Raw genomic sequence first — 71,304 nt, forward strand, 5'->3', positions numbered from 1 at the left:
TTCAGGGACAGATTTCCCTTTGCTGGATTAGAGCTCTGGCCACGTTAATAAACATGAACTTAAGTGATTCAGTATCTTATTATGAATTCTTTTCATTTTACAATTTAAACTGAAATTCAATTTACTCTTGTTTAACTTTCTTATATCTTTAGTATTCATGAAAACTGTGCAACACGTCCTCGGATGTACGAATGGTGAAGGTTGATGATGAGTGCAGTAGGTTTCATGTTATCTGTATGAATTTTCAGAAGGAAGTTGGTGGAGTGTCTTTGAATCAAAGTCTGTGCCGAATTGAAGCCGACAGAATGAAAAGCCATGTGACAGCGATAATGCAACATTGTCTGTAAACAGGACAGTGACCCACCAAAACGCAACTTTGAATCAAATCTAATTTGCGCAACATTTTTCTGTATGCCTTTCCTGAACGTGGTGCTCCAATAGTCACAGGTCAATGTCAATTCCTGCTCCACTGCCTTAACTTTAATTTCAGAATTATAACAAAAGTAGAACAGGTTGGTCGAAGGTCCCAGATGTACGAGTAGCGCACGTTACAGGTTGGCGCTCTGCTGCTCCCGTGGAGCAATCCATCATCACTGAACAGCCTGTAAAATGCTGCAGCTGGAATTACAATTATTATCTAAAGCTGTTTTTCCTGATGTTGATCACCGGCCTGAAGTTTATTTGAAAAATAACGTCGAATAAAACAGCATTTATAATAAAATTCCATCTTCTGATTTGTGAGATTATTCTGCATTTGGAAAATGAGGCAATTATCAGCCGGAAAGCTTTCCATATTCCCCAGGCGATTATCCATCTGTGGATCGAGAAACAGAGGTAAAGTTTTTGCATGATGAGATTTTTCAAATCTTTGACCCTCCACTGTATTCCATTCTTGGAAAGGCTGTTAAACACGTTTCATATTATCCCATTTGTTGCAAAGTCGCACAGTTCATGAAACTGTTCGAAAGATTTATCTCTTTGGGTAGATTGAATGTTGCCAGTGAATCTGGTAAAGTCATAACAAATAGTTTTGCTGTTGTGCAGAACAGAACGTTCAAACGGATTCCTGGAGAAGTCTTTTGGCTGGGATTTTCACGCGGAGGTTAGTGAGTATTAAATGGACTCAATTCCGTTCCTGGTCATTGTCACCAAAGGTTCAAGGCAACAGATAGCAATGATGGTGATGCTTGACATCTACAAGGCCATTTCTATTCATTAGAATCACAGATTGTCTTACAGATCAAGTGGGAAGGAGAGATGATGATGATCCTTATGGCAACCTGAGACAGTGCGACAATTAATCCCACGTTGTTAGTCTCACTCTATAACATAAGCCAGTTAGCCAGCAGAGTGAGCGAACTGGCTTCCGTGTACTGTAAAGCTACAACAAACAAATCAGCATATTAACAATTGGTAGTAGTTCATGTAGAACCAGCCGCGATACCTTTCAACCCCACCAGCTCTTCTTATACTAAACTTCTTCAGTTGCAGTTGTCATACAATTTCCTTCCAATGAAAGCAAAACAATTCATGAGTGTGTCACTTTTGCATCCTCATCCAGGCAGCCCAAAATCTCTGTCGCTGTTAAATTCGCTCCTTGTGTGTCAGCATGTGGCTTTTCAAATATTTTGGAATCAGCTTCTATTTTCTTTTTTCTTTCTGAAAAATCATCTCCGTTTTCAATAACTCTCAGAATAAAAAGTACCTGCTGTAAACTTCTTTGTCATTCCTCGCTGGTTTTGATGCTCTAACCTTTAGTTATACACTCACCTCAACGAGGGAATTTCCCTCCTATTTACCCTTACCAACCTCACATCAGCTGAAAACCCTCCATTTTGATACAACTCAGTCATTCCTGATTTGGTCCGCTTATTCTTCATCTCTCCCACCATCCCATTAAACCCCTTAATTTCTTATCTCTTGGCTTTATCTCCCAGTAAATCTCATTTCCGTCGTCTTGAACGATTTTGTATCAAGGGAACTCTCACCATATCCTTCCTGCCCATATTCCAACCCCCAACACCCATGTATCACATCATGTCTTTACATCCCAGTAAATTTCGTCCTCAGAAATGATGTTGGGCCTAATTTAACGCATGAAAACTTACCACTGTGCTATGTAATCTCATTGCCGGTACAGGAAAGATGTGGGCTATTTCACTTACAGCTGAATCAGTTGGCTGCAGCAACATTGCGTCAAATCGCAGTCACATAGGTGAAAGTTGTGTTCATTTTTAATTTCTTCTCAACGTATGCTGAAGTAACACACTGAGGAATCAATTAATATTGTATGATATACATAAGGGGGCGCGCTAATCTGAGGTTATGGGATCAGAGTCGTTTGAATAACTTAGACCAGAGATTATTCAAATCTCAGGCTCATGAGATTGACAGAGAGCGATGTTGAGCATAATAAACTGTCTTGGCAAAACCCAGTGCTGTGAGGTTGTGGGAATAATGTACTTTAAAGCGTGCTGAAATTTCTGGCTCGCACAAGGAGTCCAGAACAAGGTAACAACATAACATTTGGTCGAAACAACTAAAAGCTTTGTTACATGGCTAAAAAAAAATCAATTCGAATTCGCCTAATCAGTTTAAGTTATGCCCCAATCAAGTTTGATGATGGTATTTTAACAATGTGAAACGATCCGATGGTTTGTGGAACAAATATCAGATATGTTCAACAGGGCTTATGCCCGAAACGTCGATTCTCCTGTTCCCTGGATGCTGCCTGACCTGCTGCGCTTTTCCAGCGACACATTTTCACCTTTGTTCTCCAGCATCTGCAGACCTCACTTTCTCCTCAAAGATGTTCAAAGGTTACCCAGAGTGGCGAAAAGCAGCAAAGACAGCAGCTAAAAGTCCAACAGATGTCGGATGCGAGTAAGATCTCCGAGGAGTGATTATCTGGAGAAAGAGATTGCATAGAAAAATGCATCGACACCGACCTGTAGAGAAAATCTAAAGAGAAAGATACAACGAGAAGATTCGACAACTGGCTGGTTTTTAAATTTGAACATTTTTGTAAAATCAATGGGGTCGGGTTTGGGGAAAACTTTTCAGACCAGTATTGTAGAGCAGATGGTTAAAGACAGGTTTAGAGAAAGGAGTGTAAGTAGTTGTAAGTTAATTATTCTCTTTAAAATGTAAAAATGTAATAATGTTGTTATTTTTAACTTAATTTTTGCTATAGTTCTTTGCCTCTTCAATTTTAACAGAATACAGCACGGGGTGAATCCTTACTGTTTTGCTTGTTTACATTAGCAGAGGAGTTTACCCCGTTATGTAATGCCAGTTTCTGTGGTTGCTGTATTGTTTCGCTCATTTGTGCATTTTGTCTCATTAACGATTTTGAAGTTGTCCCCCGACGCAAAGGTTCCGTGCTTTTGCTCCATTGTACAAAAGGTGTAGTGTGTTTAAGCAACACGGCTCCCTACAATAACATCCGACGCTTATTCAATCTATCTATCCTGGTATTGATCCATGGAAACATCACTGCGCACTCTCCTCGAGTTTGGAAAACAATTCCCTCTAAGATAATGTAACATTCCCGCATTCAAGGGGATTTCACTCCATCGCCTTCAATTCCTCACAGAATCCGATTCAACAAGTTTTGTCACTGAGTCATTTATTTGTTTGTGTTCAAATCATGTGAGCAAAGGGTCACAGTTGGAGAGTGCTGGTCCCATAAAACAGAGGTCAGACCATACTCTGTGCACTGTACTCTGCTGTTCACCATTTCACTAACAGCAGGTAGATGCATCTATGCTCTGCAAAATGTTCACGCCTGTTTTAAGAAACAGTTCCTGGTTCCTACTTTTGTTGTCACACAGACCAAGATTGTAAATGATGGAAACATGCACTAGTAGAGACTGTCTAATCTCCCAAATCCCTTGTCTTCCCAGCAAGTGGTAAGATGCTGGACTGAATCGCTTTCTTCTGTTCCTTATCACTCGTGGATGATGTGAGCTGTGAAAACTTTTCTCTGAGCTGGGAGTAACATGGTAAAGTTTATACACATCATGTGCAGTGTTCCAGAGCGACAAGGCTCGCTGCAGTATCTTTCCGTGCTGATTCAGATTGCAGAGCCCTCGCTGTGAATTCGAGAATTACACAGACAGTGTTCCCGATTACTGGCAGAGATTTTCTCTTTCCCACCAGTTCTGCACTTTTCTATCTTTCTCAAGTGGAAATATTTGGACAAGGTTCCCAAAAGAATATGAGTTCCTGTGCATGCAAGGTCTCCATTTAGTACAGCTTTCCAGAATTTCCATAACACCCACTCCCACTAGCCCCCTCCCCCGCTGCAGAAGCTTGTGATTGATAGGGAGCTGAAGAGCGCATTCACATTGCTCTCCCACAACACTGATTGCCAATAGAAGATGAGTTTGCGCAGCTGCCAGCGGGGGAAGGGCTAGCGCAGCCTCCTGGGAAACGGGAGTCAGAATGGCAAGTAGCTATTATTAAAACTCAGTACTGCCTTCACTCCAAAACAAAAGAAAAAGTATTTTTTAAACAAAGAGACTCACCTGAATTATAGATCACGATTAAGGTGCGGTTCTGTCTCGTTGGTCTTGGGTGTGATATCCACTCGGGTGGGTGACGTACGCGCGAGAAGTTACACTTGAGCCCTGGAGTTTTGCATACGGTCCCATTTTTGACTCAGAAAGTATGATTTCGATGAGATCGACGTCAGATCAAGATACTGCATCTTCAAGACAGACACCAGCAGCTTCTTGTATGCCGTTACTAGACAGAGAAATGTATTCTCCAACTTAAATGATGCTGATCCTGTTAATGTGGATCTTGCCGAGTGCACGTCCTGTGCGGAGTAACCTGAATGCCTTGTTTTTCTCACGCTGTGTTCTGCATGTCATTGATTACTATGATCTGCCTTTACCAATTGCAAAGGTTTTCACTGCACTCAGGTAAATGTGACAATCAATCAATCAAATATAATCACCCAATCGAATGACACAGACGTTTCCTTATTGTTTGGATCCAGCACAGCGAAGGTGGGCTGTATGGCCTCAATTTGCACTATTTCGTGATTCTGAGTGAAATAATAGTTAAACTAACAGAATGTGGGAAGTTACTCACAGGTTATATTAACGCAGCCGGGACACATATGCGCCACAGTATATCACACTAAAATAGTGAAGATCTTCTTGAAGTCATCCTCTGAGGCACAGGCCACATGCCAGATTAAAAGCTGAAGACCACGGGAAACTGCTGTGGTCAGCGCTAACAGAGCGATCCAGCGGGAGCATACTGGACTCATAACCCAGAAATTAATGGATTGAAAATATCCTCTTCTCGTTGACAATTCCAGGTTTCAGTGTGTGTACTGCCGGCCAGTGTTCCTCTATAACATAGCTCCATTCAACGTGTTGCATGTTGTTTCAATTTCCACTTCCTTTCTCTCAATGTATCTGAAATGAATATCGTGTACTGATACACCCGCCAAATTTACACAGGTGAGGAAACATATTTGTAAATGTCTGGAAACTCTTTTCCTGTTCTCTATCTTTCTTCTATGATTGGATTCGCAAACCCACTTGCCAGAGCTGGGAATAAACTGGTGTAGGTAAGATATATCAGTTGCAGAGTGCTCTATGCGCATGACGCCCTGCATTTAGTCCCCACGCTATTTCACACAGCAGTGTCCTCCCTGTTAAATGAAAAACCATGAATGACAATTGGATCATCTTGTTGGAGACAACCTTACGACACAGACACAGTTCCGCATTATTAGGACATGCATCACCAATTATGAGATATGCAGGTGACACAGAGTTGCAGTCAACTCGATGGGCTGAACGGCTTCTGCCGGCGCGTGAATGATGCCACACATTGATGCTGTCCCTCCTCTTATCTCTGAGACAGAGCGGCTGAGGGTGAAACAATGTCTCATCTTTAACCCTCCTTCTGCGTTAGATTATCTGCAACCCCGCAGCTCAGGGCTGTGGGAATGGCGCTCAGTGAGTGAGGGTTTTACTCGGATTGTCTTCATCTCGGATAGTTAGGGCTCAGATGCTAACTGCTGCCCGATTGCAGCAAAGAAACAGATGCCCGTATTAGAAAAAACTTCTCTGTAAGGATTGCTGTGTGAAGATGGATTCTGAACACCTAACAGGCTGCACAGAAATGCCCTCACATGAATTTACCTGAGGGAAGAGTATCCGGAGTACATTTCTCTACTTCCCACTATCACAACATCTTTGTCGCTATCTCAGATAAATGATATTTGGAGGACGTTCCCAATCAAACTTGCTGATTTCCAGCACTTGAGGGACCTGGTTGTGCCGATGAGAGAGAGCTTTAGAGCGTGTTAGCGCTTGCCTCCCCTCACAGTGCCTGCTGGTGGATGGAAATAGATGAATAATCTGCCAATGGACACAGCTCAGTCCAAACGGAAGGGATAAACAGCACCATCCCGCGAACAAGGAGAGGGAATGAGTAGGTGATATTCTTGAAACTCTATGCTGTTTCAAAATCCGAGCGCAAAGTGGGATGTAGTTGGATCTGAGTGAATCTCAGCTGGTTTCGTGCTAGAAATGCAAGAATGTTTAGGGTTATTATCTTCGCTTCGTAGCTTGTGTTAATACTGGCATGTGAGAATTCTTACTTCAAGTCGCCTTCGAGCCTTGGCTGTTTGATTTCACTTTTGGCCGATCGCCCTATCAACTGTTAGATAAAAAAGGTGCACATTATGAAATTGCACCCCTTGAAATAACTTTGTCTTTTGTGGTCAGAAGTGTCATTGTAGTGGGCATCACACAATACCATACGTGGTGAAATTGAAACAAATGTTTCAGGATGTTAGCATACACAATCCCACTCTGAATAAATCCACCATCTGGATGTTCACACAGTTCTGAATGCTGACATTTAGGAAATGGGAACGTGAAATGATTGGAAGCAGCGCTGAACAGGTTGATGGGAATGGCGTGGTGTATGAGGAGTAGCAACAATAAAGGTCATTTGGAAAGTTGGGACAGTTCTCCATGGAGAACAGAAGGTCGAAAGCTGGCGTTATTGAACCTTTCCAAGTCATGAGTGGTTTAGACATAGGAGAAAATAAAGGGAGAATGCTCCCTACGCCTGAAAGTATCGAGAACGATTCGGTAGAGTTTTAAAGTCATTACTAAAAGAAGAAAAATGCACATGAGGAAGAACGTTTTCACATCGGGAGTGGTTCGGGTCTGCAAAGCACTGCCTGACTTGGCAAAGACACAGTTTCAATCAAGTTATTTAAAAACTAATTCGATGTTTATGTTGAAAGTAAACGTGTGCAGAGTTACAGGGAGAAGGCAAGAGAATGATACCAAAACAGAAGCACATTTATCTCTGTGGGGAGCCAGCACAGCTAAGGTGGTTTGTGACACATTTGTGATTCTGAGTGGAATCACAATTCGACCAACAGAATGCAGGGAGTTAGATAACGGTGATTTTGGCAAAGCCAGGACACATCTACACAACAGAATATTACCCAGCAGGTACATGTCACAGGGAGGATGGCGCTCTCTGAAAATCCTGCAGGGTGTCCTGCCATCAGACACAGCGCACTTCACTTTCAGATTATACCAGAGTGAGAGCCAAGGAAGACAACTTGGTTAATTGTACGTTTTGTCAGCACGGGAGTTACGAACAATGATTGGAAGTGGAAATAGTGGTGATTTGTACACATTTGAAGTGTTTACGGGAAACAGGGAGCTGAGGAAGACACAAGGTAAAGCCATTGAGATCTGACAACAGGAGCAGCAAATACGTTGGACAGCGCAGAGGAGATCTTTGAAGTCTTGAATTCTGGTAAATGGCCCGAGCGTGCTTTCACAAGGCCACACTTTTACAAAATGTAATGTGTGCTTGGCTCTTGGCCTTATGTTGTAGCAAGGAAAATATCACGGTTACACTGCAGGAAATTCCATTTTCCAAGGAGAGGGCAGTCAGCATTTCACAAAGGAGTATATTCTGAAAACTTTCACATAAATTGTTGCATTCCATCTTTGTGTCTTGCTTTGTTTCCTTCCCACTTGAACTGTCATTGTGCCCACACTGAAGGTGTGTTGCTTCTTCTGCGTGCCTTTTACAGTCTGAGTGACATGATGAGGCTGTACTGCTCCATCCTCTGATGCAATTTTCACTTCAATTCAGTTTACCTTAACTTCGTTATCTGATAGCTTTCCCATTGTTTCGGTTTTAAGCGCTCGTCTTAGAACCAACCTGTCCTCCTCCAAAATAAATTCGAATCTCAGCCACACTGTTATCATTGCAAACGAGCGACACCTTCATTCTGAGGTCAATATTTACTGCTGTCTCATTTCACATTATCAGCTACCGTGCTATCTGGTGGCTTCTAGAAATGACTATTAATATAAACTGCTGCAAAATCCGCCAATATGAAAGAAAAACATAAAGTTTCAAGAAACTTTTGTCATCCACAAACAAACGACAATAAGGAATATAACTGTTGGGACAAATGTTAATGCAAGAACATTGCCAAATCTGAGTCTGAAAATCTTGCTGCAATTGTTTTGCTTTTAATGAGCACACACATTGAGTTCAATGCACACCGATCCCCAACTCGGAGAAGGGAATCCTTGGCTTTGAAGATGCGTTGAGAATGTTCACTGGATTCATCACAGTCATGGGAGGACTGTCCTCTGGGAGCATATGAATAAAATCATTCAATGTCGAATGGCGTTTCCAAACATGAGTGGTGAAGGGAATGTCTCCATTCACAAATTAAACATTGGATACGATTTAATACAGGGACACACGAACAAACCAGACAATAACACAGAAAGATGATAAACAATAGATATGACAATTACTTTTTGGAAAGTTTTGATTTTAGATCCACGGTGGTCTTTGACGACGGGTATTTCATGCCCACACCGAGTCTGCACAGAACACGACTGCAGCTCCAATGTGATGTGAGTGAATCTCAGTTACCTTTAGAAAAAGTTGAGACTCACTCAGGTCAAGGAGATTTCGGGATGCTGGCCTTACAAACCTTTTCCCAAATTCCTTGGAAGTACAAAGGAGGTTTTTATGGCGAGGTTGTTCATGATCTGGCTAGACAATAACGAACGTTGTTTGAATTTATGAAAAGGGAAATTATATTACAAAGCAAAGAGTTCATAACGAAAGTGTAAAATCTAAAGGTCAAACTCAGCGCAAACATTGTTTGTAATCTTTGTCCTCACTCTCCAACAAAAACGTAAAGAAATTAGAAAGGGCACAACCACAATTTCCTGTATAGAAAGGCATGAGGAAACTCAGGGTTGAGGTTTACTGAGGCATAAAAACATTAGAAATGATACAAACAGATTTTATGAGGATGATAGACAGAATGAGGGATTTTAATCACATGATTTTGAAAAGGCTGTACCGGAAACATGCAAGTTTGGGAAGTAAACGAAAGACATCATTCACATAATACAAGGTTTGAAGTGACTAAATCAGCGGTATTCCTTCTTTCGAGTAAATCAATAAATAGAGTCTCAGATTCAAAACGATTGGTCAATGATCCAGAAAAACTTGCGTCAGAGTTTCTTCTTCTCAAGAGCTATTTCAATCCAGAACGAATTTCCAAAAAGAATGATAGAAGCTGAGTCCAGAGTGTTTCATAAGACACATGAACTCGAATTTACCATTGGGAGAAAGTCAAAGTTCATGTACAAATTTCGAATTTTGTTGAATAATCAAAAAGGATTTTTCATGAACACGTCCGGCTGGATAAGATGGAATATAAAATGTTCATGAATTTGAAAGGTATGGCATATTATTCAATGTGAAACATTGTAAATGGACTTGATCTTCTAGAAGATAGCAAACAAAAGTTACTTCCAAATGAGAAGGAACTGAACTGTCGCGAGGAAACATAATGCCTGCTAGGAGACTGTTACGTCATTGCTGTTGTGAAACAAAGTCTTGCGGTGTCTCGAGTCGTTGTTATTTGGTTTACTGGCGAATGGAAAAATCGTTCCAATGAATTTCGATGTCATATGTCATTGCATTTCCCCAATTTCCTTCATTTCCGCCCTGGAGACGTTGGAAGGGAAAGGTAATCCAATCGAAACTGTGATTGGTGAAATTCACTTTTTATGGCCCATTCTTATTCTGTCCTTTCTTTCTCTCTTTTCAGCATTGTCTTGGATGTGGTGGTGCACTAAGGCTGCAGCATGTATGAAAGAGTAGTTTGGAATTGCCCTGTGGTTAGTTGTGAGATTATTTTATGACTCATGCCCTCGGACTGTCTCACATTTAGCATTCATGCATCTCTGTGTCTGAAAATGCATTTGGTTTGCCAGTTTTGTTTGTGTTCCGTGTTAAATGTGTTGGGTTTTGCGATTCGCTCAATATATTACGAGTTAACAGGGTTTCTGAGCTGAGGCCTGCTCCGTTTTGTGCATTTTCCCTGTAGTCCGGTGTGTTTCATGTTCCCTATAAACGTGGAAGATGTCCTGTTTCGAGCAATGGGTGAAATCATTTAACATTCATGCATCTGTTATTTCATCGCTGTTGTGACTCTACTCGTTGTTATTTGGGTTTCTAGCTAATGGGAAAATCGTTCCAATGAATTTCGATGTCATACCTTATTGAATTTCTTCCATTTCCTTCATTTCGGTCCTGGAAACATCGGAAGGGAAAGGTCATCCAATCGAGACTGTGATTGGTAAAATTCACTTTTTACGGTCAATTCTTATTATGTTCTTTCTTTCTCTCTTTTCAACATTGTCTGGAAAGTGGTGGTGCACTAAGGCTGCAGTTTGTTTGGCTGCAATCGTCATCAATTTAACGTGTCATTTTTTTTCGTTTTCAAGATGTCGATTACGCTGGACAACAACGAGCGATTGGAAACAGAAAGGTGAAACGGAGAACGGATTCAACTTTCAGTGCTGGACGCCACAGAGCCGCAGCACGGGCGGCTGTGGCTCGTTTCTGTAGTGTAGTGGTCATCACGTTCGCCTAACACGCGAAAGGTCCCCAGTTCGAAACTGGTCAGAAACTGTTTTGTTCTTCAACTGCAGCCTTTTACATGGACAAGAACTGAGCTTTCTTGCATCTTTCCCATCTGCAAACCTGCCTTCGAATTTGCTTCAACAAATCTGTTCTCGTCGTGAAATGTAATGCCATTCCATTTAATTACAGTGCAAAGCGTTGTTAAGTTTTTCTCCAACCTGGTTCTGATCACATGCCATTCTGTTGGAGAGTGTAGTTACCGCCTTCTGATCCTTCCACGAAAAGCAGTACCGCATTTGCCTTCCTTGCGCAGGCGGCTCGCTTCAAAGACAGGAAAGAAGCAGATGCTCTGGTGTCACAGCGCACCACGAATTCCTGAACTTGTCTGTCTGTCAAATGAATCCCAAGGTCGTCTCAGAAAGACCTCATTTGGAAGCTATCAATCGTTATTCAACGTGCGAGAATTGGCACCAGATATCCTGAATCATGTTTTGGAGCAATTCGCACGTTAGTGGCTCATTCAATCAGCAACAGCAATGAAAGAAATTGCACTCTCAGAGGAACCTTTCTACTTGCGCATTCAGAGCGTCGCTATTATGAAGGTCCGCCCCGAGATCTAAGTCATGTTGGAACTGAAACGGAGAAATCAACAGAGAGGCTACAGAATGACATCGCATCCATTTGGTTTTCTTTGAATCACTGACGAGCAGGAAAATGTAAACGGGGAGTGCGAGTGGGGACGTGAGGCAGTTGCAGCTCTGGTGAAATTCTTTCTTTATGATTCACTCAGCAACCAGAGACGTGAAGGTGACTCAGGCGTGACATCGAGAACAAAAAGCACTCAAGGGCAGTTAGCACCTTCTTCTGGAGTGGGGGTGGGGTGAGGTAATTACCTTTTGACTTCTGTTACTATGTTCAGAAACTGGCTTTTAGATTGAGGTGAACAGAAACTGCATTTCTAAAAAGCACCACGGAATTTAGCAAAATTTATTGAGTCGCTTCTCCTCGATTCCCACACAGGTTTCCAATTCAGTTGGTATCCATGTGGCTCATGTCCAGGAGCGAACGTCTCAGTAGCAAATTGCACGGTTACGGTAAAAGACAAGGAAAGTGGCATCTCGAACTGGCTCCGAGGTCAGAGCATTCTCTCAATGTGATCTGTCGTTCTCGGATTGTAATGCTACCTCCGGTTTTAGGGTGGAGAACATTCTTTGGGACTCCTATTCGGAAAAAAAAACACAGACACATTGACTGAAACTATGCTGCACGGTATGATGCGGAACACGGCCTGCTCAGGTTTGTGCATTTTCCCTGTAGTCCGGTGTGTTTCGTGTTCCGTGTAAACGTGAAAGTCGTCCTGTTTCGAGCAATGGGTGAAATCATTTAGCAAAGCAAGAATGGAAATTCCAGTAATGTCAAGCAGCTCATGTTTATTTGACCAAATCATAAGCGAACCCATATTCTCACGCACTCACAGATACATTTGTAGCTGAAAAGAGTCTGAGAAGATAGACTGAGCTTACCATTGATTTTTGCCTGGATTGATGGGCTATCAATATCTGCTGCGAAAATGACATTGTTGCCGGGCACATCCCAGCAGCTGTGCGAGTCCGAGAGGAATCATGGAACCCTTTTCATGTGACTTTACATCTGTTGTTATGCAGGAGCACAATTGGAAATATAAGAAAATGAGGCGGCGCCGCCGGGTGGTAGTGTGGCCGAGCGGTCTAAGGCGCTGGATCCAGGTTCCAGTCTCGAAAGGGGCGCGGGTTCGAAACCCACCACTGCCATTTCTGCTGATCAACTCCAATGCTGCAGCTTGTTAAAATGCTGTTTTGGTGTCCACTGCATATTGATGTTGAAAACAAAAGTAAAATGGGTTTGCTTCGCAGGGAATTAACTGTGGTGTGGGATACTGCCAAATATTCCAAAATGTCTCTACTGTCATGATGGTGTTCGACTCCCGCGCGGAGAATCGCAAACAGTTGTGCCGTCCCAGGCAGGTTGAGCCTTTACTGGAACCGAATGGAGACTGTTATTTCATCGCTGTTGTGAAACGAAGTCCTACGGTGACTCTACTCGTTGTTATTTGAGTTTCTAGCTAATGGGAAAATCGTTCCAATGAATTTCGATGTCCTACCTTATTGAATTTCTCACATTTCCTTCATTTCCGTCCTGGAAACATCAGAAGGGAAAGGTAATCTAATCGAGACTGTGATTGGTGAAATTCACTTTTTACGGCCAATTCTTATTATGTTCTTTCTTTCTCTCTTTTCAGCATTGTCTGGAAAGTGGTGGTGCAGTAAGGCTGCAGCATGTTTGAAAGAGTCGTTTGGAAATGTCCCGTTGTTAGTTGTGAGATTACTTTATGACTCATTCCCTCGGACTGTATCACATTTAGCATTCATGCATCTCTGTGTCTGAAAATGCGTGAGGTATGCCAGTTTTGTTTGTGTTCCGTGTTAAATGCTTTCTGTTTTGCGATTCGCTCAATACATTTCGATTTAACAGTGTTTCTGAGGTAACTTCCAGCAGCCAAAATCCTCAGCTGAGGATCTGGGAAAATTTCACAGAGTATGGTCAGTCGGAGCTAAAGTAAGGAAGTCGGTCGTTTCTACAGTGTTTCACAATACTACCTTTCCCGTGAGCAGTCGAACAGACTAAATGATTGTGCCACAGACTGCGATGGCAAACTCCGCTGAAAATTAATCCTTTAAAGCCGGTGGAAGCAACATGACGTTATTGGGGTTCACCTGGAAAAAAATACTTCGGTAAAATACATGCTCACCACATAGCCAAAATTAAACAAGTCTCGTTCCCCAGCATTTGGCTCCAATCCCTCTAAACGCATCCTATCCAGAAACTCACCCGATTACCTTTGCAATTTTCTGAGTGTAATAGCCTCCTCCACATCCTCTGGTAGATCATTCCAAACACGCACAACCTTCTTTGTGGGAAATGTGCCTCAGGTCCTTTGTCACTTTCAACCCACTCACCTTAAAGCTATGCTGTCGAGTTTTCAACTCACACCAACTTGGGTAAAACACGTAAATACTCAGTTTACCACCCTTCCATAAGGTCATGTCGCAGCTGTTACGCTGCAGGGAAAGTTTATTCCACCAGCCTATTCCATCTCGCCCCACGGTACAAACATCGACGACATCTTTGTCTATATCTTGTCATCAATTTAAAGTGTCTTTTTTACGTTTTCAAGATGTCGATTACGCTGGACAATAACGAGCTATCGGAAACAGAAAGGTGAAACAGAGAACGGATTCAACTTTCAGTGCTGGACGCCACAGGGCCGCAGAACAGGCGGCTGTGGCTCGTTTCTGTAGTGTAGTGGTCATCACGTTCGCCTAACACGCGAAAGGTCCCCAGTTCGAAACTGGGCAGAAACTGTTTTGTTCTTCAACTGCAGCCTTTTACATGGACAAGAGCTGAGCTTTCTTGCATCTTTCCCATCTGCAAACCTGCCTTCGAATTTGCTTCAACAAATCTGTTCTCGTCGTGAAATGTAATGCCATTCCATTTAATTACAGTGCAAAGCGTTGTTAAGTTTTTCTCCAACCTGGTTCTGACCACATGCCATTCTGTTGGAGAGTGTAGTTACCGCCTTCTGATCCTTCCACGAAAAGCAGTACCGCATTTGCCTTCCTTGCGCAGGCGGCTCGCTTCAAAGACAGGAAAGAAGCAGATGCTCTGGTGTCACAGCGCACCACGAATTCCTGAACGTGTCTGTCTGTCAAATGTATCCCAAGGTCGTCTCAGAAAGACCTCATTTGGAAGCTATCAATCGTTATTCAACGTGCGAGAATTGGCACCAGATATCCTGAATCATGTTTTGGAGCAATTCGCACGTTAGTGGCTCATTCAATCAGCAACAGCAATGAAAGAAATTGCACTCTCAGAGGAACCTTTCTACTTGCGCATTCAGAGCGTCGCTATTATGAAGGTCCGCCCCGAGATCTAAGTCATGTTGGAACTGAAACGGAGAAATCAACAGAGAGGCTACAGAATGACATCGCATCCATTTGGTTTTCTTTAAATCACTGACGAGCAGGAAAATGTAAACGGGGAGTGCGAGTGGGGAAGTGAGGCAGTTGCAGCTCTGGTGAAATTCTTTCTTTGTGATTCACTCAGCAACCAGAGACGTGAAGGTGACTCAGGCGTGAAAGCTCTTCATATCGAGAACAAAAAGCACTCAAGGGCAGTTAGCACCTTCTTCTGGTGTGGGGGTGGGGTGAGGTAATTACCTTTTGACTTCTGTTACTATGTTCAGAAACTGGCTTTTAGATTGAGGTGAACAGAAACTGCATTTCTAAAAAGCACCACGGAATTTAGCAAAATTTATTGAGTCGCTTCTCCTCGATTCCCACACAGGTTTCCAATTCAGTTGGTATCCATGTGGCTCATGTCCAGGAGCGAACGTCTCAGTAGCAAATTGCACGGTTAAGGTAAAAGGCAAGGAAAGTGGCATCTCGAACTGGCTCCGAGGTCAGAGCATTCTCTCAATGTGATCTGTCGTTCTCGGATTGTAATGCTACCTCCGGTTTTAGGGTGGAGAACATTCTTTGGGACTCCTATTCTGAAAAAAAAACACAGACACATTGACTGAAACTATGCTGCACGGTATGATGTGGAACACGGCCTGCTCAGGTTTGTGCATTTTCCCTGTAGTCCGGTGTGTTTCGTGTTCCGTGTAAACGTGAAAGTCGTCCTGTTTCGAGCAATGGGTGAAATCATTTAGCAAAGCAAGAATGGAAATTCCAGTAATGTCAAGCAGCTCATGGTTATTTGACCAAATCATAAGCGAACCCATATTCTCACGCACTCACAGATACATTTGTAGCTGAAAAGAGTCTGAGAAGATAGACTGAGCTTACCATTGATTTTTGCCTGGATTGATGGGCTATCAATATCTGCTGCGAAAATGACATTGTTGCCGGGCACATCCCAGCAGCTGTGCGAGTCCGAGAGGAATCATGGAACCGTTTTCATGTGACTTTCCATCTGTTGTTATGCAGGAGCACAATTGGAAATATAAGAAAATGAGGCGGCGCCGCCGGCTGGTAGTGTGGCCGAGCGGTCTAAGGCGCTGGATCCAGGTTCCAGTCTCGAAAGGGGCGCGGGTTCGAAACCCACCACTGCCATTTCTGCTGATCAACTCCAATGCTGCAGCTTGTTAAAATGCTGTTTTGGTGTCCACTGTATAATGATGTTGAAAACAAAAGTAAAATGGGTTTGCTTCGCAGGGAATTAACTGTGGTGTGGGATACTGCCAAATATTCCAAAATGTCTCTACTGTCATGATGGTGTTCGACTCCCGCGCGGAGAATCGCAAACAGTTGTGCCGTCCCAGGCAGGTTGAGCCTTTACTGGAACCGAATGGAGACTGTTATTTCATCGCTGTTGTGAAACGAAGTCCGACGGAGACTCTACTCGTTGTTATTTGAGTTTCTAGCTAATGGGAAAATCGTTCCAATGAATTTCGATGTCCTACCTTATTGAATTTCTCACATTTCCTTCATTTCCGTCCTGGAAACATCAGAAGGGAAAGGTAATCTAATCGAGACTGTGATTGGTGAAATTCACTTTTTACGGCCAATTCTTATTATGTTCTTTCTTTCTCTCTTTTCAGCATTGTCTGGAAAGTGGTGGTGCAGTAAGGCTGCAGCATGTTTGAAAGAGTCGTTTGGAAATGTCCCGTTGTTAGTTGTGAGATTACTTTATGACTCATTCCCTCGGACTGTATCACATTTAGCATTCATGCATCTCTGTGTCTGAAAATGCGTGAGGTATGCCAGTTTTGTTTGTGTTCCGTGTTAAATGCTTTCTGTTTTGCGATTCGCTCAATACATTTCGATTTAACAGTGTTTCTGAGGTAACTTCCAGCAGCCAAAATCCTCAGCTGAGGATCTGGGAAAATTTCACAGAGTATGGTCAGTCGGAGCTAAAGTAAGGAAGTCGGTCGTTTCTACAGTGTTTCACAATACTACCTTTCCCGTGAGCAGTCGAACAGACTAAATGATTGTGCCACAGACTGCGATGGCAAACTCCGCTGAAAATTAATCCTTTAAAGCCGGTGGAAGCAACATGACGTTATTGGGGTTCACCTGGAAAAAAATACTTCGGTAAAATACATGCTCACCACATAGCCAAAATTAAACAAGTCTCGTTCCCCAGCATTTGGCTCCAATCCCTCTAAACGCATCCTATCCAGAAACTCACCCGATTACCTTTGCAATTTTCTGAGTGTAATAGCCTCCTCCACATCCTCTGGTAGATCATTCCAAACACGCACAACCTTCTTTGTGGGAAATGTGCCTCAGGTCCTTTGTCACTTTCAACCCACTCACCTTAAAGCTATGCTGTCGAGTTTTCAACTCACACCAACTTGGGTAAAACACGTAAATACTCAGTTTACCACCCTTCCATAAGGTCATGTCGCAGCTGTTACGCTGCAGGGAAAGTTTATTCCACCAGCCTATTCCATCTCGCCCCACGGTACAAACATCGACGACATCTTTGTCTATATCTTGTCATCAATTTAAAGTGTCTTTTTTACGTTTTCAAGATGTCGATTACGCTGGACAATAACGAGCTATCGGAAACAGAAAGGTGAAACAGAGAACGGATTCAACTTTCAGTGCTGGACGCCACAGGGCCGCAGAACAGGCGGCTGTGGCTCGTTTCTGTAGTGTAGTGGTCATCACGTTCGCCTAACACGCGAAAGGTCCCCAGTTCGAAACTGGGCAGAAACTGTTTTGTTCTTCAACTGCAGCCTTTTACATGGACAAGAGCTGAGCTTTCTTGCATCTTTCCCATCTGCAAACCTGCCTTCGAATTTGCTTCAACAAATCTGTTCTCGTCGTGAAATGTAATGCCATTCCATTTAATTACAGTGCAAAGCGTTGTTAAGTTTTTCTCCAACCTGGTTCTGACCACATGCCATTCTGTTGGAGAGTGTAGTTACCGCCTTCTGATCCTTCCACGAAAAGCAGTACCGCATTTGCCTTCCTTGCGCAGGCGGCTCGCTTCAAAGACAGGAAAGAAGCAGATGCTCTGGTGTCACAGCGCACCACGAATTCCTGAACGTGTCTGTCTGTCAAATGTATCCCAAGGTCGTCTCAGAAAGACCTCATTTGGAAGCTATCAATCGTTATTCAACGTGCGAGAATTGGCACCAGATATCCTGAATCATGTTTTGGAGCAATTCGCACGTTAGTGGCTCATTCAATCAGCAACAGCAATGAAAGAAATTGCACTCTCAGAGGAACCTTTCTACTTGCGCATTCAGAGCGTCGCTATTATGAAGGTCCGCCCCGAGATCTAAGTCATGTTGGAACTGAAACGGAGAAATCAACAGAGAGGCTACAGAATGACATCGCATCCATTTGGTTTTCTTTAAATCACTGACGAGCAGGAAAATGTAAACGGGGAGTGCGAGTGGGGAAGTGAGGCAGTTGCAGCTCTGGTGAAATTCTTTCTTTGTGATTCACTCAGCAACCAGAGACGTGAAGGTGACTCAGGCGTGAAAGCTCTTCATATCGAGAACAAAAAGCACTCAAGGGCAGTTAGCACCTTCTTCTGGTGTGGGGGTGGGGTGAGGTAATTACCTTTTGACTTCTGTTACTATGTTCAGAAACTGGCTTTTAGATTGAGGTGAACAGAAACTGCATTTCTAAAAAGCACCACGGAATTTAGCAAAATTTATTGAGTCGCTTCTCCTCGATTCCCACACAGGTTTCCAATTCAGTTGGTATCCATGTGGCTCATGTCCAGGAGCGAACGTCTCAGTAGCAAATTGCACGGTTAAGGTAAAAGGCAAGGAAAGTGGCATCTCGAACTGGCTCCGAGGTCAGAGCATTCTCTCAATGTGATCTGTCGTTCTCGGATTGTAATGCTACCTCCGGTTTTAGGGTGGAGAACATTCTTTGGGACTCCTATTCTGAAAAAAAAACACAGACACATTGACTGAAACTATGCTGCACGGTATGATGTGGAACACGGCCTGCTCAGGTTTGTGCATTTTCCCTGTAGTCCGGTGTGTTTCGTGTTCCGTGTAAACGTGAAAGTCGTCCTGTTTCGAGCAATGGGTGAAATCATTTAGCAAAGCAAGAATGGAAATTCCAGTAATGTCAAGCAGCTCATGGTTATTTGACCAAATCATAAGCGAACCCATATTCTCACGCACTCACAGATACATTTGTAGCTGAAAAGAGTCTGAGAAGATAGACTGAGCTTACCATTGATTTTTGCCTGGATTGATGGGCTATCAATATCTGCTGCGAAAATGACATTGTTGCCGGGCACATCCCAGCAGCTGTGCGAGTCCGAGAGGAATCATGGAACCGTTTTCATGTGACTTTCCATCTGTTGTTATGCAGGAGCACAATTGGAAATATAAGAAAATGAGGCGGCGCCGCCGGCTGGTAGTGTGGCCGAGCGGTCTAAGGCGCTGGATCCAGGTTCCAGTCTCGAAAGGGGCGCGGGTTCGAAACCCACCACTGCCATTTCTGCTGATCAACTCCAATGCTGCAGCTTGTTAAAATGCTGTTTTGGTGTCCACTGTATAATGATGTTGAAAACAAAAGTAAAATGGGTTTGCTTCGCAGGGAATTAACTGTGGTGTGGGATACTGCCAAATATTCCAAAATGTCTCTACTGTCATGATGGTGTTCGACTCCCGCGCGGAGAATCGCAAACAGTTGTGCCGTCCCAGGCAGGTTGAGCCTTTACTGGAACCGAATGGAGACTGTTATTTCATCGCTGTTGTGAAACGAAGTCCGACGGAGACTCTACTCGTTGTTATTTGAGTTTCTAGCTAATGGGAAAATCGTTCCAATGAATTTCGATGTCCTACCTTATTGAATTTCTCACATTTCCTTCATTTCCGTCCTGGAAACATCAGAAGGGAAAGGTAATCTAATCGAGACTGTGATTGGTGAAATTCACTTTTTACGGCCAATTCTTATTATGTTCTTTCTTTCTCTCTTTTCAGCATTGTCTGGAAAGTGGTGGTGCAGTAAGGCTGCAGCATGTTTGAAAGAGTCGTTTGGAAATGTCCCGTTGTTAGTTGTGAGATTACTTTATGACTCATTCCCTCGGACTGTATCACATTTAGCATTCATGCATCTCTGTGTCTGAAAATGCGTGAGGTATGCCAGTTTTGTTTGTGTTCCGTGTTAAATGCTTTCTGTTTTGCGATTCGCTCAATACATTTCGATTTAACAGTGTTTCTGAGGTAACTTCCAGCAGCCAAAATCCTCAGCTGAGGATCTGGGAAAATTTCACAGAGTATGGTCAGTCGGAGCTAAAGTAAGGAAGTCGGTCGTTTCTACAGTGTTTCACAATACTACCTTTCCCGTGAGCAGTCGAACAGACTAAATGATTGTGCCACAGACTGCGATGGCAAACTCCGCTGAAAATTAATCCTTTAAAGCCGGTGGAAGCAACATGACGTTATTGGGGTTCACCTGGAAAAAAATACTTCGGTAAAATACATGCTCACCACATAGCCAAAATTAAACAAGTCTCGTTCCCCAGCATTTGGCTCCAATCCCTCTAAACGCATCCTATCCAGAAACTCACCCGATTACCTTTGCAATTTTCTGAGTGTAATAGCCTCCTCCACATCCTCTGGTAGATCATTCCAAACACGCACAACCTTCTTTGTGGGAAATGTGCCTCAGGTCCTTTGTCACTTTCAACCCACTCACCTTAAAGCTATGCTGTCGAGTTTTCAACTCACACCAACTTGGGTAAAACACGTAAATACTCAGTTTACCACCCTTCCATAAGGTCATGTCGCAGCTGTTACGCTGCAGGGAAAGTTTATTCCACCAGCCTATTCCATCTCGCCCCACGGTACAAACATCGACGACATCTTTGTCTATATCTTGTCATCAATTTAAAGTGTCTTTTTTACGTTTTCAAGATGTCGATTACGCTGGACAATAACGAGCTATCGGAAACAGAAAGGTGAAACAGAGAACGGATTCAACTTTCAGTGCTGGACGCCACAGGGCCGCAGAACAGGCGGCTGTGGCTCGTTTCTGTAGTGTAGTGGTCATCACGTTCGCCTAACACGCGAAAGGTCCCCAGTTCGAAACTGGGCAGAAACTGTTTTGTTCTTCAACTGCAGCCTTTTACATGGACAAGAGCTGAGCTTTCTTGCATCTTTCCCATCTGCAAACCTGCCTTCGAATTTGCTTCAACAAATCTGTTCTCGTCGTGAAATGTAATGCCATTCCATTTAATTACAGTGCAAAGCGTTGTTAAGTTTTTCTCCAACCTGGTTCTGACCACATGCCATTCTGTTGGAGAGTGTAGTTACCGCCTTCTGATCCTTCCACGAAAAGCAGTACCGCATTTGCCTTCCTTGCGCAGGCGGCTCGCTTCAAAGACAGGAAAGAAGCAGATGCTCTGGTGTCACAGCGCACCACGAATTCCTGAACGTGTCTGTCTGTCAAATGTATCCCAAGGTCGTCTCAGAAAGACCTCATTTGGAAGCTATCAATCGTTATTCAACGTGCGAGAATTGGCACCAGATATCCTGAATCATGTTTTGGAGCAATTCGCACGTTAGTGGCTCATTCAATCAGCAACAGCAATGAAAGAAATTGCACTCTCAGAGGAACCTTTCTACTTGCGCATTCAGAGCGTCGCTATTATGAAGGTCCGCCCCGAGATCTAAGTCATGTTGGAACTGAAACGGAGAAATCAACAGAGAGGCTACAGAATGACATCGCATCCATTTGGTTTTCTTTAAATCACTGACGAGCAGGAAAATGTAAACGGGGAGTGCGAGTGGGGAAGTGAGGCAGTTGCAGCTCTGGTGAAATTCTTTCTTTGTGATTCACTCAGCAACCAGAGACGTGAAGGTGACTCAGGCGTGAAAGCTCTTCATATCGAGAACAAAAAGCACTCAAGGGCAGTTAGCACCTTCTTCTGGTGTGGGGGTGGGGTGAGGTAATTACCTTTTGACTTCTGTTACTATGTTCAGAAACTGGCTTTTAGATTGAGGTGAACAGAAACTGCATTTCTAAAAAGCACCACGGAATTTAGCAAAATTTATTGAGTCGCTTCTCCTCGATTCCCACACAGGTTTCCAATTCAGTTGGTATCCATGTGGCTCATGTCCAGGAGCGAACGTCTCAGTAGCAAATTGCACGGTTAAGGTAAAAGGCAAGGAAAGTGGCATCTCGAACTGGCTCCGAGGTCAGAGCATTCTCTCAATGTGATCTGTCGTTCTCGGATTGTAATGCTACCTCCGGTTTTAGGGTGGAGAACATTCTTTGGGACTCCTATTCTGAAAAAAAAACACAGACACATTGACTGAAACTATGCTGCACGGTATGATGTGGAACACGGCCTGCTCAGGTTTGTGCATTTTCCCTGTAGTCCGGTGTGTTTCGTGTTCCGTGTAAACGTGAAAGTCGTCCTGTTTCGAGCAATGGGTGAAATCATTTAGCAAAGCAAGAATGGAAATTCCAGTAATGTCAAGCAGCTCATGGTTATTTGACCAAATCATAAGCGAACCCATATTCTCACGCACTCACAGATACATTTGTAGCTGAAAAGAGTCTGAGAAGATAGACTGAGCTTACCATTGATTTTTGCCTGGATTGATGGGCTATCAATATCTGCTGCGAAAATGACATTGTTGCCGGGCACATCCCAGCAGCTGTGCGAGTCCGAGAGGAATCATGGAACCGTTTTCATGTGACTTTCCATCTGTTGTTATGCAGGAGCACAATTGGAAATATAAGAAAATGAGGCGGCGCCGCCGGCTGGTAGTGTGGCCGAGCGGTCTAAGGCGCTGGATCCAGGTTCCAGTCTCGAAAGGGGCGCGGGTTCGAAACCCACCACTGCCATTTCTGCTGATCAACTCCAATGCTGCAGCTTGTTAAAATGCTGTTTTGGTGTCCACTGTATAATGATGTTGAAAACAAAAGTAAAATGGGTTTGCTTCGCAGGGAATTAACTGTGGTGTGGGATACTGCCAAATATTCCAAAATGTCTCTACTGTCATGATGGTGTTCGACTCCCGCGCGGAGAATCGCAAACAGTTGTGCCGTCCCAGGCAGGTTGAGCCTTTACTGGAACCGAATGGAGACTGTTATTTCATCGCTGTTGTGAAACGAAGTCCGACGGAGACTCTACTCGTTGTTATTTGAGTTTCTAGCTAATGGGAAAATCGTTCCAATGAATTTCGATGTCCTACCTTATTGAATTTCTCACATTTCCTTCATTTCCGTCCTGGAAACATCAGAAGGGAAAGGTAATCTAATCGAGACTGTGATTGGTGAAATTCACTTTTTACGGCCAATTCTTATTATGTTCTTTCTTTCTCTCTTTTCAGCATTGTCTGGAAAGTGGTGGTGCAGTAAGGCTGCAGCATGTTTGAAAGAGTCGTTTGGAAATGTCCCGTTGTTAGTTGTGAGATTACTTTATGACTCATTCCCTCGGACTGTATCACATTTAGCATTCATGCATCTCTGTGTCTGAAAATGCGTGAGGTATGCCAGTTTTGTTTGTGTTCCGTGTTAAATGCTTTCTGTTTTGCGATTCGCTCAATACATTTCGATTTAACAGTGTTTCTGAGGTAACTTCCAGCAGCCAAAATCCTCAGCTGAGGATCTGGGAAAATTTCACAGAGTATGGTCAGTCGGAGCTAAAGTAAGGAAGTCGGTCGTTTCTACAGTGTTTCACAATACTACCTTTCCCGTGAGCAGTCGAACAGACTAAATGATTGTGCCACAGACTGCGATGGCAAACTCCGCTGAAAATTAATCCTTTAAAGCCGGTGGAAGCAACATGACGTTATTGGGGTTCACCTGGAAAAAAATACTTCGGTAAAATACATGCTCACCACATAGCCAAAATTAAACAAGTCTCGTTCCCCAGCATTTGGCTCCAATCCCTCTAAACGCATCCTATCCAGAAACTCACCCGATTACCTTTGCAATTTTCTGAGTGTAATAGCCTCCTCCACATCCTCTGGTAGATCATTCCAAACACGCACAACCTTCTTTGTGGGAAATGTGCCTCAGGTCCTTTGTCACTTTCAACCCACTCACCTTAAAGCTATGCTGTCGAGTTTTCAACTCACACCAACTTGGGTAAAACACGTAAATACTCAGTTTACCACCCTTCCATAAGGTCATGTCGCAGCTGTTACGCTGCAGGGAAAGTTTATTCCACCAGCCTATTCCATCTCGCCCCACGGTACAAACATCGACGACATCTTTGTCTATATCTTGTCTTCAATTTAAAGTGTCTTTTTTACGTTTTCAAGATGTCGATTACGCTGGACAATAACGAGCTATCGGAAACAGAAAGGTGAAACAGAGAACGGATTCAACTTTCAGTGCTGGACGCCACAGGGCCGCAGAACAGGCGGCTGTGGCTCGTTTCTGTAGTGTAGTGGTCATCACGTTCGCCTAACACGCGAAAGGTCCCCAGTTCGAAACTGGGCAGAAACTGTTTTGTTCTTCAACTGCAGCCTTTTACATGGACAAGAGCTGAGCTTTCTTGCATCTTTCCCATCTGCAAACCTGCCTTCGAATTTGCTTCAACAAATCTGTTCTCGTCGTGAAATGTAATGCCATTCCATTTAATTACAGTGCAAAGCGTTGTTAAGTTTTTCTCCAACCTGGTTCTGACCACATGCCATTCTGTTGGAGAGTGTAGTTACCGCCTTCTGATCCTTCCACGAAAAGCAGTACCGCATTTGCCTTCCTTGCGCAGGCGGCTCGCTTCAAAGACAGGAAAGAAGCAGATGCTCTGGTGTCACAGCGCACCACGAATTCCTGAACGTGTCTGTCTGTCAAATGTATCCCAAGGTCGTCTCAGAAAGACCTCATTTGGAAGCTATCAATCGTTATTCAACGTGCGAGAATTGGCACCAGATATCCTGAATCATGTTTTGGAGCAATTCGCACGTTAGTGGCTCATTCAATCAGCAACAGCAATGAAAGAAATTGCACTCTCAGAGGAACCTTTCTACTTGCGCATTCAGAGCGTCGCTATTATGAAGGTCCGCCCCGAGATCTAAGTCATGTTGGAACTGAAACGGAGAAATCAACAGAGAGGCTACAGAATGACATCGCATCCATTTGGTTTTCTTTGAATCACTGACGAGCAGGAAAATGTAAACGGGGAGTGCGAGTGGGGACGTGAGGCAGTTGCAGCTCTGGTGAAATTCTTTCTTTATGATTCACTCAGCAACCAGAGACGTGAAGGTGACTCAGGCGTGACATCGAGAACAAAAAGCACTCAAGGGCAGTTAGCACCTTCTTCTGGTGTGGGGGTGGGGTGAGGTAATTACCTTTTGACTTCTGTTACTATGTTCAGAAACTGGCTTTTAGATTGAGGTGAACAGAAACTGCATTTCTAAAAAGCACCACGGAATTTAGCAAAATTTATTGAGTCGCTTCTCCTCGATTCCCACACAGGTTTCCAATTCAGTTGGTATCCATGTGGCTCATGTCCAGGAGCGAACGTCTCAGTAGCAAATTGCACGGTTACGGTAAAAGACAAGGAAAGTGGCATCTCGAACTGGCTCCGAGGTCAGAGCATTCTCTCAATGTGATCTGTCGTTCTCGGATTGTAATGCTACCTCCGGTTTTAGGGTGGAGAACATTCTTTGGGACTCCTATTCTGAAAAAAAAACACAGACACATTGACTGAAACTATGCTGCACGGTATGATGCGGAACACGGCCTGCTCAGGTTTGTGCATTTTCCCTGTAGTCCGGTGTGTTTCGTGTTCCGTGTAAACGTGAAAGTCGTCCTGTTTCGAGCAATGGGTGAAATCATTTAGCAAAGCAAGAATGGAAATTCCAGTAATGTCAAGCAGCTCATGTTTATTTGACCAAATCATAAGCGAACCCATATTCTCACGCACTCACAGATACATTTGTAGCTGAAAAGAGTCTGAGAAGATAGACTGAGCTTACCATTGATTTTTGCCTGGATTGATGGGCTATCAATATCTGCTGCGAAAATGACATTGTTGCCGGGCACATCCCAGCAGCTGTGCGAGTCCGAGAGGAATCATGGAACCCTTTTCATGTGACTTTACATCTGTTGTTATGCAGGAGCACAATTGGAAATATAAGAAAATGAGGCGGCGCCGCCGGGTGGTAGTGTGGCCGAGCGGTCTAAGGCGCTGGATCCAGGTTCCAGTCTCGAAAGGGGCGCGGGTTCGAAACCCACCACTGCCATTTCTGCTGATCAACTCCAATGCTGCAGCTTGTTAAAATGCTGTTTTGGTGTCCACTGCATATTGATGTTGAAAACAAAAGTAAAATGGGTTTGCTTCGCAGGGAATTAACTGTGGTGTGGGATACTGCCAAATATTCCAAAATGTCTCTACTGTCATGATGGTGTTCGACTCCCGCGCGGAGAATCGCAAACAGTTGTGCCGTCCCAGGCAGGTTGAGCCTTTACTGGAACCGAATGGAGACTGTTATTTCATCGCTGTTGTGAAACGAAGTCCTACGGTGACTCTACTCGTTGTTATTTGAGTTTCTAGCTAATGGGAAAATCGTTCCAATGAATTTCGATGTCCTACCTTATTGAATTTCTCACATTTCCTTCATTTCCGTCCTGGAAACATCAGAAGGGAAAGGTAATCTAATCGAGACTGTGATTGGTGAAATTCACTTTTTACGGCCAATTCTTATTATGTTCTTCCTTTCTCTCTTTTCAGCATTGTCTGGAAAGTGGTGGTGCAGTAAGGCTGCAGCATGTTTGAAAGAGTCGTTTGGAAATGTCCCGTTGTTAGTTGTGAGATTACTTTATGACTCATTCCCTCGGACTGTATCACATTTAGCATTCATGCATCTCTGTGTCTGAAAATGCGTGAGGTATGCCAGTTTTGTTTGTGTTCCGTGTTAAATGCTTTCTGTTTTGCGATTCGCTCAATACATTTCGATTTAACAGTGTTTCTGAGGTAACTTCCAGCAGCCAAAATCCTCAGCTGAGGATCTGGGAAAATTTCACAGAGTATGGTCAGTCGGAGCTAAAGTAAGGAAGTCGGTCGTTTCTACAGTGTTTCACAATACTACCTTTCCCGTGAGCAGTCGAACAGACTAAATGATTGTGCCACAGACTGCGATGGCAAACTCCGCTGAAAATTAATCCTTTAAAGCCGGTGGAAGCAACATGACGTTATTGGGGTTCACCTGGAAAAAAATACTTCGGTAAAATACATGCTCACCACATAGCCAAAATTAAACAAGTCTCGTTCCCCAGCATTTGGCTCCAATCCCTCTAAACGCATCCTATCCAGAAACTCACCCGATAACCTTTGCAATTTTCTGAGTGTAATAGCCTCCTCCACATCCTCTGGTAGATCATTCCATACACGCACAACCTTCTTTGTGGGAAATGTGCCTCAGGTCCTTTGTCACTTTCAACCCACTCACCTTAAAGCTATGCTGTCGAGTTTTCAACTCACACCAACTTGGGTAAAACACGTAAATACTCAGTTTACCACCCTTCCATAAGGTCATGTCGCAGCTGTTACGCTGCAGGGAAAGTTTATTCCACCAGCCTATTCCATCTCGCCCCACGGTACAAACATCGACGACATCTTTGTCTATATCTTGTCATCAATTTAAAGTGTCTTTTTTACGTTTTCAAGATGTCGATTACGCTGGACAATAACGAGCTATCGGAAACAGAAAGGTGAAACAGAGAACGGATTCAACTTTCAGTGCTGGACGCCACAGGGCCGCAGAACAGGCGGCTGTGGCTCGTTTCTGTAGTGTAGTGGTCATCACGTTCGCCTAACACGCGAAAGGTCCCCAGTTCGAAACTGGGCAGAAACTGTTTTGTTCTTCAACTGCAGCCTTTTACATGGACAAGAGCTGAGCTTTCTTGCATCTTTCCCATCTGCAAACCTGCCTTCGAATTTGCTTCAACAAATCTGTTCTCGTCGTGAAATGTAATGCCATTCCATTTAATTACAGTGCAAAGCGTTGTTAAGTTTTTCTCCAACCTGGTTCTGACCACATGCCATTCTGTTGGAGAGTGTAGTTACCGCCTTCTGATCCTTCCACGAAAAGCAGTACCGCATTTGCCTTCCTTGCGCAGGCGGCTCGCTTCAAAGACAGGAACGAAGCAGATGCTCTGGTGTCACAGCGCACCACGAATTCCTGAACGTGTCTGTCTGTCAAATGTATCCCAAGGTCGTCTCAGAAAGACCTCATTTGGAAGCTATCAATCGTTATTCAACGTGCGAGAATTGGCACCAGATATCCTGAATCATGTTTTGGAGCAATTCGCACGTTAGTGGCTCATTCAATCAGCAACAGCAATGAAAGAAATTGCACTCTCAGAGGAACCTTTCTACTTGCGCATTCAGAGCGTCGCTATTATGAAGGTCCGCCCCGAGATCTAAGTCATGTTGGAACTGAAACGGAGAAATCAACAGAGAGGCTACAGAATGACATCGCATCCATTTGGTTTTCTTTGAATCACTGACGAGCAGGAAAATGTAAACGGGGAGTGCGAGTGGGGACGTGAGGCAGTTGCAGCTCTGGTGAAATTCTTTCTTTATGATTCACTCAGCAACCAGAGACGTGAAGGTGACTCAGGCGTGACATCGAGAACAAAAAGCACTCAAGGGCAGTTAGCACCTTCTTCTGGAGTGGGGGTGGGGTGAGGTAATTACCTTTTGACTTCTGTTACTATGTTCAGAAACTGGCTTTTAGATTGAGGTGAACAGAAACTGCATTTCTAAAAAGCACCACGGAATTTAGCAAAATTTATTGAGTCGCTTCTCCTCGATTCCCACACAGGTTTCCAATTCAGTTGGTATCCATGTGGCTCATGTCCAGGAGCGAACGTCTCAGTAGCAAATTGCACGGTTACGGTAAAAGACAAGGAAAGTGGCATCTCGAACTGGCTCCGAGGTCAGAGCATTCTCTCAATGTGATCTGTCGTTCTCGGATTGTAATGCTACCTCCGGTTTTAGGGTGGAGAACATTCTTTGGGACTCCTATTCTGAAAAAAAACCACAGACACATTGACTGAAACTATGCTGCACGGTATGATGCGGAACACGGCCTGCTCAGGTTTGTGCATTTTCCCTGTAGTCCGGTGTGTTTCGTGTTCCGTGTAAACGTGAAAGTCGTCCTGTTTCGAGCAATGGGTGAAATCATTTAGCAAAGCAAGAATGGAAATTCCAGTAATGTCAAGCAGCTCATGTTTATTTGACCAAATCATAAGCGAACCCATATTCTCACGCACTCACAGATACATTTGTAGCTGAAAAGAGTCTGAGAAGATAGACTGAGCTTACCATTGATTTTTGCCTGGATTGATGGGCTATCAATATCTGCTGCGAAAATGACATTGTTGCCGGGCACATCCCAGCAGCTGTGCGAGTCCGAGAGGAATCATGGAACCCTTTTCATGTGACTTTACATCTGTTGTTATGCAGGAGCACAATTGGAAATATAAGAAAATGAGGCGGCGCCGCCGGCTGGTAGTGTGGCCGAGCGGTCTAAGGCGCTGGATCCAGGTTCCAGTCTCGAAAGGGGCGCGGGTTCGAAACCCACCACTGCCATTTCTGCTGATCAACTCCAATGCTGCAGCTTGTTAAAATGCTGTTTTGGTGTCCACTGCATATTGATGTTGAAAACAAAAGTAAAATGGGTTTGCTTCGCAGGGAATTAACTGTGGTGTGGGATACTGCCAAATATTCCAAAATGTCTCTACTGTCATGATGGTGTTCGACTCCCGCGCGGAGAATCGCAAACAGTTGTGCCGTCCCAGGCAGGTTGAGCCTTTACTGGAACCGAATGGAGACTGTTATTTCATCGCTGTTGTGAAACGAAGTCCTACGGTGACTCTACTCGTTGTTATTTGAGTTTCTAGCTAATGGGAAAATCGTTCCAATGAATTTCGATGTCCTACCTTATTGAATTTCTCACATTTCCTTCATTTCCGTCCTGGAAACATCAGAAGGGAAAGGTAATCTAATCGAGACTGTGATTGGTGAAATTCACTTTTTACGGCCAATTCTTATTATGTTCTTCCTTTCTCTCTTTTCAGCATTGTCTGGAAAGTGGTGGTGCAGTAAGGCTGCAGCATGTTTGAAAGAGTCGTTTGGAAATGTCCCGTTGTTAGTTGTGAGATTACTTTATGACTCATTCCCTCGGACTGTATCACATTTAGCATTCATGCATCTCTGTGTCTGAAAATGCGTGAGGTATGCCAGTTTTGTTTGTGTTCCGTGTTAAATGCTTTCTGTTTTGCGATTCGCTCAATACATTTCGATTTAACAGTGTTTCTGAGGTAACTTCCAGCAGCCAAAATCCTCAGCTGAGGATCTGGGAAAATTTCACAGAGTATGGTCAGTCGGAGCTAAAGTAAGGAAGTCGGTCGTTTCTACAGTGTTTCACAATACTACCTTTCCCGTGAGCAGTCGAACAGACTAAATGATCGTGCCACAGACTGCGATGGCAAACTCCGCTGAAAATTAATCCTTTAAAGCCGGTGGAAGCAACATGACGTTATTGGGGTTCACCTGGAAAAAAATACTTCGGTAAAATACATGCTCACCACATAGCCACAATTAAACAAGTCTCGTTCCCCAGCTTTTGGCTCCAATCCCTCTAAACGCATCCTATCCAGAAACTCACCCGATTACCTTTGCAATTTTCTGAGTGTAATAGCCTCCTCCACATCCTCTGGTAGATCATTCCAAACACGCACAACCTTCTTTGTGGGAAATGTGCGTCAGGTCCTTTGTCACTTTCAACCCACTCACCTTAAAGCTATGCTGTCGAGTTTTCAACTCACACCAACTTGGGTAAAACACGTAAATACTCAGTTTACCACCCTTCCATAAGGTCATGTCGCAGCTGTTACGCTGCAGGGAAAGTTTATTCCACCAGCCTATTCCATCTCGCCCCACGGTACAAACATCGACGACATCTTTGTCTATATCTTGTCATCAATTTAAAGTGTCTTTTTTACGTTTTCAAGATGTCGATTACGCTGGACAATAACGAGCTATCGGAAACAGAAAGGTGAAACAGAGAACGGATTCAACTTTCAGTGCTGGACGCCACAGGGCCGCAGAACAGGCGGCTGTGGCTCGTTTCTGTAGTGTAGTGGTCATCACGTTCGCCTAACACGCGAAAGGTCCCCAGTTCGAAACTGGGCAGAAACTGTTTTGTTCTTCAACTGCAGCCTTTTACATGGACAAGAGCTGAGCTTTCTTGCATCTTTCCCATCTGCAAACCTGCCTTCGAATTTGCTTCAACAAATCTGTTCTCGTCGTGAAATGTAATGCCATTCCATTTAATTACAGTGCAAAGCGTTGTTAAGTTTTTCTCCAACCTGGTTCTGACCACATGCCATTCTGTTGGAGAGTGTAGTTACCGCCTTCTGATCCTTCCACGAAAAGCAGTACCGCATTTGCCTTCCTTGCGCAGGCGGCTCGCTTCAAAGACAGGAAAGAAGCAGATGCTCTGGTGTCACAGCGCACCACGAATTCCTGAACGTGTCTGTCTGTCAAATGTATCCCAAGGTCGTCTCAGAAAGACCTCATTTGGAAGCTATCAATCGTTATTCAACGTGCGAGAATTGGCACCAGATATCCTGAATCATGTTTTGGAGCAATTCGCACGTTAGTGGCTCATTCAATCAGCAACAGCAATGAAAGAAATTGCACTCTCAGAGGAACCTTTCTACTTGCGCATTCAGAGCGTCGCTATTATGAAGGTCCGCCCCGAGATCTAAGTCATGTTGGAACTGAAACGGAGAAATCAACAGAGAGGCTACAGAATGACATCGCATCCATTTGGTTTTCTTTAAATCACTGACGAGCAGGAAAATGTAAACGGGGAGTGCGAGTGGGGAAGTGAGGCAGTTGCAGCTCTGGTGAAATTCTTTCTTTGTGATTCACTCAGCAACCAGAGACGTGAAGGTGACTCAGGCGTGAAAGCTCTTCATATCGAGAACAAAAAGCACTCAAGGGCAGTTAGCACCTTCTTCTGGTGTGGGGGTGGGGTGAGGTAATTACCTTTTGACTTCTGTTACTATGTTCAGAAACTGGCTTTTAGATTGAGGTGAACAGAAACTGCATTTCTAAAAAGCACCACGGAATTTAGCAAAATTTATTGAGTCGCTTCTCCTCGATTCCCACACAGGTTTCCAATTCAGTTGGTATCCATGTGGCTCATGTCCAGGAGCGAACGTCTCAGTAGCAAATTGCACGGTTAAGGTAAAAGGCAAGGAAAGTGGCATCTCGAACTGGCTCCGAGGTCAGAGCATTCTCTCAATGTGATCTGTCGTTCTCGGATTGTAATGCTACCTCCGGTTTTAGGGTGGAGAACATTCTTTGGGACTCCTATTCTGAAAAAAAAACACAGACACATTGACTGAAACTATGCTGCACGGTATGATGTGGAACACGGCCTGCTCAGGTTTGTGCATTTTCCCTGTAGTCCGGTGTGTTTCGTGTTCCGTGTAAACGTGAAAGTCGTCCTGTTTCGAGCAATGGGTGAAATCATTTAGCAAAGCAAGAATGGAAATTCCAGTAATGTCAAGCAGCTCATGGTTATTTGACCAAATCATAAGCGAACCCATATTCTCACGCACTCACAGATACATTTGTAGCTGAAAAGAGTCTGAGAAGATAGACTGAGCTTACCATTGATTTTTGCCTGGATTGATGGGCTATCAATATCTGCTGCGAAAATGACATTGTTGCCGGGCACATCCCAGCAGCTGTGCGAGTCCGAGAGGAATCATGGAACCGTTTTCATGTGACTTTCCATCTGTTGTTATGCAGGAGCACAATTGGAAATATAAGAAAATGAGGCGGCGCCGCCGGCTGGTAGTGTGGCCGAGCGGTCTAAGGCGCTTGATCCAGGTTCCAGTCTCGAAAGGGGCGCGGGTTCAAAACCCACCACTGCCATTTCTGCTGATCAACTCCAATGCTGCAGCTTGTTAAAATGCTGTTTTGGTGTCCACTGTATAATGATGTTGAAAACAAAAGTAAAATGGGTTTGCTTCGCAGGGAATTAACTGTGGTGTGGGATACTGCCAAATATTCCAAAATGTCTCTACTGTCATGATGGTGTTCGACTCCCGCGCGGAGAATCGCAAACAGTTGTGCCGTCCCAGGCAGGTTGAGCCTTTACTGGAACCGAATGGAGACTGTTATTTCATCGCTGTTGTGAAACGAAGTCCTACGGTGACTCTACTCGTTGTTATTTGAGTTTCAAGCTAATGGGAAAATCGTTCCAATGAATTTCGATGTCCTACCTTATTGAATTTCTCACATTTCCTTCATTTCCGTCCTGGAAACATCAGAAGGGAAAGGTAATCTAATCGAGACTGTGATTGGTGAAATTCACTTTTTACGGCCAATTCTTATTATGTTCTTTCTTTCTCTCTTTTCAGCATTGTCTGGAAAGTGGTGGTGCAGTAAGGCTGCAGCATGTTTGAAAGAGTCGTTTGGAAATGTCCCGTTGTTAGTTGTGAGATTACTTTATGACTCATTCCCTCGGACTGTATCACATTTAGCATTCATGCATCTCTGTGTCTGAAAATGCGTGAGGTATGCCAGTTTTGTTTGTGTTCCGTGTTAAATGCTTTCTGTTTTGCGATTCGCTCAATACATTTCGATTTAACAGTGTTTCTGAGGTAACTTCCAGCAGCCAAAATCCTCAGCTGAGGATCTGGGAAAATTTCACAGAGTATGGTCAGTCGGAGCTAAAGTAAGGAAGTCGGTCGTTTCTACAGTGTTTCACAATACTACCTTTCCCGTGAGCAGTCGAACAGACTAAATGATTGTGCCACAGACTGCGATGGCAAACTCCGCTGAAAATTAATCCTTTAAAGCCGGTGGAAGCAACATGACGTTATTGGGGTTCACCTGGAAAAAAATACTTCGGTAAAATACATGCTCACCACATAGCCAAAATTAAACAAGTCTCGTTCCCCAGCATTTGGCTCCAATCCCTCTAAACGCATCCTATCCAGAAACTCACCCGATTACCTTTGCAATTTTCTGAGTGTAATAGCCTCCTCCACATCCTCTGGTAGATCATTCCATACACGCACAACCTTCTTTGTGGGAAATGTGCCTCAGGTCCTTTGTCACTTTCAACCCACTCACCTTAAAGCTATGCTGTCGAGTTTTCAACTCACACCAACTTGGGTAAAACACGTAAATACTCAGTTTACCACCCTTCCATAAGGTCATGTCGCAGCTGTTACGCTGCAGGGAAAGTTTATTCCACCAGCCTATTCCATCTCGCCCCACGGTACAAACATCGACGACATCTTTGTCTATATCTTGTCATCAATTTAAAGTGTCTTTTTTACGTTTTCAAGATGTCGATTACGCTGGACAATAACGAGCTATCGGAAACAGAAAGGTGAAACAGAGAACGGATTCAACTTTCAGTGCTGGACGCCACAGGGCCGCAGAACAGGCGGCTGTGGCTCGTTTCTGTAGTGTAGTGGTCATCACGTTCGCCTAACACGCGAAAGGTCCCCAGTTCGAAACTGGGCAGAAACTGTTTTGTTCTTCAACTGCAGCCTTTTACATGGACAAGAGCTGAGCTTTCTTGCATCTTTCCCATCTGCAAACCTGCCTTCGAATTTGCTTCAACAAATCTGTTCTCGTCGTGAAATGTAATGCCATTCCATTTAATTACAGTGCAAAGCGTTGTTAAGTTTTTCTCCAACCTGGTTCTGACCACATGCCATTCTGTTGGAGAGTGTAGTTACCGCCTTCTGATCCTTCCACGAAAAGCAGTACCGCATTTGCCTTCCTTGCGCAGGCGGCTCGCTTCAAAGACAGGAACGAAGCAGATGCTCTGGTGTCACAGCGCACCACGAATTCCTGAACGTGTCTGTCTGTCAAATGTATCCCAAGGTCGTCTCAGAAAGACCTCATTTGGAAGCTATCAATCGTTATTCAACGTGCGAGAATTGGCACCAGATATCCTGAATCATGTTTTGGAGCAATTCGCACGTTAGTGGCTCATTCAATCAGCAACAGCAATGAAAGAAATTGCACTCTCAGAGGAACCTTTCTACTTGCGCATTCAGAGCGTCGCTATTATGAAGGTCCGCCCCGAGATCTAAGTCATGTTGGAACTGAAACGGAGAAATCAACAGAGAGGCTACAGAATGACATCGCATCCATTTGGTTTTCTTTAAATCACTGACGAGCAGGAAAATGTAAACGGGGAGTGCGAGTGGGGAAGTGAGGCAGTTGCAGCTCTGGTGAAATTCTTTCTTTATGATTCACTCAGCAACCAGAGACGTGAAGGTGACTCAGGCGTGAAAGCTCTTCACATCGAGAACAAAAAGCACTCAAGGGCAGTTAGCACCTTCTTCTGGAGTGGGGGTGGGGTGAGGTAATTACCTTTTGACTTCTGTTACTATGTTCAGAAACTGGCTTTTAGATTGAGGTGAACAGAAACTGCATTTCTAAAAAGCACCACGGAATTTAGCAAAATTTATTGAGTCGCTTCTCCTCGATTCCCACACAGGTTTCCAATTCAGTTGGTATCCATGTGGCTCATGTCCAGGAGCGAACGTCTCAGTAGCAAATTGCACGGTTCAGGTAAAAGGCAAGGAAAGTGGCATCTCGAACTGGCTCCGAGGTCAGAGCATTCTCTCAATGTGATCTGTCGTTCTCGGATTGTAATGCTACCTCCGGTTTTAGGGTGGAGAACATTCTTTGGGACTCCTATTCTGAAAAAAAACCACAGACACATTGACTGAAACTATGCTGCACGGTATGATGCGGAACACGGCCTGCTCAGGTTTGTGCATTTTCCCTGTAGTCCGGTGTGTTTCGTGTTCCGTGTAAACGTGAAAGTCGTCCTGTTTCGAGCAATGGGTGAAATCATTTAGCAAAGCAAGAATGGAAATTCCAGTAATGTCAAGCAGCTCATGGTTATTTGACCAAATCATAAGCGAACCCATATTCTCACGCACTCACAGATACATTTGTAGCTGAAAAGAGTCTGAGAAGATAGACTGAGCTTACCATTGATTTTTGCCTGGATTGATGGGCTATCAATATCTGCTGCGAAAATGACATTGTTGCCGGGCACATCCCAGCAGCTGTGCGAGTCCGAGAGGAATCATGGAACCGTTTTCATGTGACTTTCCATCTGTTGTTATGCAGGAGCACAATTGGAAATATAAGAAAATGAGGCGGCGCCGCCGGCTGGTAGTGTGGCCGAGCGGTCTAAGGCGCTGGATCCAGGTTCCAGTCTCGAAAGGGGCGCGGGTTCGAAACCCACCACTGCCATTTCTGCTGATCAACTCCAATGCTGCAGCTTGTTAAAATGCTGTTTTGGTGTCCACTGTATATTGATGTTGAAAACAAAAGTAAAATGGGTTTGCTTCGCAGGGAATTAACTGTGGTGTGGGATACTGCCAAATATTCCAAAATGTCTCTACTGTCATGATGGTGTTCGACTCCCGCGCGGAGAATCGCAAACCCGTCCCAGGCAGGTTGAGCCTTTACTGGAACCGAATGGAGACTGTTATTTCATCGCTGTTGTGAAACGAAGTCCTACGGTGACTCTACTCGTTGTTATTTGAGTTTCAAGCTAATGGGAAAATCGTTCCAATGAATTTCGATGTCCTACCTTATTGAATTTCTCACATTTCCTTCATTTCCGTCCTGGAAACATCAGAAGGGAAAGGTAATCTAATCGAGACTGTGATTGGTGAAATTCACTTTTTACGGCCAATTCTTATTATGTTCTTTCTTTCTCTCTTTTCAGCATTGTCTGGAAAGTGGTGGTGCAGTAAGGCTGCAGCATGTTTGAAAGAGTCGTTTGGAAATGTCCCGTTGTTAGTTGTGAGATTACTTTATGACTCATTCCCTCGGACTGTATCACATTTAGCATTCATGCATCTCTGTCTGAAAATGCGTGAGGTATGCCAGTTTTGTTTGTGTTCCGTGTTAAATGCTTTCTGTTTTGCGATTCGCTCAATACATTTCGATTTAACAGTGTTTCTGAGGTAACTTCCAGCAGCCAAAATCCTCAGCTGAGGATCTGGGAAAATTTCACAGAGTATGGTCAGTCGGAGCTAAAGTAAGGAAGTCGGTCGTTTCTACAGTGTTTCACAATACTACCTTTCCCGTGAGCAGTCGAACAGACTAAATGATTGTGCCACAGACTGCGATGGCAAACACCGCTGAAAATTAATCCTTTAAAGCCGGTGGAAGCAACATGACGTTATTGGGGTACACCTGGAAAAAAATACTTCGGTAAAATACATGCTCACCACATAGCCAAAATTAAACAAGTCTCGTTCCCCAGCTTTTGGCTCCAATCCCTCTAAACGCATCCTATCCAGAAACTCACCCGATTACCTTTGCAATTTTCTGAGTGTAATAGCCTCCTCCACATCCTCTGGTAGATCATTCCAAACACGCACAACCTTCTTTGTGGGAAATGTGCGTCAGGTCCTTTGTCACTTTCAACCCACTCACCTTAAAGCTATGCTGTCGAGTTTTCAACTCACACCAACTTGGGTAAAACACGTAAATACTCAGTTTACCACCCTTCCATAAGGTCATGTCGCAGCTGTTACGCTGCAGGGAAAGTTTATTCCACCAGCCTATTCCATCTCGCCCCACGGTACAAACATCGACGACATCTTTGTCTATATCTTGTCATCAATTTAAAGTGTCTTTTTTACGTTTTCAAGATGTCGATTACGCTGGACAATAACGAGCTATCGGAAACAGAAAGGTGAAACAGAGAACGGATTCAACTTTCAGTGCTGGACGCCACAGGGCCGCAGAACAGGCGGCTGTGGCTCGTTTCTGTAGTGTAGTGGTCATCACGTTCGCCTAACACGCGAAAGGTCCCCAGTTCGAAACTGGGCAGAAACTGTTTTGTTCTTCAACTGCAGCCTTTTACATGGACAAGAGCTGAGCTTTCTTGCATCTTTCCCATCTGCAAACCTGCCTTCGAATTTGCTTCAACAAATCTGTTCTCGTCGTGAAATGTAATGCCATTCCATTTAATTACAGTGCAAAGCGTTGTTAAGTTTTTCTCCAACCTGGTTCTGACCACATGCCATTCTGTTGGAGAGTGTAGTTACCGCCTTCTGATCCTTCCACGAAAAGCAGTACCGCATTTGCCTTCCTTGCGCAGGCGGCTCGCTTCAAAGACAGGAAAGAAGCAGATGCTCTGGTGTCACAGCGCACCACGAATTCCTGAACTTGTCTGTCTGTCAAATGTATCCCAAGGTCGTCTCAGAAAGACCTCATTTGGAAGCTATCAATCGTTATTCAACGTGCGAGAATTGGCACCAGATATCCTAAATCATGTTTTGGAGCAATTCGCACGTTAGTGGCTCATTCAATCAGCAACAGCAATGAAAGAAATTGCACTCTCAGAGGAACCTTTCTACTTGCGCATTCAGAGCGTCGCTATTATGAAGATCCGCCCCGAGATCTAAGTCATGTTGGAACTGAAACGGAGAAATCAACAGAGAGGCTACAGAATGACATCGCATCCATTTGGTTTTCTTTAAATCACTGACGAGCAGGAAAATGTAAACGGGGAGTGCGAGTGGGGAAGTGAGGCAGTTGCAGCTCTGGTGAAATTCTTTCTTTGTGATTCACTCAGCAACCAGAGACGTGAAGGTGACTCAGGCGTGAAAGCTCTTCACATCGAGAACAAAAAGCACTCAAGGGCAGTTAGCACCTTCTTCTGGAGTGGGGGTGGGGTGAGGTAATTACCTTTTGACTTCTGTTACTATGTTCAGAAACTGGCTTTTAGATTGAGGTGAACAGAAACTGCATTTCTAAAAAGCACCACGGAATTTAGCAAAATTTATTGAGTCGCTTCTCCTCGATTCCCACACAGGTTTCCAATTCAGTTGGTATCCATGTGGCTCATGTCCAGGAGCGAACGTCTCAGTAGCAAATTGCACGGTTCAGGTAAAAGGCAAGGAAAGTGGCATCTCGAACTGGCTCCGAGGTCAGAGCATTCTCTCAATGTGATCTGTCGTTCTCGGATTGTAATGCTACCTCCGGTTTTAGGGTGGAGAACATTCTTTGGGACTCCTATTCTGAAAAAAAACCACAGACACATTGACTGAAACTATGCTGCACGGTATGATGTGGAACACGGCCTGCTCAGGTTTGTGCATTTTCCCTGTAGTCCGGTGTGTTTCGTGTTCCGTGTAAACGTGAAAGTCGTCCTGTTTCGAGCAATGGGTGAAATCATTTAGCAAAGCAAGAATGGAAATTCCAGTAATGTCAAGCAGCTCATGGTTATTTGACCAAATCATAAGCGAACCCATATTCTCACGCACTCACAGATACATTTGTAGCTGAAAAGAGTCTGAGAAGATAGACTGAGCTTACCATTGATTTTTGCCTGGATTGATGGGCTATCAATATCTGCTGCGAAAATGACATTGTTGCCGGGCACATCCCAGCAGCTGTGCGAGTCCGAGAGGAAACATGGAACCGTTTTCATGTGACTTTGCATCTGTTGTTATGCAGGAGCACAATTGGAAATATAAGAAAATGAGGCGGCGACGCCAGCTGGTAGTGTGGCCGAGCGGTCTAAGGCGCTTGATCCAGGTTCCAGTCTCGAAAGGGGCGCGGGTTCGAAACCCACCACTGCCATTTCTGCTGATCAACTCCAATGCTGCAGCTTGTTAAAATGCTGTTTTGGTGTCCACTGTATATTGATGTTGAAAACAAAAGTAAAATGGGTTTGCTTCGCAGGGAATTAACTGTGGCGTGGGATACTGCCAAATATTCCAAAATGTCTCTACTGTCATGATGGTGTTCGACTCCCGCGCGGAGAATCGCAAACAGTTGTGCCGTCCCAGGCAGGTTGAGCCTTTACTGGAACCGAATGGAGACTGTTATTTCATCGCTGTTGTGAAACGAAGTCCTACGGTGACTCTACTCGTTGTTATTTGAGTTTCAAGCTAATGGGAAAATCGTTCCAATGAATTTCGATGTCCTACCTTATTGAATTTCTCACATTTCCTTCATTTCCGTCCTGGAAACATCAGAAGGGAAAAGTAATCTAATCGAGACTGTGATTGGTGAAATTCACTTTTTACGGCCAATTCTTATTATGTTCTTTCTTTCTCTCTTTTCAGCATTGTCTGGAAAGTGGTGGTGCAGTAAGGCTGCAGCATGTTTGAAAGAGTCGTTTGGAAATGTCCCGTTGTTAGTTGTGAGATTACTTTATGACTCATTCCCTCGGACTGTATCACATTTAGCATTCATGCATCTCTGTGTCTGAAAATGCGTGAGGTATGCCAGTTTTGTTTGTGTTCCGTGTTAAATGCTTTCTGTTTTGCGATTCGCTCAATACATTTCGATTTAACAGTGTTTCTGAGGTAACTTCCAGCAGCCAAAATCCTCAGCTGAGGATCTGGGAAAATTTCACAGAGTATGGTCAGTCGGAGCTAAAGTAAGGAAGTCGGTCGTTTCTACAGTGTTTCACAATACTACCTTTCCCGTGAGCAGTCGAACAGACTAAATGATTGTGCCACAGACTGCGATGGCAAACTCCGCTGAAAATTAATCCTTTAAAGCCGGTGGAAGCAACATGACGTTATTGGGGTTCACCTGGAAAAAAATACTTCGGTAAAATACATGCTCACCACATAGCCAAAATTAAACAAGTCTCGTTCCCCAGCATTTGGCTCCAATCCCTCTAAACGCATCCTATCCAGAAACTCACCCGATTACCTTTGCAATTTTCTGAGTGTAATAGCCTCCTCCACATCCTCTGGTAGATCATTCCAAACACGCACAACCTTCTTTGTGGGAAATGTGCCTCAGGTCCTTTGTCACTTTCAACCCACTCACCTTAAAGCTATGCTGTCGAGTTTTCAACTCACACCAACTTGGGTAAAACACGTAAATACTCAGTTTACCACCCTTCCATAAGGTCATGTCGCAGCTGTTACGCTGCAGGGAAAGTTTATTCCACCAGCCTATTCCATCTCGCCCCACGGTACAAACATCGACGACATCTTTGTCTATATCTTGTCATCAATTTAAAGTGTCTTTTTTACGTTTTCAAGATGTCGATTACGCTGGACAATAACGAGCTATCGGAAACAGAAAGGTGAAACAGAGAACGGATTCAACTTTCAGTGCTGGACGCCACAGAGCCGCAGAACAGGCGGCTGTGGCTCGTTTCTGTAGTGTAGTGGTCATCACGTTCGCCTAACACGCGAAAGGTCCCCAGTTCGAAACTGGTCAGAAACTGTTTTGTTCTTCAACTGCAGCCTTTTACATGGACAAGAACTGAGCTTTCTTGCATCTTTCCCATCTGCAAACCTGCCTTCGAATTTGCTTCAACAAATCTGTTCTCGTCGTGAAATGTAATGCCATTCCATTTAATTACAGTGCAAAGCGTTGTTAAGTTTTTCTCCAACCTGGTTCTGATCACATGCCATTCTGTTGGAGAGTGTAGTTACCGCCTTCTGATCCTTCCACGAAAAGCAGTACCGCATTTGCCTTCCTTGTGCAGGCGGCTCGCTTCAAAGACAGGAAAGAAGCAGATGCTCTGGTGTCACAGCGCACCACGAATTCCTGAACTTGTCTGTCTGTCAAATGTATCCTAAGGTCGTCTCAGAAAGACCTCATTTGGAAGCTATCAATCGTTATTCAACGTGCGAGAATTGGCACCAGATATCCTGAATCATGTTTTGGAGCAATTCGCACGTTAGTGGCTCATTCAATCAGCAACAGCAATGAAAGAAATTGCACTCTCAGAGGAACCTTTCTACTTGCGCATTCAGAGCGTCGCTATTATGAAGGTCCGCCCCGAGATCTAAGTCATGTTGGAACTGAAACGGAGAAATCAACAGAGAGGCTACAGAATGACATCGCATCCATTTGGTTTTCTTTAAATCACTGACGAGCAGGAAAATGTAAACGGGGAGTGCGAGTGGGGAAGTGAGGCAGTTGCAGCTCTGGTGAAATTCTTTCTTTGTGATTCACTCAGCAACCAGAGACGTGAAGGTGACTCAGGCGTGAAAGCTCTTCACATCGAGAACAAAAAGCACTCAAGGGCAGTTAGCACCTTCTTCTGGAGTGGGGGTGGGGTGAGGTAATTACCTTTTGACTTCTGTTACTATGTTCAGAAACTGGCTTTTAGATTGAGGTGAACAGAAACTGCATTTCTAAAAAGCACCACGGAATTTAGCAAAATTTATTGAGTCGCTTCTCCTCGATTCCCACACAGGTTTCCAATTCAGTTGGTATCCATGTGGCTCATGTCCAGGAGCGAACGTCTCAGTAGCAAATTGCACGGTTAAGGTAAAAGGCAAGGAAAGTGGCATCTCGAACTGGCTCCGAGGTCAGAGCATTCTCTCAATGTGATCTGTCGTTCTCGGATTGTAATGCTACCTCCGGTTTTAGGGTGGAGAACATTCTTTGGGACTCCTATTCTGAAAAAAAACCACAGACACATTGACTGAAACTATGCTGCACGGTATGATGCGGAACACGGCCTGCTCAGGTTTGTGCATTTTCCCTGTAGTCCGGTGTGTTTCGTGTTCCGTGTAAACGTGAAAGTCGTCCTGTTTCGAGCAATGGGTGAAATCATTTAGCAAAGCAAGAATGGAAATTCCAGTAATGTCAAGCAGCTCATGGTTATTTGACCAAATCATAAGCGAACCCATATTCTCACGCACTCACAGATACATTTGTAGCTGAAAAGAGTCTGAGAAGATAGACTGAGCTTACCATTGATTTTTGCCTGGATTGATGGGCTATCAATATCTGCTGCGAAATTGACATTGTTGCCGGGCACATCCCAGCAGCTGTGCGAGTCCGAGAGGAATCATGGAACCCTTTTCATGTGACTTTACATCTGTTGTTATGCAGGAGCACAATTGGAAATATAAGAAAATGAGGGGGCGCCGACGCCAGCTGGTAGTGTGGCCGAGCGGTCTAAGGCGCTGGATCCAGGTTCCAGTCTCGAAAGGGGCGCGGGTTCGAAACCCACCACTGCCATTTCTGCTGATCAACTCCAATGCTGCAACTTGTTAAAATGCTGTTTTGGTGTCCACTGTATATTGATGTTGAAAACAAAAGTAAAATGGGTTTGCTTCGCAGGGAATTAACTGTGGCGTGGGATACTGCCAAATATTCCAAAATGTCTCTACTGTCATGATGGTGTTCGACTCCCGCGCGGAGAATCGCAAACAGTTGTGCCGTCCCAGGCAGGTTGAGCCTTTACTGGAACCGAATGGAGACTGTTATTTCATCGCTGTTGTGAAACGAAGTCCTACGGTGACTCTACTCGTTGTTATTTGAGTTTCAAGCTAATGGGAAAATCGTTCCAATGAATTTCGATGTCCTACCTTATTGAATTTCTCACATTTCCTTCATTTCCGTCCTGGAAACATCAGAAGGGAAAAGTAATCTAATCGAGACTGTGATTGGTGAAATTCACTTTTTACGGCCAATTCTTATTATGTTCTTTCTTTCTCTCTTTTCAGCATTGTCTGGAAAGTGGTGGTGCAGTAAGGCTGCAGCATGTTTGAAAGAGTCGTTTGGAAATGTCCCGTTGTTAGTTGTGAGATTACTTTATGACTCATTCCCTCGGACTGTATCACATTTAGCATTCATGCATCTCTGTGTCTGAAAATGCGTGAGGTATGCCAGTTTTGTTTGTGTTCCGTGTTAAATGCTTTCTGTTTTGCGATTCGCTCAATACATTTCGATTTAACAGTGTTTCTGAGGTAACTTCCAGCAGCCAAAATCCTCAGCTGAGGATCTGGGAAAATTTCACAGAGTATGGTCAGTCGGAGCTAAAGTAAGGAAGTCGGTCGTTTCTACAGTGTTTCACAATACTACCTTTCCCGTGAGCAGTCGAACAGACTAAATGATTGTGCCACAGACTGCGATGGCAAACTCCGCTGAAAATTAATCCTTTAAAGCCGGTGGAAGCAACATGACGTTATTGGGGTTCACCTGGAAAAAAATACTTCGGTAAAATACATGCTCACCACATAGCCAAAATTAAACAAGTCTCGTTCCCCAGCATTTGGCTCCAATCCCTCTAAACGCATCCTATCCAGAAACTCACCCGATTACCTTTGCAATTTTCTGAGTGTAATAGCCTCCTCCACATCCTCTGGTAGATCATTCCAAACACGCACAACCTTCTTTGTGGGAAATGTGCCTCAGGTCCTTTGTCACTTTCAACCCACTCACCTTAAAGCTATGCTGTCGAGTTTTCAACTCACACCAACTTGGGTAAAACACGTAAATACTCAGTTTACCACCCTTCCATAAGGTCATGTCGCAGCTGTTACGCTGCAGGGAAAGTTTATTCCACCAGCCTATTCCATCTCGCCCCACGGTACAAACATCGACGACATCTTTGTCTATATCTTGTCTTCAATTTAAAGTGTCTTTTTTACGTTTTCAAGATGTCGATTACGCTGGACAATAACGAGCTATCGGAAACAGAAAGGTGAAACAGAGAACGGATTCAACTTTCAGTGCTGGACGCCACAGGGCCGCAGAACAGGCGGCTGTGGCTCGTTTCTGTAGTGTAGTGGTCATCACGTTCGCCTAACACGCGAAAGGTCCCCAGTTCGAAACTGGGCAGAAACTGTTTTGTTCTTCAACTGCAGCCTTTTACATGGACAAGAGCTGAGCTTTCTTGCATCTTTCCCATCTGCAAACCTGCCTTCGAATTTGCTTCAACAAATCTGTTCTCGTCGTGAAATGTAATGCCATTCCATTTAATTACAGTGCAAAGCGTTGTTAAGTTTTTCTCCAACCTGGTTCTGACCACATGCCATTCTGTTGGAGAGTGTAGTTACCGCCTTCTGATCCTTCCACGAAAAGCAGTACCGCATTTGCCTTCCTTGCGCAGGCGGCTCGCTTCAAAGACAGGAAAGAAGCAGATGCTCTGGTGTCACAGCGCACCACGAATTCCTGAACGTGTCTGTCTGTCAAATGTATCCCAAGGTCGTCTCAGAAAGACCTCATTTGGAAGCTATCAATCGTTATTCAACGTGCGAGAATTGGCACCAGATATCCTGAATCATGTTTTGGAGCAATTCGCACGTTAGTGGCTCATTCAATCAGCAACAGCAATGAAAGAAATTGCACTCTCAGAGGAACCTTTCTACTTGCGCATTCAGAGCGTCGCTATTATGAAGGTCCGCCCCGAGATCTAAGTCATGTTGGAACTGAAACGGAGAAATCAACAGAGAGGCTACAGAATGACATCGCATCCATTTGGTTTTCTTTGAATCACTGACGAGCAGGAAAATGTAAACGGGGAGTGCGAGTGGGGACGTGAGGCAGTTGCAGCTCTGGTGAAATTCTTTCTTTATGATTCACTCAGCAACCAGAGACGTGAAGGTGACTCAGGCGTGACATCGAGAACAAAAAGCACTCAAGGGCAGTTAGCACCTTCTTCTGGTGTGGGGGTGGGGTGAGGTAATTACCTTTTGACTTCTGTTACTATGTTCAGAAACTGGCTTTTAGATTGAGGTGAACAGAAACTGCATTTCTAAAAAGCACCACGGAATTTAGCAAAATTTATTGAGTCGCTTCTCCTCGATTCCCACACAGGTTTCCAATTCAGTTGGTATCCATGTGGCTCATGTCCAGGAGCGAACGTCTCAGTAGCAAATTGCACGGTTACGGTAAAAGACAAGGAAAGTGGCATCTCGAACTGGCTCCGAGGTCAGAGCATTCTCTCAATGTGATCTGTCGTTCTCGGATTGTAATGCTACCTCCGGTTTTAGGGTGGAGAACATTCTTTGGGACTCCTATTCTGAAAAAAAAACACAGACACATTGACTGAAACTATGCTGCACGGTATGATGCGGAACACGGCCTGCTCAGGTTTGTGCATTTTCCCTGTAGTCCGGTGTGTTTCGTGTTCCGTGTAAACGTGAAAGTCGTCCTGTTTCGAGCAATGGGTGAAATCATTTAGCAAAGCAAGAATGGAAATTCCAGTAATGTCAAGCAGCTCATGTTTATTTGACCAAATCATAAGCGAACCCATATTCTCACGCACTCACAGATACATTTGTAGCTGAAAAGAGTCTGAGAAGATAGACTGAGCTTACCATTGATTTTTGCCTGGATTGATGGGCTATCAATATCTGCTGCGAAAATGACATTGTTGCCGGGCACATCCCAGCAGCTGTGCGAGTCCGAGAGGAATCATGGAACCCTTTTCATGTGACTTTACATCTGTTGTTATGCAGGAGCACAATTGGAAATATAAGAAAATGAGGCGGCGCCGCCGGGTGGTAGTGTGGCCGAGCGGTCTAAGGCGCTGGATCCAGGTTCCAGTCTCGAAAGGGGCGCGGGTTCGAAACCCACCACTGCCATTTCTGCTGATCAACTCCAATGCTGCAGCTTGTTAAAATGCTGTTTTGGTGTCCACTGCATATTGATGTTGAAAACAAAAGTAAAATGGGTTTGCTTCGCAGGGAATTAACTGTGGTGTGGGATACTGCCAAATATTCCAAAATGTCTCTACTGTCATGATGGTGTTCGACTCCCGCGCGGAGAATCGCAAACAGTTGTGCCGTCCCAGGCAGGTTGAGCCTTTACTGGAACCGAATGGAGACTGTTATTTCATCGCTGTTGTGAAACGAAGTCCTACGGTGACTCTACTCGTTGTTATTTGAGTTTCTAGCTAATGGGAAAATCGTTCCAATGAATTTCGATGTCCTACCTTATTGAATTTCTCACATTTCCTTCATTTCCGTCCTGGAAACATCAGAAGGGAAAGGTAATCTAATCGAGACTGTGATTGGTGAAATTCACTTTTTACGGCCAATTCTTATTATGTTCTTTCTTTCTCTCTTTTCAGCATTGTCTGGAAAGTGGTGGTGCAGTAAGGCTGCAGCATGTTTGAAAGAGTCGTTTGGAAATGTCCCTTTGTTAGTTGTGAGATTACTTTATGACTCATTCCCTCGGACTGTATCACATTTAGCATTCATGCATCTCTGTGTCTGAAAATGCGTGAGGTATGCCAGTTTTGTTTGTGTTCCGTGTTAAATGCTTTCTGTTTTGCGATTCGCTCAATACATTTCGATTTAACAGTGTTTCTGAGGTAACTTCCAGCAGCCAAAATCCTCAGCTGAGGATCTGGGAAAATTTCACAGAGTATGGTCAGTCGGAGCTAAAGTAAGGAAGTCGGTCGTTTCTACAGTGTTTCACAATACTACCTTTCCCGTGAGCAGTCGAACAGACTAAATGATTGTGCCACAGACTGCGATGGCAAACTCCGCTGAAAATTAATCCTTTAAAGCCGGTGGAAGCAACATGACGTTATTGGGGTTCACCTGGAAAAAAATACTTCGGTAAAATACATGCTCACCACATAGCCAAAATTAAACAAGTCTCGTTCCCCAGCATTTGGCTCCAATCCCTCTAAACGCATCCTATCCAGAAACTCACCCGATTACCTTTGCAATTTTCTGAGTGTAATAGCCTCCTCCACATCCTCTGGTAGATCATTCCATACACGCACAACCTTCTTTGTGGGAAATGTGCCTCAGGTCCTTTGTCACTTTCAACCCACTCACCTTAAAGCTATGCTGTCGAGTTTTCAACTCACACCAACTTGGGTAAAACACGTAAATACTCAGTTTACCACCCTTCCATAAGGTCATGTCGCAGCTGTTACGCTGCAGGGAAAGTTTATTCCACCAGCCTATTCCATCTCGCCCCACGGTACAAACATCGACGACATCTTTGTCTATATCTTGTCATCAATTTAAAGTGTCTTTTTTACGTTTTCAAGATGTCGATTACGCTGGACAATAACGAGCTATCGGAAACAGAAAGGTGAAACAGAGAACGGATTCAACTTTCAGTGCTGGACGCCACAGGGCCGCAGAACAGGCGGCTGTGGCTCGTTTCTGTAGTGTAGTGGTCATCACGTTCGCCTAACACGCGAAAGGTCCCCAGTTCGAAACTGGGCAGAAACTGTTTTGTTCTTCAACTGCAGCCTTTTACATGGACAAGAGCTGAGCTTTCTTGCATCTTTCCCATCTGCAAACCTGCCTTCGAATTTGCTTCAACAAATCTGTTCTCGTCGTGAAATGTAATGCCATTCCATTTAATTACAGTGCAAAGCGTTGTTAAGTTTTTCTCCAACCTGGTTCTGACCACATGCCATTCTGTTGGAGAGTGTAGTTACCGCCTTCTGATCCTTCCACGAAAAGCAGTACCGCATTTGCCTTCCTTGCGCAGGCGGCTCGCTTCAAAGACAGGAACGAAGCAGATGCTCTGGTGTCACAGCGCACCACGAATTCCTGAACGTGTCTGTCTGTCAAATGTATCCCAAGGTCGTCTCAGAAAGACCTCATTTGGAAGCTATCAATCGTTATTCAACGTGCGAGAATTGGCACCAGATATCCTGAATCATGTTTTGGAGCAATTCGCACGTTAGTGGCTCATTCAATCAGCAACAGCAATGAAAGAAATTGCACTCTCAGAGGAACCTTTCTACTTGCGCATTCAGAGCGTCGCTATTATGAAGGTCCGCCCCGAGATCTAAGTCATGTTGGAACTGAAACGGAGAAATCAACAGAGAGGCTACAGAATGACATCGCATCCATTTGGTTTTCTTTGAATCACTGACGAGCAGGAAAATGTAAACGGGGAGTGCGAGTGGGGACGTGAGGCAGTTGCAGCTCTGGTGAAATTCTTTCTTTATGATTCACTCAGCAACCAGAGACGTGAAGGTGACTCAGGCGTGACATCGAGAACAAAAAGCACTCAAGGGCAGTTAGCACCTTCTTCTGGAGTGGGGGTGGGGTGAGGTAATTACCTTTTGACTTCTGTTACTATGTTCAGAAACTGGCTTTTAGATTGAGGTGAACAGAAACTGCATTTCTAAAAAGCACCACGGAATTTAGCAAAATTTATTGAGTCGCTTCTCCTCGATTCCCACACAGGTTTCCAATTCAGTTGGTATCCATGTGGCTCATGTCCAGGAGCGAACGTCTCAGTAGCAAATTGCACGGTTACGGTAAAAGACAAGGAAAGTGGCATCTCGAACTGGCTCCGAGGTCAGAGCATTCTCTCAATGTGATCTGTCGTTCTCGGATTGTAATGCTACCTCCGGTTTTAGGGTGGAGAACATTCTTTGGGACTCCTATTCTGAAAAAAAACCACAGACACATTGACTGAAACTATGCTGCACGGTATGATGCGGAACACGGCCTGCTCAGGTTTGTGCATTTTCCCTGTAGTCCGGTGTGTTTCGTGTTCCGTGTAAACGTGAAAGTCGTCCTGTTTCGAGCAATGGGTGAAATCATTTAGCAAAGCAAGAATGGAAATTCCAGTAATGTCAAGCAGCTCATGTTTATTTGACCAAATCATAAGCGAACCCATATTCTCACGCACTCACAGATACATTTGTAGCTGAAAAGAGTCTGAGAAGATAGACTGAGCTTACCATTGATTTTTGCCTGGATTGATGGGCTATCAATATCTGCTGCGAAAATGACATTGTTGCCGGGCACATCCCAGCAGCTGTGCGAGTCCGAGAGGAATCATGGAACCCTTTTCATGTGACTTTACATCTGTTGTTATGCAGGAGCACAATTGGAAATATAAGAAAATGAGGCGGAGCCGCCGGGTGGTAGTGTGGCCGAGCGGTCTAAGGCGCTGGATCCAGGTTCCAGTCTCGAAAGGGGCGCGGGTTCGAAACCCACCACTGCCATTTCTGCTGATCAACTCCAATGCTGCAGCTTGTTAAAATGCTGTTTTGGTGTCCACTGCATATTGATGTTGAAAACAAAAGTAAAATGGGTTTGCTTCGCAGGGAATTAACTGTGGTGTGGGATACTGCCAAATATTCCAAAATGTCTCTACTGTCATGATGGTGTTCGACTCCCGCGCGGAGAATCGCAAACAGTTGTGCCGTCCCAGGCAGGTTGAGCCTTTACTGGAACCGAATGGAGACTGTTATTTCATCGCTGTTGTGAAACGAAGTCCTACGGTGACTCTACTCGTTGTTATTTGAGTTTCTAGCTAATGGGAAAATCGTTCCAATGAATTTCGATGTCCTACCTTATTGAATTTCTCACATTTCCTTCATTTCCGTCCTGGAAACATCAGAAGGGAAAGGTAATCTAATCGAGACTGTGATTGGTGAAATTCACTTTTTACGGCCAATTCTTATTATGTTCTTTCTTTCTCTCTTTTCAGCATTGTCTGGAAAGTGGTGGTGCAGTAAGGCTGCAGCATGTTTGAAAGAGTCGTTTGGAAATGTCCCTTTGTTAGTTGTGAGATTACTTTATGACTCATTCCCTCGGACTGTATCACATTTAGCATTCATGCATCTCTGTGTCTGAAAATGCGTGAGGTATGCCAGTTTTGTTTGTGTTCCGTGTTAAATGCTTTCTGTTTTGCGATTCGCTCAATACATTTCGATTTAACAGTGTTTCTGAGGTAACTTCCAGCAGCCAAAATCCTCAGCTGAGGATCTGGGAAAATTTCACAGAGTATGGTCAGTCGGAGCTAAAGTAAGGAAGTCGGTCGTTTCTACAGTGTTTCACAATACTACCTTTCCCGTGAGCAGTCGAACAGACTAAATGATTGTGCCACAGACTGCGATGGCAAACTCCGCTGAAAATTAATCCTTTAAAGCCGGTGGAAGCAACATGACGTTATTGGGGTTCACCTGGAAAAAAATACTTCGGTAAAATACATGCTCACCACATAGCCAAAATTAAACAAGTCTCGTTCCCCAGCATTTGGCTCCAATCCCTCTAAACGCATCCTATCCAGAAACTCACCAGATTACCTTTGCAATTTTCTGAGTGTAATAGCCTCCTCCACATCCTCTGGTAGATCATTCCATACACGCACAACCTTCTTTGTGGGAAATGTGCCTCAGGTCCTTTGTCACTTTCAACCCACTCACCTTAAAGCTATGCTGTCGAGTTTTCAACTCACACCAACTTGGGTAAAACACGTAAATACTCAGTTTACCACCCTTCCATAAGGTCATGTCGCAGCTGTTACGCTGCAGGGAAAGTTTATTCCACCAGCCTATTCCATCTCGCCCCACGGTACAAACATCGACGACATCTTTGTCTATATCTTGTCATCAATTTAAAGTGTCTTTTTTACGTTTTCAAGATGTCGATTACGCTGGACAATAACGAGCTATCGGAAACAGAAAGGTGAAACAGAGAACGGATTCAACTTTCAGTGCTGGACGCCACAGGGCCGCAGAACAGGCGGCTGTGGCTCGTTTCTGTAGTGTAGTGGTCATCACGTTCGCCTAACACGCGAAAGGTCCCCAGTTCGAAACTGGGCAGAAACTGTTTTGTTCTTCAACTGCAGCCTTTTACATGGACAAGAGCTGAGCTTTCTTGCATCTTTCCCATCTGCAAACCTGCCTTCGAATTTGCTTCAACAAATCTGTTCTCGTCGTGAAATGTAATGCCATTCCATTTAATTACAGTGCAAAGCGTTGTTAAGTTTTTCTCCAACCTGGTTCTGACCACATGCCATTCTGTTGGAGAGTGTAGTTACCGCCTTCTGATCCTTCCACGAAAAGCAGTACCGCATTTGCCTTCCTTGCGCAGGCGGCTCGCTTCAAAGACAGGAACGAAGCAGATGCTCTGGTGTCACAGCGCACCACGAATTCCTGAACGTGTCTGTCTGTCAAATGTATCCCAAGGTCGTCTCAGAAAGACCTCATTTGGAAGCTATCAATCGTTATTCAACGTGCGAGAATTGGCACCAGATATCCTGAATCATGTTTTGGAGCAATTCGCACGTTAGTGGCTCATTCAATCAGCAACAGCAATGAAAGAAATTGCACTCTCAGAGGAACCTTTCTACTTGCGCATTCAGAGCGTCGCTATTATGAAGGTCCGCCCCGAGATCTAAGTCATGTTGGAACTGAAACGGAGAAATCAACAGAGAGGCTACAGAATGACATCGCATCCATTTGGTTTTCTTTGAATCACTGACGAGCAGGAAAATGTAAACGGGGAGTGCGAGTGGGGACGTGAGGCAGTTGCAGCTCTGGTGAAATTCTTTCTTTATGATTCACTCAGCAACCAGAGACGTGAAGGTGACTCAGGCGTGACATCGAGAACAAAAAGCACTCAAGGGCAGTTAGCACCTTCTTCTGGAGTGGGGGTGGGGTGAGGTAATTACCTTTTGACTTCTGTTACTATGTTCAGAAACTGGCTTTTAGATTGAGGTGAACAGAAACTGCATTTCTAAAAAGCACCACGGAATTTAGCAAAATTTATTGAGTCGCTTCTCCTCGATTCCCACACAGGTTTCCAATTCAGTTGGTATCCATGTGGCTCATGTCCAGGAGCGAACGTCTCAGTAGCAAATTGCACGGTTACGGTAAAAGACAAGGAAAGTGGCATCTCGAACTGGCTCCGAGGTCAGAGCATTCTCTCAATGTGATCTGTCGTTCTCGGATTGTAATGCTACCTCCGGTTTTAGGGTGGAGAACATTCTTTGGGACTCCTATTCTGAAAAAAAACCACAGACACATTGACTGAAACTATGCTGCACGGTATGATGCGGAACACGGCCTGCTCAGGTTTGTGCATTTTCCCTGTAGTCCGGTGTGTTTCGTGTTCCGTGTAAACGTGAAAGTCGTCCTGTTTCGAGCAATGGGTGAAATCATTTAGCAAAGCAAGAATGGAAATTCCAGTAATGTCAAGCAGCTCATGTTTATTTGACCAAATCATAAGCGAACCCATATTCTCACGCACTCACAGATACATTTGTAGCTGAAAAGAGTCTGAGAAGATAGACTGAGCTTACCATTGATTTTTGCCTGGATTGATGGGCTATCAATATCTGCTGCGAAAATGACATTGTTGCCGGGCACATCCCAGCAGCTGTGCGAGTCCGAGAGGAATCATGGAACCCTTTTCATGTGACTTTACATCTGTTGTTATGCAGGAGCACAATTGGAAATATAAGAAAATGAGGCGGCGCCGCCGGCTGGTAGTGTGGCCGAGCGGTCTAAGGCGCTGGATCCAGGTTCCAGTCTCGAAAGGGGCGCGGGTTCGAAACCCACCACTGCCATTTCTGCTGATCAACTCCAATGCTGCAGCTTGTTAAAATGCTGTTTTGGTGTCCACTGCATATTGATGTTGAAAACAAAAGTAAAATGGGTTTGCTTCGCAGGGAATTAACTGTGGTGTGGGATACTGCCAAATATTCCAAAATGTCTCTACTGTCATGATGGTGTTCGACTCCCGCGCGGAGAATCGCAAACAGTTGTGCCGTCCCAGGCAGGTTGAGCCTTTACTGGAACCGAATGGAGACTGTTATTTCATCGCTGTTGTGAAACGAAGTCCTACGGTGACTCTACTCGTTGTTATTTGAGTTTCTAGCTAATGGGAAAATCGTTCCAATGAATTTCGATGTCCTACCTTATTGAATTTCTCACATTTCCTTCATTTCCGTCCTGGAAACATCAGAAGGGAAAGGTAATCTAATCGAGACTGTGATTGGTGAAATTCACTTTTTACGGCCAATTCTTATTATGTTCTTCCTTTCTCTCTTTTCAGCATTGTCTGGAAAGTGGTGGTGCAGTAAGGCTGCAGCATGTTTGAAAGAGTCGTTTGGAAATGTCCCGTTGTTAGTTGTGAGATTACTTTATGACTCATTCCCTCGGACTGTATCACATTTAGCATTCATGCATCTCTGTGTCTGAAAATGCGTGAGGTATGCCAGTTTTGTTTGTGTTCCGTGTTAAATGCTTTCTGTTTTGCGATTCGCTCAATACATTTCGATTTAACAGTGTTTCTGAGGTAACTTCCAGCAGCCAAAATCCTCAGCTGAGGATCTGGGAAAATTTCACAGAGTATGGTCAGTCGGAGCTAAAGTAAGGAAGTCGGTCGTTTCTACAGTGTTTCACAATACTACCTTTCCCGTGAGCAGTCGAACAGACTAAATGATCGTGCCACAGACTGCGATGGCAAACTCCGCTGAAAATTAATCCTTTAAAGCCGGTGGAAGCAACATGACGTTATTGGGGTTCACCTGGAAAAAAATACTTCGGTAAAATACATGCTCACCACATAGCCAAAATTAAACAAGTCTCGTTCCCCAGCTTTTGGCTCCAATCCCTCTAAACGCATCCTATCCAGAAACTCACCCGATTACCTTTGCAATTTTCTGAGTGTAATAGCCTCCTCCACATCCTCTGGTAGATCATTCCAAACACGCACAACCTTCTTTGTGGGAAATGTGCGTCAGGTCCTTTGTCACTTTCAACCCACTCACCTTAAAGCTATGCTGTCGAGTTTTCAACTCACACCAACTTGGGTAAAACACGTAAATACTCAGTTTACCACCCTTCCATAAGGTCATGTCGCAGCTGTTACGCTGCAGGGAAAGTTTATTCCACCAGCCTATTCCATCTCGCCCCACGGTACAAACATCGACGACATCTTTGTCTATATCTTGTCATCAATTTAAAGTGTCTTTTTTACGTTTTCAAGATGTCGATTACGCTGGACAATAACGAGCTATCGGAAACAGAAAGGTGAAACAGAGAACGGATTCAACTTTCAGTGCTGGACGCCACAGGGCCGCAGAACAGGCGGCTGTGGCTCGTTTCTGTAGTGTAGTGGTCATCACGTTCGCCTAACACGCGAAAGGTCCCCAGTTGGAAACTGGGCAGAAACTGTTTTGTTCTTCAACTGCAGCCTTTTACATGGACAAGAGCTGAGCTTTCTTGCATCTTTCCCATCTGCAAACCTGCCTTCGAATTTGCTTCAACAAATCTGTTCTCGTCGTGAAATGTAATGCCATTCCATTTAATTACAGTGCAAAGCGTTGTTAAGTTTTTCTCCAACCTGGTTCTGACCACATGCCATTCTGTTGGAGAGTGTAGTTACCGCCTTCTGATCCTTCCACGAAAAGCAGTACCGCATTTGCCTTCCTTGCGCAGGCGGCTCGCTTCAAAGACAGGAACGAAGCAGATGCTCTGGTGTCACAGCGCACCACGAATTCCTGAACGTGTCTGTCTGTCAAATGTATCCCAAGGTCGTCTCAGAAAGACCTCATTTGGAAGCTATCAATCGTTATTCAACGTGCGAGAATTGGCACCAGATATCCTGAATCATGTTTTGGAGCAATTCGCACGTTAGTGGCTCATTCAATCAGCAACAGCAATGAAAGAAATTGCACTCTCAGAGGAACCTTTCTACTTGCGCATTCAGAGCGTCGCTATTATGAAGGTCCGCCCCGAGATCTAAGTCATGTTGGAACTGAAACGGAGAAATCAACAGAGAGGCTACAGAATGACATCGCATCCATTTGGTTTTCTTTAAATCACTGACGAGCAGGAAAATGTAAACGGGGAGTGCGAGTGGGGAAGTGAGGCAGTTGCAGCTCTGGTGAAATTCTTTCTTTATGATTCACTCAGCAACCAGAGACGTGAAGGTGACTCAGGCGTGAAAGCTCTTCACATCGAGAACAAAAAGCACTCAAGGGCAGTTAGCACCTTCTTCTGGAGTGGGGGTGGGGTGAGGTAATTACCTTTTGACTTCTGTTACTATGTTCAGAAACTGGCTTTTAGATTGAGGTGAACAGAAACTGCATTTCTAAAAAGCACCACGGAATTTAGCAAAATTTATTGAGTCGCTTCTCCTCGATTCCCACACAGGTTTCCAATTCAGTTGGTATCCATGTGGCTCATGTCCAGGAGCGAACGTCTCAGTAGCAAATTGCACGGTTCAGGTAAAAGGCAAGGAAAGTGGCATCTCGAACTGGCTCCGAGGTCAGAGCATTCTCTCAATGTGATCTGTCGTTCTCGGATTGTAATGCTACCTCCGGTTTTAGGGTGGAGAACATTCTTTGGGACTCCTATTCTGAAAAAAAACCACAGACACATTGACTGAAACTATGCTGCACGGTATGATGCGGAACACGGCCTGCTCAGGTTTGTGCATTTTCCCTGTAGTCCGGTGTGTTTCGTGTTCCGTGTAAACGTGAAAGTCGTCCTGTTTCGAGCAATGGGTGAAATCATTTAGCAAAGCAAGAATGGAAATTCCAGTAATGTCAAGCAGCTCATGGTTATTTGACCAAATCATAAGCGAACCCATATTCTCACGCACTCACAGATACATTTGTAGCTGAAAAGAGTCTGAGAAGATAGACTGAGCTTACCATTGATTTTTGCCTGGATTGATGGGCTATCAATATCTGCTGCGAAAATGACATTGTTGCCGGGCACATCCCAGCAGCTGTGCGAGTCCGAGAGGAATCATGGAACCGTTTTCATGTGACTTTCCATCTGTTGTTATGCAGGAGCACAATTGGAAATATAAGAAAATGAGGCGGCGCCGCCGGCTGGTAGTGTGGCCGAGCGGTCTAAGGCGCTGGATCCAGGTTCCAGTCTCGAAAGGGGCGCGGGTTCGAAACCCACCACTGCCATTTCTGCTGATCAACTCCAATGCTGCAGCTTGTTAAAATGCTGTTTTGGTGTCCACTGTATATTGATGTTGAAAACAAAAGTAAAATGGGTTTGCTTCGCAGGGAATTAACTGTGGTGTGGGATACTGCCAAATATTCCAAAATGTCTCTACTGTCATGATGGTGTTCGACTCCCGCGCGGAGAATCGCAAACCCGTCCCAGGCAGGTTGAGCCTTTACTGGAACCGAATGGAGACTGTTATTTCATCGCTGTTGTGAAACGAAGTCCTACGGTGACTCTACTCGTTGTTATTTGAGTTTCAAGCTAATGGGAAAATCGTTCCAATGAATTTCGATGTCCTACCTTATTGAATTTCTCACATTTCCTTCATTTCCGTCCTGGAAACATCAGAAGGGAAAGGTAATCTAATCGAGACTGTGATTGGTGAAATTCACTTTTTACGGCCAATTCTTATTATGTTCTTTCTTTCTCTCTTTTCAGCATTGTCTGGAAAGTGGTGGTGCAGTAAGGCTGCAGCATGTTTGAAAGAGTCGTTTGGAAATGTCCCGTTGTTAGTTGTGAGATTACTTTATGACTCATTCCCTCGGACTGTATCACATTTAGCATTCATGCATCTCTGTCTGAAAATGCGTGAGGTATGCCAGTTTTGTTTGTGTTCCGTGTTAAATGCTTTCTGTTTTGCGATTCGCTCAATACATTTCGATTTAACAGTGTTTCTGAGGTAACTTCCAGCAGCCAAAATCCTCAGCTGAGGATCTGGGAAAATTTCACAGAGTATGGTCAGTCGGAGCTAAAGTAAGGAAGTCGGTCGTTTCTACAGTGTTTCACAATACTACCTTTCCCGTGAGCAGTCGAACAGACTAAATGATTGTGCCACAGACTGCGATGGCAAACACCGCTGAAAATTAATCCTTTAAAGCCGGTGGAAGCAACATGACGTTATTGGGGTACACCTGGAAAAAAATACTTCGGTAAAATACATGCTCACCACATAGCCAAAATTAAACAAGTCTCGTTCCCCAGCATTTGGCTCCAATCCCTCTAAACGCATCCTATCCAGAAACTCACCCGATTACCTTTGCAATTTTCTGAGTGTAATAGCCTCCTCCACATCCTCTGGTAGATCATTCCAAACACGCACAACCTTCTTTGTGGGAAATGTGCCTCAGGTCCTTTGTCACTTTCAACCCACTCACCTTAAAGCTATGCTGTCGAGTTTTCAACTCACACCAACTTGGGTAAAACACGTAAATACTCAGTTTACCACCCTTCCATAAGGTCATGTCGCAGCTGTTACGCTGCAGGGAAAGTTTATTCCACCAGCCTATTCCATCTCGCCCCACGGTACAAACATCGACGACATCTTTGTCTATATCTTGTCATCAATTTAAAGTGTCTTTTTTACGTTTTCAAGATGTCGATTACGCTGGACAATAACGAGCTATCGGAAACAGAAAGGTGAAACAGAGAACGGATTCAACTTTCAGTGCTGGACGCCACAGGGCCGCAGAACAGGCGGCTGTGGCTCGTTTCTGTAGTGTAGTGGTCATCACGTTCGCCTAACACGCGAAAGGTCCCCAGTTCGAAACTGGGCAGAAACTGTTTTGTTCTTCAACTGCAGCCTTTTACATGGACAAGAGCTGAGCTTTCTTGCATCTTTCCCATCTGCAAACCTGCCTTCGAATTTGCTTCAACAAATCTGTTCTCGTCGTGAAATGTAATGCCATTCCATTTAATTACAGTGCAAAGCGTTGTTAAGTTTTTCTCCAACCTGGTTCTGATCACATGCCATTCTGTTGGAGAGTGTAGTTACCGCCTTCTGATCCTTCCACGAAAAGCAGTACCGCATTTGCCTTCCTTGCGCAGGCGGCTCGCTTCAAAGACAGGAAAGAAGCAGATGCTCTGGTGTCACAGCGCACCACGAATTCCTGAACTTGTCTGTCTGTCAAATGTATCCCAAGGTCGTCTCAGAAAGACCTCATTTGGAAGCTATCAATCGTTATTCAACGTGCGAGAATTGGCACCAGATATCCTAAATCATGTTTTGGAGCAATTCGCACGTTAGTGGCTCATTCAATCAGCAACAGCAATGAAAGAAATTGCACTCTCAGAGGAACCTTTCTACTTGCGCATTCAGAGCGTCGCTATTATGAAGATCCGCCCCGAGATCTAAGTCATGTTGGAACTGAAACGGAGAAATCAACAGAGAGGCTACAGAATGACATCGCATCCATTTGGTTTTCTTTAAATCACTGACGAGCAGGAAAATGTAAACGGGGAGTGCGAGTGGGGAAGTGAGGCAGTTGCAGCTCTGGTGAAATTCTTTCTTTGTGATTCACTCAGCAACCAGAGACGTGAAGGTGACTCAGGCGTGAAAGCTCTTCACATCGAGAACAAAAAGCACTCAAGGGCAGTTAGCACCTTCTTCTGGAGTGGGGGTGGGGTGAGGTAATTACCTTTTGACTTCTGTTACTATGTTCAGAAACTGGCTTTTAGATTGAGGTGAACAGAAACTGCATTTCTAAAAAGCACCACGGAATTTAGCAAAATTTATTGAGTCGCTTCTCCTCGATTCCCACACAGGTTTCCAATTCAGTTGGTATCCATGTGGCTCATGTCCAGGAGCGAACGTCTCAGTAGCAAATTGCACGGTTCAGGTAAAAGGCAAGGAAAGTGGCATCTCGAACTGGCTCCGAGGTCAGAGCATTCTCTCAATGTGATCTGTCGTTCTCGGATTGTAATGCTACCTCCGGTTTTAGGGTGGAGAACATTCTTTGGGACTCCTATTCTGAAAAAAAACCACAGACACATTGACTGAAACTATGCTGCACGGTATGATGCGGAACACGGCCTGCTCAGGTTTGTGCATTTTCCCTGTAGTCCGGTGTGTTTCGTGTTCCGTGTAAACGTGAAAGTCGTCCTGTTTCGAGCAATGGGTGAAATCATTTAGCAAAGCAAGAATGGAAATTCCAGTAATGTCAAGCAGCTCATGGTTATTTGACCAAATCATAAGCGAACCCATATTCTCACGCACTCACAGATACATTTGTAGCTGAAAAGAGTCTGAGAAGATAGACTGAGCTTACCATTGATTTTTGCCTGGATTGATGGGCTATCAATATCTGCTGCGAAATTGACATTGTTGCCGGGCACATCCCAGCAGCTGTGCGAGTCCGAGAGGAATCATGGAACCGTTTTCATGTGACTTTGCATCTGTTGTTATGCAGGAGCACAATTGGAAATATAAGAAAATGAGGCGGCGACGCCAGCTGGTAGTGTGGCCGAGCGGTCTAAGGCGCTGGATCCAGGTTCCAGTCTCGAAAGGGGCGCGGGTTCGAAACCCACCACTGCCATTTCTGCTGATCAACTCCAATGCTGCAGCTTGTTAAAATGCTGTTTTGGTGTCCACTGTATATTGATGTTGAAAACAAAAGTAAAATGGGTTTGCTTCGCAGGGAATTAACTGTGGCGTGGGATACTGCCAAATATTCCAAAATGTCTCTACTGTCATGATGGTGTTCGACTCCCGCGCGGAGAATCGCAAACAGTTGTGCCGTCCCAGGCAGGTTGAGCCTTTATTGGAACCGAATGGAGACTGTTATTTCATCGCTGTTGTGAAACGAAGTCCTACGGTGACTCTACTCGTTGTTATTTGAGTTTCAAGCTAATGGGAAAATCGTTCCAATGAATTTCGATGTCCTACCTTATTGAATTTCTCACATTTCCTTCATTTCCGTCCTGGAAACATCAGAAGGGAAAAGTAATCTAATCGAGACTGTGATTGGTGAAATTCACTTTTTACGGCCAATTCTTATTATGTTCTTTCTTTCTCTCTTTTCAGCATTGTCTGGAAAGTGGTGGTGCAGTAAGGCTGCAGCATGTTTGAAAGAGTCGTTTGGAAATGTCCCGTTGTTAGTTGTGAGATTACTTTATGACTCATTCCCTCGGACTGTATCACATTTAGCATTCATGCATCTCTGTGTCTGAAAATGCGTGAGGTATGCCAGTTTTGTTTGTGTTCCGTGTTAAATGCTTTCTGTTTTGCGATTCGCTCAATACATTTCGATTTAACAGTGTTTCTGAGGTAACTTCCAGCAGCCAAAATCCTCAGCTGAGGATCTGGGAAAATTTCACAGAGTATGGTCAGTCGGAGCTAAAGTAAGGAAGTCGGTCGTTTCTACAGTGTTTCACAATACTACCTTTCCCGTGAGCAGTCGAACAGACTAAATGATTGTGCCACAGACTGCGATGGCAAACTCCGCTGAAAATTAATCCTTTAAAGCCGGTGGAAGCAACATGACGTTATTGGGGTACACCTGGAAAAAAATACTTCGGTAAAATACATGCTCACCACATAGCCAAAATTAAACAAGCCTCGTTCCCCAGCATTTGGCTCCAATCCCTCTAAACGCATCCTATCCAGAAACTCACCCGATTACCTTTGCAATTTTCTGAGTGTAATAGCCTCCTCCACATCCTCTGGTAGATCATTCCAAACACGCACAACCTTCTTTGTGGGAAATGTGCCTCAGGTCCTTTGTCACTTTCAACCCACTCACCTTAAAGCTATGCTGTCGAGTTTTCAACTCACACCAACTTGGGTAAAACACGTAAATACTCAGTTTACCACCCTTCCATAAGGTCATGTCGCAGCTGTTACGCTGCAGGGAAAGTTTATTCCACCAGCCTATTCCATCTCGCCCCACGGTACAAACATCGACGACATCTTTGTCTATATCTTGTCATCAATTTAAAGTGTCTTTTTTACGTTTTCAAGATGTCGATTACGCTGGACAATAACGAGCTATCGGAAACAGAAAGGTGAAACAGAGAACGGATTCAACTTTCAGTGCTGGACGCCACAGGGCCGCAGAACAGGCGGCTGTGGCTCGTTTCTGTAGTGTAGTGGTCATCACGTTCGCCTAACATGCGAAAGGTCCCCAGTTGGAAACTGGGCAGAAACTGTTTTGTTCTTCAACTGCAGCCTTTTACATGGACAAGAGCTGAGCTTTCTTGCATCTTTCCCATCTGCAAACCTGCCTTCGAATTTGCTTCAACAAATCTGTTCTCGTCGTGAAATGTAATGCCATTCCATTTAATTACAGTGCAAAGCGTTGTTAAGTTTTTCTCCAACCTGGTTCTGATCACATGCCATTCTGTTGGAGAGTGTAGTTACCGCCTTCTGATCCTTCCACGAAAAGCAGTACCGCATTTGCCTTCCTTGCGCAGGCGGCTCGCTTCAAAGACAGGAAAGAAGCAGATGCTCTGGTGTCACAGCGCACCACGAATTCCTGAACTTGTCTGTCTGTCAAATGTATCCCAAGGTCGTCTCAGAAAGACCTCATTTGGAAGCTATCAATCGTTATTCAACGTGCGAGAATTGGCACCAGATATCCTGAATCATGTTTTGGAGCAATTCGCACGTTAGTGGCTCATTCAATCAGCAACAGCAATGAAAGAAATTGCACTCTCAGAGGAACCTTTCTACTTGCGCATTCAGAGCGTCGCTATTATGAAGGTCCGCCCCGAGATCTAAGTCATGTTGGAACTGAAACGGAGAAATCAACAGAGAGGCTACAGAATGACATCGCATCCATTTGGTTTTCTTTAAATCACTGACGAGCAGGAAAATGTAAACGGGGAGTGCGAGTGGGGAAGTGAGGCAGTTGCAGCTCTGGTGAAATTCTTTCTTTGTGATTCACTCAGCAACCAGAGACGTGAAGGTGACTCAGGCGTGAAAGCTCTTCACATCGAGAACAAAAAGCACTCAAGGGCAGTTAGCACCTTCTTCTGGAGTGGGGGTGGGGTGAGGTAATTACCTTTTGACTTCTGTTACTATGTTCAGAAACTGGCTTTTAGATTGAGGTGAACAGAAACTGCATTTCTAAAAAGCACCACGGAATTTAGCAAAATTTATTGAGTCGCTTCTCCTCGATTCCCACACAGGTTTCCAATTCAGTTGGTATCCATGTGGCTCACGTCCAGGAGCGAACGTCTCAGTAGCAAATTGCACGGTTAAGGTAAAAGGCAAGGAAAGTGGCATCTCGAACTGGCTCCGAGGTCAGAGCATTCTCTCAATGTGATCTGTCGTTCTCGGATTGTAATGCTACCTCCGGTTTTAGGGTGGAGAACATTCTTTGGGACTCCTATTCTGAAAAAAAACCACAGACACATTGACTGAAACTATGCTGCACGGTATGATGCGGAACACGGCCTGCTCAGGTTTGTGCATTTTCCCTGTAGTCCGGTGTGTTTCGTGTTCCGTGTAAACGTGAAAGTCGTCCTGTTTCGAGCAATGGGTGAAATCATTTAGCAAAGCAAGAATGGAAATTCCAGTAATGTCAAGCAGCTCATGGTTATTTGACCAAATCATAAGCGAACCCATATTCTCACGCACTCACAGATACATTTGTAGCTGAAAAGAGTCTGAGAAGATAGACTGAGCTTACCATTGATTTTTGCCTGGATTGATGGGCTATCAATATCTGCTGCGAAATTGACATTGTTGCCGGGCACATCCCAGCAGCTGTGCGAGTCCGAGAGGAATCATGGAACCCTTTTCATGTGACTTTACATCTGTTGTTATGCAGGAGCACAATTGGAAATATAAGAAAATGAGGCGGCGACGCCAGCTGGTAGTGTGGCCGAGCGGTCTAAGGCGCTGGATCCAGGTTCCAGTCTCGAAAGGGGCGCGGGTTCGAAACCCACCACTGCCATTTCTGCTGATCAACTCCAATGCTGCAGCTTGTTAAAATGCTGTTTTGGTGTCCACTGTATATTGATGTTGAAAACAAAAGTAAAATGGGTTTGCTTCGCAGGGAATTAACTGTGGCGTGGGATACTGCCAAATATTCCAAAATGTCTCTACTGTCATGATGGTGTTCGACTCCCGCGCGGAGAATCGCAAACAGTTGTGCCGTCCCAGGCAGGTTGAGCCTTTACTGGAACCGAATGGAGACTGTTATTTCATCGCTGTTGTGAAACGAAGTCCTACGGTGACTCTACTCGTTGTTATTTGAGTTTCAAGCTAATGGGAAAATCGTTCCAATGAATTTCGATGTCCTACCTTATTGAATTTCTCACATTTCCTTCATTTCCGTCCTGGAAACATCAGAAGGGAAAAGTAATCTAATCGAGACTGTGATTGGTGAAATTCACTTTTTACGGCCAATTCTTATTATGTTCTTTCTTTCTCTCTTTTCAGCATTGTCTGGAAAGTGGTGGTGCAGTAAGGCTGCAGCATGTTTGAAAGAGTCGTTTGGAAATGTCCCGTTGTTAGTTGTGAGATTACTTTATGACTCATTCCCTCGGACTGTATCACATTTAGCATTCATGCATCTCTGTGTCTGAAAATGCGTGAGGTATGCCAGTTTTGTTTGTGTTCCGTGTTAAATGCTTTCTGTTTTGCGATTCGCTCAATACATTTCGATTTAACAGTGTTTCTGAGGTAACTTCCAGCAGCCAAAATCCTCAGCTGAGGATCTGGGAAAATTTCACAGAGTATGGTCAGTCGGAGCTAAAGTAAGGAAGTCGGTCGTTTCTACAGTGTTTCACAATACTACCTTTCCCGTGAGCAGTCGAACAGACTAAATGATTGTGCCACAGACTGCGATGGCAAACTCCGCTGAAAATTAATCCTTTAAAGCCGGTGGAAGCAACATGACGTTATTGGGGTTCACCTGGAAAAAAATACTTCGGTAAAATACATGCTCACCACATAGCCAAAATTAAACAAGTCTCGTTCCCCAGCATTTGGCTCCAATCCCTCTAAACGCATCCTATCCAGAAACTCACCCGATTACCTTTGCAATTTTCTGAGTGTAATAGCCTCCTCCACATCCTCTGGTAGATCATTCCAAACACGCACAACCTTCTTTGTGGGAAATGTGCCTCAGGTCCTTTGTCACTTTCAACCCACTCACCTTAAAGCTATGCTGTCGAGTTTTCAACTCACACCAACTTGGGTAAAACACGTAAATACTCAGTTTACCACCCTTCCATAAGGTCATGTCGCAGCTGTTACGCTGCAGGGAAAGTTTATTCCACCAGCCTATTCCATCTCGCCCCACGGTACAAACATCGACGACATCTTTGTCTATATCTTGTCATCAATTTAAAGTGTCTTTTTTACGTTTTCAAGATGTCGATTACGCTGGACAATAACGAGCTATCGGAAACAGAAAGGTGAAACAGAGAACGGATTCAACTTTCAGTGCTGGACGCCACAGAGCCGCAGAACAGGCGGCTGTGGCTCGTTTCTGTAGTGTAGTGGTCATCACGTTCGCCTAACACGCGAAAGGTCCCCAGTTGGAAACTGGGCAGAAACTGTTTTGTTCTTCAACTGCAGCCTTTTACATGGACAAGAGCTGAGCTTTCTTGCATCTTTCCCATCTGCAAACCTGCCTTTGAATTTGCTTCAACAAATCTGTTCTCGTCGTGAAATGTAATGCCATTCCATTTAATTACAGTGCAAAGCGTTGTTAAGTTTTTCTCCAACCTGGTTCTGATCACATGCCATTCTGTTGGAGAGTGTAGTTACCGCCTTCTGATCCTTCCACGAAAAGCAGTACCGCATTTGCCTTCCTTGTGCAGGCGGCTCGCTTCAAAGACAGGAAAGAAGCAGATGCTCTGGTGTCACAGCGCACCACGAATTCCTGAACTTGTCTGTCTGTCAAATGTATCCTAAGGTCGTCTCAGAAAGACCTCATTTGGAAGCTATCAATCGTTATTCAACGTGCGAGAATTGGCACCAGATATCCTGAATCATGTTTTGGAGCAATTCGCACGTTAGTGGCTCATTCAATCAGCAACAGCAATGAAAGAAATTGCACTCTCAGAGGAACCTTTCTACTTGCGCATTCAGAGCGTCGCTATTATGAAGGTCCGCCCCGAGATCTAAGTCATGTTGGAACTGAAACGGAGAAATCAACAGAGAGGCTACAGAATGACATCGCATCCATTTGGTTTTCTTTAAATCACTGACGAGCAGGAAAATGTAAACGGGGAGTGCGAGTGGGGAAGTGAGGCAGTTGCAGCTCTGGTGAAATTCTTTCTTTGTGATTCACTCAGCAACCAGAGACGTGAAGGTGACTCAGGCGTGAAAGCTCTTCACATCGAGAACAAAAAGCACTCAAGGGCAGTTAGCACCTTCTTCTGGAGTGGGGGTGGGGTGAGGTAATTACCTTTTGACTTCTGTTACTATGTTCAGAAACTGGCTTTTAGATTGAGGTGAACAGAAACTGCATTTCTAAAAAGCACCACGGAATTTAGCAAAATTTATTGAGTCGCTTCTCCTCGATTCCCACACAGGTTTCCAATTCAGTTGGTATCCATGTGGCTCACGTCCAGGAGCGAACGTCTCAGTAGCAAATTGCACGGTTAAGGTAAAAGGCAAGGAAAGTGGCATCTCGAACTGGCTCCGAGGTCAGAGCATTCTCTCAATGTGATCTGTCGTTCTCGGATTGTAATGCTACCTCCGGTTTTAGGGTGGAGAACATTCTTTGGGACTCCTATTCTGAAAAAAAACCACAGACACATTGACTGAAACTATGCTGCACGGTATGATGCGGAACACGGCCTGCTCAGGTTTGTGCATTTTCCCTGTAGTCCGGTGTGTTTCGTGTTCCGTGTAAACGTGAAAGTCGTCCTGTTTCGAGCAATGGGTGAAATCATTTAGCAAAGCAAGAATGGAAATTCCAGTAATGTCAAGCAGCTCATGGTTATTTGACCAAATCATAAGCGAACCCATATTCTCACGCACTCACAGATACATTTGTAGCTGAAAAGAGTCTGAGAAGATAGACTGAGCTTACCATTGATTTTTGCCTGGATTGATGGGCTATCAATATCTGCTGCGAAATTGACATTGTTGCCGGGCACATCCCAGCAGCTGTGCGAGTCCGAGAGGAATCATGGAACCCTTTTCATGTGACTTTACATCTGTTGTTATGCAGGAGCACAATTGGAAATATAAGAAAATGAGGCGGCGACGCCAGCTGGTAGTGTGGCCGAGCGGTCTAAGGCGCTGGATCCAGGTTCCAGTCTCGAAAGGGGCGCGGGTTCGAAACCCACCACTGCCATTTCTGCTGATCAACTCCAATGCTGCAGCTTGTTAAAATGCTGTTTTGGTGTCCACTGTATATTGATGTTGAAAACAAAAGTAAAATGGGTTTGCTTCGCAGGGAATTAACTGTGGCGTGGGATACTGCCAAATATTCCAAAATGTCTCTACTGTCATGATGGTGTTCGACTCCCGCGCGGAGAATCGCAAACAGTTGTGCCGTCCCAGGCAGGTTGAGCCTTTACTGGAACCGAATGGAGACTGTTATTTCATCGCTGTTGTGAAACGAAGTCCTACGGTGACTCTACTCGTTGTTATTTGAGTTTCAAGCTAATGGGAAAATCGTTCCAATGAATTTCGATGTCCTACCTTATTGAATTTCTCACATTTCCTTCATTTCCGTCCTGGAAACATCAGAAGGGAAAAGTAATCTAATCGAGACTGTGATTGGTGAAATTCACTTTTTACGGCCAATTCTTATTATGTTCTTTCTTTCTCTCTTTTCAGCATTGTCTGGAAAGTGGTGGTGCAGTAAGGCTGCAGCATGTTTGAAAGAGTCGTTTGGAAATGTCCCGTTGTTAGTTGTGAGATTACTTTATGACTCATTCCCTCGGACTGTATCACATTTAGCATTCATGCATCTCTGTGTCTGAAAATGCGTGAGGTATGCCAGTTTTGTTTGTGTTCCGTGTTAAATGCTTTCTGTTTTGCGATTCGCTCAATACATTTCGATTTAACAGTGTTTCTGAGGTAACTTCCAGCAGCCAAAATCCTCAGCTGAGGATCTGGGAAAATTTCACAGAGTATGGTCAGTCGGAGCTAAAGTAAGGAAGTCGGTCGTTTCTACAGTGTTTCACAATACTACCTTTCCCGTGAGCAGTCGAACAGACTAAATGATTGTGCCACAGACTGCGATGGCAAACTCCGCTGAAAATTAATCCTTTAAAGCCGGTGGAAGCAACATGACGTTATTGGGGTTCACCTGGAAAAAAATACTTCGGTAAAATACATGCTCACCACATAGCCAAAATTAAACAAGTCTCGTTCCCCAGCATTTGGCTCCAATCCCTCTAAACGCATCCTATCCAGAAACTCACCCGATTACCTTTGCAATTTTCTGAGTGTAATAGCCTCCTCCACATCCTCTGGTAGATCATTCCAAACACGCACAACCTTCTTTGTGGGAAATGTGCCTCAGGTCCTTTGTCACTTTCAACCCACTCACCTTAAAGCTATGCTGTCGAGTTTTCAACTCACACCAACTTGGGTAAAACACGTAAATACTCAGTTTACCACCCTTCCATAAGGTCATGTCGCAGCTGTTACGCTGCAGGGAAAGTTTATTCCACCAGCCTATTCCATCTCGCCCCACGGTACAAACATCGACGACATCTTTGTCTATATCTTGTCATCAATTTAAAGTGTCTTTTTTACGTTTTCAAGATGTCGATTACGCTGGACAATAACGAGCTATCGGAAACAGAAAGGTGAAACAGAGAACGGATTCAACTTTCAGTGCTGGACGCCACAGAGCCGCAGAACAGGCGGCTGTGGCTCGTTTCTGTAGTGTAGTGGTCATCACGTTCGCCTAACACGCGAAAAGTCCCCAGTTGGAAACTGGGCAGAAACTGTTTTGTTCTTCAACTGCAGCCTTTTACATGGACAAGAGCTGAGCTTTCTTGCATCTTTCCCATCTGCAAACCTGCCTTTGAATTTGCTTCAACAAATCTGTTCTCGTCGTGAAATGTAATGCCATTCCATTTAATTACAGTGCAAAGCGTTGTTAAGTTTTTCTCCAACCTGGTTCTGATCACATGCCATTCTGTTGGAGAGTGTAGTTACCGCCTTCTGATCCTTCCACGAAAAGCAGTACCGCATTTGCCTTCCTTGCGCAGGCGGCTCGCTTCAAAGACAGGAAAGAAGCAGATGCTCTGGTGTCACAGCGCACCACGAATTCCTGAACTTGTCTGTCTGTCAAATGTATCCCAAGGTCGTCTCAGAAAGACCTCATTTGGAAGCTATCAATCGTTATTCAACGTGCGAGAATTGGCACCAGATATCCTGAATCATGTTTTGGAGCAATTCGCACGTTAGTGGCTCATTCAATCAGCAACAGCAATGAAAGAAATTGCACTCTCAGAGGAACCTTTCTACTTGCGCATTCAGAGCGTCGCTATTATGAAGGTCCGCCCCGAGATCTAAGTCATGTTGGAACTGAAACGGAGAAATCAACAGAGAGGCTACAGAATGACATCGCATCCATTTGGTTTTCTTTAAATCACTGACGAGCAGGAAAATGTAAACGGGGAGTGCGAGTGGGGAAGTGAGGCAGTTGCAGCTCTGGTGAAATTCTTTCTTTATGATTCACTCAGCAACCAGAGACGTGAAGGTGACTCAGGCGTGAAAGCTCTTCACATCGAGAACAAAAAGCACTCAAGGGCAGTTAGCACCTTCTTCTGGAGTGGGGGTGGGGTGAGGTAATTACCTTTTGACTTCTGTTACTATGTTCAGAAACTGGCTTTTAGATTGAGGTGAACAGAAACTGCATTTCTAAAAAGCACCACGGAATTTAGCAAAATTTATTGAGTCGCTTCTCCTCGATTCCCACACAGGTTTCCAATTCAGTTGGTATCCATGTGGCTCATGTCCAGGAGCGAACGTCTCAGTAGCAAATTGCACGGTTAAGGTAAAAGGCAAGGAAAGTGGCATCTCGAACTGGCTCCGAGGTCAGAGCATTCTCTCAATGTGATCTGTCGTTCTCGGATTGTAATGCTACCTCCGGTTTTAGGGTGGAGAACATTCTTTGGGACTCCTATTCTGAAAAAAAACCACAGACACATTGACTGAAACTATGCTGCACGGTATGATGCGGAACACGGCCTGCTCAGGTTTGTGCATTTTCCCTGTAGTCCGGTGTGTTTCGTGTTCCGTGTAAACGTGAAAGTCGTCCTGTTTCGAGCAATGGGTGAAATCATTTAGCAAAGCAAGAATGGAAATTCCAGTAATGTCAAGCAGCTCATGGTTATTTGACCAAATCATAAGCGAACCCATATTCTCACGCACTCACAGATACATTTGTAGCTGAAAAGAGTCTGAGAAGATAGACTGAGCTTACCATTGATTTTTGCCTGGATTGATGGGCTATCAATATCTGCTGCGAAATTGACATTGTTGCCGGGCACATCCCAGCAGCTGTGCGAGTCCGAGAGGAATCATGGAACCCTTTTCATGTGACTTTACATCTGTTGTTATGCAGGAGCACAATTGGAAATATAAGAAAATGAGGGGGCGCCGACGCCAGCTGGTAGTGTGGCCGAGCGGTCTAAGGCGCTGGATCCAGGTTCCAGTCTCGAAAGGGGCGCGGGTTCGAAACCCCCCACTGCCATTTCTGCTGATCAACTCCAATGCTGCAGCTTGTTAAAATGCTGTTTTGGTGTCCACTGTATATTGATGTTGAAAACAAAAGTAAAATGGGTTTGCTTCGCAGGGAATTAACTGTGGTGTGGGATACTGCCAAATATTCCAAAATGTCTCTACTGTCATGATCGTGTTCGACTCCCGCGCGGAAAATCCCAAACAGTTGTGCCGTCCCAGGCAAGTTGAGCCTTTACTGGAATCGAATGGAGACTGTTATTTCATCGCTGTTGTGAAACGAAGTCCTACGGTGACTCTACTCGTTGTTATTTGGGTTTCTAGCTAATGGGACAATCGTTCCAATGAATTTCGATGTCCTACCTTATTGAATTTCTCACATTTCCTTCATTTCCGTCCTGGAAACATCAGAAGGGAAAGGTAATCTAATCGAGACTGTGATTGGTGAAATTCACTTTTTACGGCCAATTCTTATTATGTTCTTCCTTTCTCTCTTTTCAGCATTGTCTGGAAAGTGGTGGTGCAGTAAGGCTGCAGCATGTTTGAAAGAGTCGTTTGGAAATGTCCCGTTGTTAGTTGTGAGATTACTTTATGACTCATTCCCTCGGACTGTATCACATTTAGCATTCATGCATCTCTGTGTCTGAAAATGCGTGAGGTATGCCAGTTTTGTTTGTGTTCCGTGTTAAATGCTTTCTGTTTTGCGATTCGCTCAATACATTTCGATTTAACAGTGTTTCTGAGGTAACTTCCAGCAGCCAAAATCCTCAGCTGAGGATCTGGGAAAATTTCACAGAGTATGGTCAGTCGGAGCTAAAGTAAGGAAGTCGGTCGTTTCTACAGTGTTTCACAATACTACCTTTCCCGTGAGCAGTCGAACAGACTAAATGATTGTGCCACAGACTGCGATGGCAAACTCCGCTGAAAATTAATCCTTTAAAGCCGGTGGAAGCAACATGACGTTATTGGGGTACACCTGGAAAAAAATACTTCGGTAAAATACATGCTCACCACATAGCCAAAATTAAACAAGTCTCGTTCCCCAGCATTTGGCTCCAATCCCTCTAAACGCATCCTATCCAGAAACTCACCCGATTACCTTTGCAATTTTCTGAGTGTAATAGCCTCCTCCACATCCTCTGGTAGATCATTCCAAACACGCACAACCTTCTTTGTGGGAAATGTGCCTCAGGTCCTTTGTCACTTTCAACCCACTCACCTTAAAGCTATGCTGTCGAGTTTTCAACTCACACCAACTTGGGTAAAACACGTAAATACTCAGTTTACCACCCTTCCATAAGGTCATGTCGCAGCTGTTACGCTGCAGGGAAAGTTTATTCCACCAGCCTATTCCATCTCGCCCCACGGTACAAACATCGACGACATCTTTGTCTATATCTTGTCATCAATTTAAAGTGTCTTTTTTACGTTTTCAAGATGTCGATTA

At 44.4% G+C, this 71,304-nt stretch overlaps 12 non-coding genes across 12 annotated transcripts; all 12 read left to right on the forward strand.

Annotated features, from left to right (window-relative positions):
• The first annotated feature begins 14,299 nt into the window (after positions 1-14,299).
• On the forward strand, positions 14,300-14,372 carry trnav-aac (transfer RNA valine (anticodon AAC)). The gene has a single exon. It is a non-coding gene; the product is annotated as a tRNA-Val (tRNA).
• Positions 14,373-17,662: 3,290 nt separating this feature from the next.
• Positions 17,663-17,735, forward strand: trnav-aac (transfer RNA valine (anticodon AAC)). The gene has a single exon. It is a non-coding gene; the product is annotated as a tRNA-Val (tRNA).
• A 3,290-nt stretch (positions 17,736-21,025) lies between these two features.
• Positions 21,026-21,098, forward strand: trnav-aac (transfer RNA valine (anticodon AAC)). The gene has a single exon. It is a non-coding gene; the product is annotated as a tRNA-Val (tRNA).
• Positions 21,099-24,388: 3,290 nt separating this feature from the next.
• Positions 24,389-24,461, forward strand: trnav-aac (transfer RNA valine (anticodon AAC)). The gene has a single exon. It is a non-coding gene; the product is annotated as a tRNA-Val (tRNA).
• A 3,280-nt stretch (positions 24,462-27,741) lies between these two features.
• Positions 27,742-27,814, forward strand: trnav-aac (transfer RNA valine (anticodon AAC)). The gene has a single exon. It is a non-coding gene; the product is annotated as a tRNA-Val (tRNA).
• A 3,280-nt stretch (positions 27,815-31,094) lies between these two features.
• Positions 31,095-31,167, forward strand: trnav-aac (transfer RNA valine (anticodon AAC)). Its single transcript has one exon. It is a non-coding gene; the product is annotated as a tRNA-Val (tRNA).
• A 3,290-nt stretch (positions 31,168-34,457) lies between these two features.
• trnav-aac (transfer RNA valine (anticodon AAC)) lies at positions 34,458-34,530 on the forward strand. Its single transcript has one exon. It is a non-coding gene; the product is annotated as a tRNA-Val (tRNA).
• A 3,281-nt stretch (positions 34,531-37,811) lies between these two features.
• On the forward strand, positions 37,812-37,884 carry trnav-aac (transfer RNA valine (anticodon AAC)). The gene has a single exon. It is a non-coding gene; the product is annotated as a tRNA-Val (tRNA).
• Positions 37,885-44,540: 6,656 nt separating this feature from the next.
• Positions 44,541-44,613, forward strand: trnav-aac (transfer RNA valine (anticodon AAC)). Its single transcript has one exon. It is a non-coding gene; the product is annotated as a tRNA-Val (tRNA).
• A 3,280-nt stretch (positions 44,614-47,893) lies between these two features.
• Positions 47,894-47,966, forward strand: trnav-aac (transfer RNA valine (anticodon AAC)). The gene has a single exon. It is a non-coding gene; the product is annotated as a tRNA-Val (tRNA).
• Positions 47,967-51,246: 3,280 nt separating this feature from the next.
• On the forward strand, positions 51,247-51,319 carry trnav-aac (transfer RNA valine (anticodon AAC)). The gene has a single exon. It is a non-coding gene; the product is annotated as a tRNA-Val (tRNA).
• A 6,634-nt stretch (positions 51,320-57,953) lies between these two features.
• trnav-aac (transfer RNA valine (anticodon AAC)) lies at positions 57,954-58,026 on the forward strand. Its single transcript has one exon. It is a non-coding gene; the product is annotated as a tRNA-Val (tRNA).
• Positions 58,027-71,304: the final 13,278 nt, after the last annotated feature.

This window comes from Chiloscyllium plagiosum, unplaced genomic scaffold, assembly GCF_037043375.1.
Source record: "Chiloscyllium plagiosum isolate Xiang-an unplaced genomic scaffold, Cpla_swu_hap1 HiC_scaffold_8, whole genome shotgun sequence".
Lineage (NCBI taxonomy): Eukaryota > Metazoa > Chordata > Chondrichthyes > Orectolobiformes > Hemiscylliidae > Chiloscyllium > Chiloscyllium plagiosum.